General features: G+C 43.8%; 4 protein-coding genes across 8 annotated transcripts; all 4 read right to left on the bottom strand.

The window, feature by feature from the left end:
* Window positions 1-1,129: 1,129 nt before the first annotated feature.
* LOC130869691 (gamma-crystallin C) lies at window positions 1,130-2,832 on the bottom strand. 3 transcript variants are annotated; one of them, XM_057762074.1, is made up of 3 exons: window positions 2,824-2,832; window positions 2,486-2,732; window positions 1,130-1,398 (listed from the first exon to the last, which is right to left on the bottom strand). In XM_057762074.1, the coding sequence occupies exons 1-3, from the start codon at window positions 2,830-2,832 to the stop codon at window positions 1,130-1,132; spliced, it is 525 nt and encodes a 174-aa protein (XP_057618057.1). The 3 variants fall into 3 exon arrangements, with proteins under 3 accessions (XP_057618057.1, XP_057618055.1, XP_057618056.1); XM_057762072.1 differs by having other exon boundaries at window positions 1,130-1,405; window positions 2,490-2,732; XM_057762073.1 differs by having other exon boundaries at window positions 1,130-1,402; window positions 2,490-2,732.
* Window positions 2,833-13,014: 10,182 nt separating this feature from the next.
* Window positions 13,015-15,384, bottom strand: LOC130869695 (gamma-crystallin B). Of its 2 annotated transcripts, none has more exons than XM_057762080.1 (3): window positions 15,376-15,384; window positions 15,046-15,294; window positions 13,015-13,290 (listed from the first exon to the last, which is right to left on the bottom strand). In XM_057762080.1, exons 1-3 carry the CDS (start codon window positions 15,382-15,384, stop codon window positions 13,015-13,017), a joined length of 534 nt encoding a protein of 177 aa, XP_057618063.1. The 2 variants fall into 2 exon arrangements, with proteins under 2 accessions (XP_057618063.1, XP_057618064.1); XM_057762081.1 differs by having other exon boundaries at window positions 15,052-15,294.
* A 17,469-nt stretch (window positions 15,385-32,853) lies between these two features.
* Window positions 32,854-35,072, bottom strand: LOC130869689 (gamma-crystallin A). The gene is made up of 3 exons (XM_057762069.1): window positions 35,064-35,072; window positions 34,728-34,970; window positions 32,854-33,126 (listed from the first exon to the last, which is right to left on the bottom strand). The coding sequence occupies exons 1-3, from the start codon at window positions 35,070-35,072 to the stop codon at window positions 32,854-32,856; spliced, it is 525 nt and encodes a 174-aa protein (XP_057618052.1).
* Window positions 35,073-37,008: 1,936 nt separating this feature from the next.
* Window positions 37,009-62,667, bottom strand: C2H2orf80 (chromosome 2 C2orf80 homolog). Of its 2 annotated transcripts, none has more exons than XM_057762937.1 (8): window positions 62,580-62,667; window positions 60,849-60,969; window positions 59,105-59,187; window positions 56,881-56,968; window positions 56,263-56,334; window positions 41,915-42,002; window positions 41,511-41,628; window positions 37,009-37,185 (listed from the first exon to the last, which is right to left on the bottom strand). In XM_057762937.1, exons 1-8 carry the CDS (start codon window positions 62,618-62,620, stop codon window positions 37,164-37,166), a joined length of 633 nt encoding a protein of 210 aa, XP_057618920.1. In that variant the 5' UTR covers window positions 62,621-62,667; the 3' UTR covers window positions 37,009-37,163. The 2 variants fall into 2 exon arrangements, with proteins under 2 accessions (XP_057618920.1, XP_057618921.1); XM_057762938.1 differs by having other exon boundaries at window positions 60,888-60,969.
* Between the last annotated feature and the right edge of the window lie 8,365 nt (window positions 62,668-71,032).

Genomic DNA, 71,032 nt, shown 5'->3' with positions numbered 1-71,032 from the left:
AACGGCTCTGCTGGTTAGCTTTAATGGCTGTGGTTTAATAAGAAATCTTCTTCATAGTCTCATGAATGTGCACACTTGGTCCCTACAGAACAGATTAGGGAAAGTATTGGTCACTGGGGCTGGGCTTTGAGAGTTTGCACACTTGGCCTTGCTTCGGTTTGCTCCCTTTGCTTGTGTTTGCAGTTGAAGATATGTTCTCTCAGCTTCCCGCTCTGGCCTGCTGCTACGCCAGGCTGCCACTGTGGACTCCCCCTCTGCAACTATAAACTTACGAGTTCTTTCTTTCTTTAATTGCCTTTGGCAGCGCTGTCTTACCACAGGAATAGCAAAGTACCTGATACAGTCAAAACAGAATGAGTCGTGAAGAGTCTCTCTCTAGAACAAAACAGGGCTTCTCTGTGTAGTTCTGGCTGTCCTGGAACTCACTCTGTAGACCAGGCTGGCCTCCAATTCAGAGATCCACCTGCCTCTGCCTGCTGGATTAAAGGAATGCACCACCACCACCCAGCAGGAGGTGAGTCTTAACGGAGGAGGATTGTTTAGCTTGGGTGGCACTGGCTAAGAATCTTTCTCACTGGGAGTGGTTTCAGAAAGAAGGGAGTTTTAGCATTGCAAGGATGGCAGCAGTCCTAGCTGTAGGTAGGTAATACTGCGCTCGCTCGACAGTAAACAAAATTCCCTAAAGAGTCTGAAAAAGCTGTTTGTCAAATAAGACTCCAACCACTTCCGGGATTAGAGGAAAACTTTGGCTATATTGTTCTTCGAGGGCCTCGGCTAACTGCCTCTTCTCTAGCAGTTGCACTGGTGTGTGCCTTTGGCTTGATCTGCCCTTTTTTTCTCAGGCAGGTATACCCTCCCCCATCAGGTATACCCTCCCCCACCAGATACAAAGCCCTATCACTGAGGTACATATATACATCCCAACCATCTAAGACGTGTTTAAACTTACGCAATTTAAAAGTTCTTGAACACCTTAACTTCCCCATTCTCATCAACCTTTACACAGGGAGCATTTACAGGTGGGTGGATTCACACACAATGAAAGAAAAGCAGAAGTCAGGGTTTGCCAACAATACAGACTAAATACTTTATTAGGTTCCAAAATGAGAAAACGGTACTGTTAACTACTTCAGTATAAATCTACCACCCTCCTCAAAGAGCCTGCCTTAGCATCCACGGCGCCCCAGTCGTTGAAGCGCCGGTACTCTTGAGGTCTGAGCAGGTACTGCCTGCCTCGGTAGTTGGGCATCTCGTAGAGGACCCAGCAGCCTTCCAGCACGTGCAGAGAGCGCACCTCACTGAGGTGGAAGCGGTCCTGGATGCAGGCGCAATCTTCATTCAGCTCCATCATGAGGCCTTTGTGGTCTTCTCTCTCATACAGCCGCATTCTGTGGGAGCCTGTCTGCTAGGGAAACAGAAAGATTAGAGAAAGGCCATGGAGTCTCTTCCAGAACTCACCCAAGCAAACGGCGGGACAGATTGGCTGGCTGAGACAGGAGGCTGCCGGTGTGAAATCGGGGCCTCTGAGATTCAGGAGAGCTATGTACTGACAGACCAGCTGACATTGCAAGCTCCTACATACCCAGTTTCTGTTTTTCATCTAGAAGGTGGAATTTTTAAGATATTGAATCCAGATTTGAGTCAAAAATTCAAATATCTTAATTTCTAATTCCCTGTGTTTGTTCTAAGCTGTATGTTGAAGGAAATATAAATAATGTATGTTGATTAGTAGTTTTTTAGTTTTACATATGTTTACATATATATATGTGTGTGTGTGTGTGTCCGTCAGTAAAATAGATTTTTTATTCAATTTTTGTTTTTTGAGAATTTCATACAATAGTACAACTTATTTTGTTCCCCAAAGTCCCATTTCCCCTATTCTGTAATTCCCTAGGCTGGCTTCAAACTCAATATCCTTCAACCTTGCTTCCTGGATGCTAGGATTACAGGTTATCCCTGTGCCTGGCTAAAGTAGAGTTCAGAAAAATCAAAGTCCTCTGTGGAGAGTTAATTTACATACCCACTTAACCGAGGATTTAACTGGCTTTCAAAACTAAGGAAATTCCAAAATTGGTTTCTGCCTTTACACGGTGTTTGATCACCAGATTTTTCCATGTTTGCTGTTCCTCAGTAAAGTGTAATTAACTCTCTTATCAGAAATTCTTTTATAGATAAAGGTCAATCTGACCAACCAGCTTCCCATTTACAAATTTTGTTTTATATTCCAGCATAAGACTGCATTCATTGAGACAACCTTTGAATTAACCTAATGATAACAATGATAAAGTGGATTTTTTTTTTCTGCATAGAGTCTTTCTTACAATTCTGTCTTCCTGCCTGTGTCCCTGTGAATGTAGGCAGGCACTTAAAGCCCACTTAACCCTTAGATACTTTTACAGAAAAAAAAGTCTTTCTGGATCCCACATCAGTAAAACCGTGAGGATCCTTGGGAAGCAAGAAATGAAGAAAGGAAGTCAAACAGGACTCACGTGGGGGATGAGGCGGCAGGAGCGGACAGAGTCACTGAGGCCCATCCACTGCTGGTAGTCAGGGTAGTCCCCGCGCCTCAGGAAGTACTGGTGGCCCTGGTAATTGGGGCGCTCATAGAGCATCCAGCAGCCACTGTCCACTCGGATGGAGTTGCAGCGGCTGAAGTAGGTCTGCAGGTTGGGGCAGTCGGTGCTGCACTCATAGCAGCGTCCCTGGAAGCCGCGGTCCTCGTAGAAGGTGATCTGTAAAGGAAGAGCAGTATGGATGAGATCATTTTTTCCTTGTGTTAAGGCCGGTCCCTCTGACATTTTGTTTAGTTTGCATTCTGCTCACCTTCCCCATGGCTGACCGTGGTGAGTTCAGTGTCGAGCCAGAGAGCGGCCAGTCTATATAGCAGGAGGGTTGCTGCGTTAGCGGAACAGCACAAAAGGGGCCCCCGGGGCTGAGGGGGTTTTACATGCTGCATTCAGTGGCCGTGATTGTAGATTGGCCTGGTTCTCTGGAGTGTTCCAGTGCTGCCCTGGATGAGCTGCTGGGGGTTGTTTTATTTGGATTCTTACTGTTTTTTAAATAATCAGCAAGTCAGCCTGAACTTTTGACCTGAAGTCCATGTCCCGACATTATACTTGTTAAGTCTGGGAGAAACCTGTGCCTTTGTACACGCGCCCCCTGAAGCTGAGAAGACTGAATTCTGCGAGTACTGCAAATGTTGACTAGTCTCTCTGTACGACAGAGACTTGCCAAAGTTATTTCTCCTTCCCACTTACTTTCTTTACAGGATTTGCTGGTTCAGACAGGACACAAGTCTAGATTCTGATCTTTGTTCTTCTTGGCGTGTTGAATGGATGCTCAGGACCTAACCGCTAGCTCTCCTTTGGTGAGGGTACACTGTGTGACTCAAAATCAGCCCCCTGTAATCAGCTTGTGCTAAGAACAAAGGGAAAGGAGCCTATAGCCCTAAGATCCAAGACTGACAAGAATGTCTGAATTGCTTTCTCATTTCCAAGGCCAGGGAAAGTCCTAGAATTTCCTATGGAAGAGTGAGATTTGAACCCAGGCTGCAAGGACACCACAAATCACACCTCAGAGAAGTCACCTTGTGGGAGATTGAATGACGAGAGGGAAAGAAGAGAACGCAATCAAAACAAACAAATGAGGAGGAAGGAAGGGCATCCTCTATCATTCGGCAACTCCGGCTCCTCTACCCAGGACCCGTTATTCGCCTATTAAATAGGTACCCTCAGATAAGATTACTCAGAGTGATTTTGTCCACACAAGGACAAATCTAAGGCCAACATGCCACCCACAGCATGCTGGACAGAACCTTTCTCAGCCCAAAGGACCAACCACTTCTTTCAAATATTTTCTAGCAGTTTTGTGAATCAAATATCATATCTCATGGATGCTAGACAGAGTTCTGCTAATGAAATAACTCTCTCTCACCACACACACACACACACACCACACATACCACACACACACACAACACACACCACACACATCACACACACACACCACACACACACACACCACACACACACACCACACACACACCACACACACCACACTACCCTGTGGCCCAGCTCTGTCACTTCTTTATTTACAGAGTTGTCTGTGTTCTAGCATCCCTCCAACATGGGAAAGGGGTAACAATGTAGCCAGCGATGCAAATCCACCCTGATCTCTCATGTCCAATCTGCAGTCTTCCACCCTCTCTTCCTCCTCACCACCCCACAGGGTCCCACGATGTAGCCTACAAGCCTTGAACATACTGCAATCCTCCTGTCTCAGACACCTTGGTGCTGTGATTATAGACATGCAATGCCAAATCTGAGCTTCCCCCCACTTTCCTCTCTCCTTTCCCCTCCATCCCACTCTGACTCTTCTGTGTGTGGTAGTGGTGAGGATTGAACCCAAGGCCTTGTTCATGCTAGGTTAGTGCTATCCCACTGATATTCTCCACACAGACCTCCACTTTTTTTTTTAAATATTTATTTATTTATTTATTATGTATACAATAGTCCATCTGTGTGTATACCTAAAGGCCAGAAGAGGGCGCCAGACCTCTTTACAGATGGTTGTGAGCCACCATGTGGTTGCTGGGAATTGAACTCAGGACCTTTGGAAGAGCAGGCAATGCTCTTAACCACTGAGCCATCTCTCCAGCCCCCAGACCTCCACTTTTTTCGAGCTTCCTCAAACCACACAACCAAGGCACACATCTTAGCCACAACTTTTCTATTGCTGGCTCTCTGAAAACTACCCTATTTCCTCAGTGTGTGTGTTCTCCCTGCAAGCAACAAGTCGTAAACTTAATTGGTTACAGACAGGCAGTTGAGCTAACAGACATTAGCATTCGTAAAGGAGATTGTGTATATAATTCTTTTGGCACACTACTTGAAGCAAATGAACACTGGTAATACTAGTGACATTGACAATAGTGTTGGAGAGGCATCATTAAGGATGTCAGCCTATTAACTGACCAAAGATGCTTAGTGTTCTCAAAGGTTTCTCAAATCTATACTTCCATAGCATCATTTTGTGGCTGAAAAGGATGAGTTTGGAAAAAACATTAGAAATCCAGGGGACTCCCACTTCTATCTAGGTCCAGGAAGGTGAGCATCCAAACAGGCTAGGCTCCAAGGACTGCTCTTCAGTATCGAGAGGGAGGGGGAATGGAATGGGGGGAGGGGGAGAGGAGTAGGGGGGAGGGGGCAATGTGTGGGAGGAGGGGGAGGGAAATGGGAAACGGGGAGGAGGCGGAAATTTTAATTAAAAAAGAATAAAATAAATAAATAAATAAAAAAGAAGAAATCCAGGGGACTGGAGAGATGGCTCAGCAGTTACGAGCACTGACTGTTGGTTCAATTCTTCCTTCCTTCTGAATAAAATTCCCTTAAGTAGGCAGGCGTGCCATGTTTTCTTCTTCCACTCACCTGCTGAAGGGAACTTAAGCTGCTTCCACACCTTGGCTATTTGTTTCTTCTTCTCTCTACATAGCCCTGGTTCCTGGAACTGGTTCAATCTCAGTACTTACATAGCAATCACAACTATCTGTAACTCTAGTTACAGGGGATCCAATGCCCTCACACAGACATAAACACAAGCACATATACACATAAAAAACACTAATGCACATGAAAAATAAAAATGAAACATCTTAGTCAGGTTTTTTTTTTTGGTTTTAATTGCTGTGAAGAGACAATATGACCACAGCAACTCTTATAAATGAAAACATTTAATTGAGGGGGCTCACTTACAGTTTGAGAGGTTCAGTTCATATCATGATGGTGGGGAGCATGGTGGCATGCAGGCAGACATGGTGTTGGAACTGAGAGTCCTACATCTTGACTCAGAGGCAACAGGAAGTCAACTGACTGTCAGACTGAGGGAAGCTTGAGCAAAAGAGACCTCAAAGCCCACCCCCACAGGGACACACTTCCTCCAACAAGGCCACACCTCCTCATAGTGCCACTCCCTTTGGGGGCCATTTTCTACTAAGCCACCATAATCATAAAAAAGAAATAAGGAAGGAAGGAAAGAAGAAGGAAAAGGAATCCTATCTCAGGGTCTGGGAGTAGTAGTGAATGCCTTTAATCCAAGAACTGGGCAGAGACAGGTGGATCTCTGTGAGTTCAAGACCAACCTGCTCTAAATAACAAGTTCTAGGAACCAGGGCTATGTAGAGAGAAGAAGGAACGAATAGCCAAGGTATGGAGGCAGCTTGAGTGCCTTTCGGGAGATGAGTGGATGCAGAAAACATGGCAACATCTGTCTACCTAAGGGAATTTTATTCAGAAGGGAGGAAGAGTGAAAGATGTTGCTTGAAATGGATGAAACCAGAGATCATCATACTAAGTAAACTCAGCCAGACTCACAGACATGAAAATCACATGCTTTTCTCTCATATGTGAACATTTCATTAAAAAAATTTGTGAGATGGTAGCATAAGGGTTTAGGATCAGTTGGGGTGGGTAGGAGCGATATTGGTAAGGTCATGGACAAATATGATCTAAGTACAATGATACAATATTGTGCAGATGTGAAAAATGTCACAATGTGATGTGGGATCCCCTCTGTATGCTCTGATTATGTTTTATTGCCATTGGTTAATAAAGAAGCTGCTTTTGGCTAATGACTTAACAGACTAAAGACAGAGGGAAATTCAAACGGAGATGTAGAGAGAGAGAGAGAGTTGGTGGAGCCAGGGAGGCACCATATAGCTGCAAAAGGAGATAGATGCCTAGAACATTACTGGTAAACCATGAGCCTTGTGGTAAAATATAAAATAATAGGAATGAGTTAATTTAAGATGTAAGAGTTACTTAATAAGAAGCATAAGCTATTGGCCAAGCAGTATTGTAATTAATATAGTTTCTGTGTAATTATTTTAGGTCTGGGCGGCTGGGAAATAAATAAGCAGTCTCTGCCTACAACAATGAAATCTATCCTGTGGTATACTAACTAAAATTATTAACAATAAATAAAATAACAGAAATCATAACTTCATATTTAATAAGCCTTCTTTTTGCTTAAAATTTGTTCACTAAAAATTCTTTTAATGCATAGTCTTTCCATATACCCTGTCTGGATATAAATTCTATATGTATTGTGAACTGACCTTGAACTCATTATCTTTCTATCTTACACTCTGAAGTATTGGAATCACAGATTGCACCACCCTGCCTGGCCCATCCCTGTATTTTTTTTTCTTAAGAAAATCCCCACATAAGGTCTTACCAACAATTTACTAAGATTCCCTTTACTATCTTTACTAGTATACACTAATTAAACATCATGAGTTTCATTATGACTTTTTCATATGTGTGTATATATTGCATTTTGGTCACATTCACCCCCATTACACTCTTTTATCTCCCTCCCACTCCTACTAACCCTCTTCCTCCCCTTCCTCTTCTTAACTAGTCTCTCTAATGCTTTCAGTGTCTTTCTTTTATGGTGTTGTTTTTGATGATTCAGTGAGTTACGTTTGGGAGTTTCCAGAAGCATGCGTGAAGGGTTTCCAGGGGTTTCACTACTGAAGAAAATACCTCTTTCTCCACCAGCATCCATTACCAATGTTCAAGTTCTCAGGGAGGAGGAGAAGCTGGTGATTTCCTCCCAACCCCATTGAAGGATGATAGCAAGCCAGCTTTCTGCAAGTAACCATACTTCCTGTGAGTTCAGGAGGGCAGTGGCTATGCTATCTCTGGCAGTTGGTGTCCCACACAACTCTTCTTCTTCCTCTAGCTTTTATATTCTCTCTGCCACCTTCTTCTGTGATGCTTCCTGAGCCCTGAGTGATTGAGCTGATACAGACGTTCAGTTTATGACTGAACAATATACTGTCTCTTAATTATATCATATTGACCAGTTATGAATCTTTGCAATTTCCACAGCGTACTGAAAAAAAAATTTCTCTGGTCAAAGCAGATAGCAATAATCAATGTATATACATAGTTATTTAGAAGGCAATTTGATGGGCACATTTAGTGAACTAAGAGCAGTATACTATCCCCACTAAGACCTTTCTCACCCTCAGCCACAGGCTTTTAATTGAGTTTGCATGATTCTCTCCTGTGGAGAAAGCTTCAAATCCAATCAGAGAGTGGTTGGTTTCCCCAACATGTGTGACTCTATTGTAGCAGTGGGGACATCTTGCTTGGCCTGTTGGTAGTTTGACAGTCAGGGCCCACAGCTGGATAAAACTATTGATGACTATTCTCCCCCAGGGGCCTTATACCTTCTAGTACTGAGGGCTAGTTAGCAGAGAGGAAGCTTTCAGCCCAATTCTAGTTTGACTTCTCTGTCTTGGGACTAGAGCCTGTGGTGACTTCTGCAATAGGGTCTTACCACTAAGAGTCTCTTTAACGCTGAAGTAGAAACACTGTTTGCTATGTAGTCCTCTTCCTTGTTCTGTAAAGTTCATGTGCACATAAAGAGAGGACCAGGTGGAAATTTCATCACATAAAATGCAGTACTTACAAGACAACTACAAATGAACCAGAAAGTGCCCCAGCCAAATTTCAGTATTCTCTCTGAAGAGCATAGTCTTGACTTTCGCCTGCTTCTAGCTCTTTCTCTTTCCTGTCTCTACAGGCCCCTCAATGCCTTGCTTGGGGATCTCATCATACTTTACCTGGGCCTTAGTTGCCTTCTGACTTTGTCCAATCTTGCCTTTCTCCATTCCATACTGTTCTATACCAGCATGTTAGACTAATGATATCGGACACACAGCAATCCATGTGCTCATGGCCTTGAAACACACCTCTGATTCCTCACTAGCACACCAAACCTAACCTCTCTTTTGCCACATTGTTTGTCCAGTCACACTGGACACTACGTTATCACACCAATTCTCTTATTGTTCATCCAAACGAGTTTTCTCTTCTTCAAGGCTCAGCTCAAGCAATTCCTCTGTAAAAACTTTCTAGAATATTTCCTAATATTCTGGCTTACTAAGTTTGTTTGCTTGCTTTTGTTTTGAGATGGACTTTGCTGTGTAGATCAGACTGACCTCAAACTCAAAATAGATCTGTCTGCCTCTACCTCTGCCCCCTCCCCCCCAAGTATTGGGATACAGGTACTACCATGCCTGGTCTGAACTTAACACTGTTCCCTGGTTACCCAAGTGCCATGTTCAACAGGAATTATCATGCTTCCATGGCTTTATTTAGACCACAGTTCCTCAAAAACAGACATGGAGAGTCTTACAGGACCAAGACTCTTCCACTTTTTTCTCACCTTGTTCTCATTAATTGGCTGAAGGAATTGGAACACAAATGAAACTAAAGGAATGACTGCTATTCTCTAGTCTGGAATTCAGTGTGTTGATAATTTCCGGGACCTATTTCACATACCCAGACATCAAAGTTCATTGTGTGTGAACTTCAGTCTGTGGGCTGACCACTCCTTGGGCTTTATAGACTTAACAGGCCAATATAACAGTAAAGATAAATAATTAAAAGTGAGAAAACAGGAATGCTTCACCCCCAAGCCCCACCCCGTCCTGTCTCTTAGTAATTTTAATTGTCTATTTTTAATCCCATCTGAAATGGCAGGTTATTGTTTCAACATCATCAAGCAATTCAAAGTTAAGGTTTGTTAGTGTCTGAAGTCCAGTGAGAAGTTGGTTCTGCCACCTGCCTTTCTATTTCTTAGCCATTAATGTAGCATGGGTGCTTGGTTCAATAAGCAGGAGTTATGTGTATGGTGACCACATAGACAAAACTGTCGCAAACAGACTGCACAGAACACTAGCCATTAGCAGTGCTCCCCTTGGTCCATGACTGCAAATAATTTCCTCTTGGCAATTCATCACAGGTGAATATGGCTGTTACGTTTGCTATGACTGATGCCTGGAGGGGAGAGAAAAGGATGTGCACTTACACCAGGACCTAACTCCATGGCAGCAGGACAGGCAAACTTGGGGGAGCTCTTACACCGAGAATGCTTTCTGGGGACAGAGCAACAGCTGCTGGCACTCCTAACCACAATAGAGTGTCGTTTTCACTGTTTGGTGGCCCTTTTTAAATTTTTTTTTATTTATTTCTTTATTAAAGATTTCTGCCTCCTCCCCACCACCGCCTCCCATTTCCTTCCCCCTCCCCCAATCAAGTTCCCCTCCCTCGTCAGCCCTAAGAGCAATCAGGGTTCCCTGCTCTGTGGGAAGTCCAAGGACCTTGGTGGCCCTTTTGTAAGGTTGATAGTCCAAGAAGGCTTAGAGTCGAAGGGGGAAAGAGGGAAGACAAAGATTTAAAGCAGAGCAAGGCAGTGGTGGTGCACCTCTAGGATAGTGATCCTAGCACTTGGGAAGCAGAAGCAGGTGGATCTCTGTGAGTCTGAGGCCAGCCTGGTCTACAGAGCCAGTTCCAGGACAGCCAGGACTGTTCCACAGAGAAATCCTGCCTCAAAAAAACCAAACCAAAACAACAAACAAGCAAAAAGATTTGAAGTTAGAAACTAGGGCATGCAGGCACCTGGAGTGTAGAACATATAGGTTGACACTAGAATTGTCTCAAGCTGTCTGCTTTCTATAAACCCGAGGTCTTAATTTTAAACACAGGAAGGAGGCAGTGAGTAGATGGTGGCATTAGAAGCTGGTTTGGGTATCGTACCTTTCCCAAGTCACTCTCCATTGGTGACTTTATCTTTATGCTGGGGACAGCACCTTTCGGATGAGAGCAGAGGATTTTCAAGAACAATGAAAAAGACTCGGGAAGCTGGGCAGACGGCACACGCCTATAATTCTCAGCACTGCGGCAGGGGAGTGTTATGAAAAGGCAAGCAGAGCTCTATGAGCTCTATGAGTTTGAGGACAGCTTGGTCTACATAGTGAGTTCCGGGATATCCAGGGCTATGTAGAAAGACCCCGTCTCAAACTATCACCACCCGCAAAAAGAAGAAGAAGAAGAAGAAGAAGAAGAAGAAGAAGAAGAAGAAGAAGAAGAAGAAGAAGAAGAAGAAGAAGAAGAAGAAGAAGAAGAAAAGCTAAATGACTCCATTTTTTTTTCCAGTTTAGGTGTTTAAGAATAATTTGCTCAGGTGTGATTTTCTGCCTTCCATGAAAAAAGTGCAAAAGTCAACAGGCAGCAGCTTTTGCACATCTAGCTCTTGTTTGATAAGTTGCTATTGGTGAACAGAGAATTGAATTTATCTCAGGAAGTGGAGTCCAAGGGTTAAGCTGGTGCTGGAAGGTTAAAGGTTAAAGAACTTGGGGTTTAGGAATGATTAAAACCAAATGCGACTATCCTTGGATTTTATATTGCCAAATATATGTTCATATAAAAGCTGAACATATGCCCCAGTTTTTCGGAACAGTTCAACTTTGGCCAGAATTATTAATGATTATTAATAGGAAATTCCTTAACTCCCAAAAGCGACCCAATTTATGTGCGGATTATATGCTTACTGTGTTTATTCAATACTTAGGTATTGAACATGAGGTCCTGAAGCCATGCACTCCAAAATGTGTACATGGATAAGTAGCAGGAAGAGGGGCTCAAGGAAGGGACACACGCAGATGTGTCTGCTGATGCGCATAAACACCTAAAGTAGTGTCATCTAATAGTTTTTGTTTTTTTCTGGTATTGAGAGTTGAATCTATGAACTTACAAATTCTCTACACCGAACTACATCCACAAAACCAGGGGTCGCCTAGTGTTAAATTTCTATAATTGTGCTTTTCTAAAATAAACTTATACTCACGGTCCCAGAACCTCTATAACAAAAACAGTTGTGTGTGTCAAAGTCGTAAGAGATAGGGCAGGGGTCAGTGGAGAATGAGTTCTCCATCTGGGCCAGTGTGGCCCGGAGGGAAAGCAGTGCTCACTGGGGGGGGGGGGGGGGGAGTGATGGCTCCTGGGAAAGGCACAGCGCTCATTCCTTCCCCAAAGACATTGCTTGCATCTGTAAGGGGGGAAGGGGATATATGAAGTTTCTACTCTGGGCAAGATGACATTTGAGCCAATTCACTAGCTCTCAAAGATGGGATAATTTGATAAATTTTGACTGAACTCATCAGATTTATTTATGAACTTTATAAGAAATAACCTTATAACCTCATTTAATAACTGTAGGCTATTTTCAATGATTTTTTTACTTAGTAAACTCTTTCCAGGACTCATAAGAAAACCCAGGTTTTAACCAGGTGGTGGTGGCACATACCTTTAATCAGCACTTGAGAGGCAGAGGCAGAGGTATGTCTGTGAGTTTGAGGCCAGCTTGGTCTACAAAGCAAGTTACATGACAGTCAGAGCTGTTATACATAGAAACTCTGCCTCAAAAACCAACCAACCAACCAAAGAAACAACAGACAAACAAACAAACAACCCCCCCCCCAAAAAAAACCCCACCAGGTTTTTATTAGTACTGGAAATAATCAGGCTGATCTTTACATTTCTTTGTTACATTACTTTTATTTTATTTATTTTTTGTATGTATGGATGTTTTGCTCACATGTATGTCAGTGCACTGTGTATGTGTGGTGCTGGTAGAGGCTGGAGTATCAGACTCCTTCATGAAGGCACTGGTATTCAAACTTGGGTCCTCTGGAACAACAAATGCTTTTAACCACTGAGACATCTCTCCTTTATTACATTTTTATTTATTTATTTGTTATGCATGGAGAGTGTGTGGGTGAAAGAACAACTCTTGGGGAAACTGACCACTCTCCTTCCATTGAATGGGTCTTGGGGATCAAAGCCAGGACACCAGACTTGGGAGCCGGCATCTTTACCTGCTAACCCATGTCACCAGCCCAGTATGACTTTTCTTGATAATTTAAAGTTTTCTTCAATCCTGCACATTTAGTCATTAGAGAATGTAGTTATACCAAGAACATTACTCTGCCTTATATAGGAGATGCTTCCCATCTTGAAAGATTATCATGTTTGGTTTGGTGCCGTTACTGCTCAGGAATGCTTAAGAGATTGAAAGGAAGGCAGGACTCTTCTTGTGGTGCCAGAATCACAAGCTACATATTTTATTCAGTTCTAAAGAAGAAAAGGAGAGAATGAAAGGGCCTCAGTAGAAATCCATGACTCGTCTAAAAGAACCGACTTTGGCATTTGGAGCCCCCCAGTCAAGATATCTCCTGTACTCCCCAGGCCTCAGCAGGTACTGCTGTCCCCTGTAGCTAGGCATTTCATAGAGGACCCAGCAGCCTTCAGTTACACTGAGGGAATGGATTTCGCTGAGGTGGAAGCGATCTTGAAGAGAGAGACAGTCATCTGTGATCTCTGACATTTGTCCTCTGAAGTCATCTCTCTCATAGATCCTCATTCGGTAAGTGCCAGAGTGCTGGGGACAGCAGACAGAGAGGAAAAGCAAATGAACACAGAGAGAAGCTAAGTTTCCAGCCCCAGCAGCACCCCCTCCGCCCAACATGAACATCCCGAGTTCATGTTTGCATTTTGAAGAAGCATACTGCAGAGTTCAGAAGTCTCTACCCCGAAGCCCGTCACTGAAGAATCTAGGGCTTCAGTGGCCAACCAAGAAACAAAGCTCAGGCCTCTCCACACCTGTCTACCAGTCCATCGTCCCTGGCTTAAAAGTTGCTTAAAATAAAACTTATTGCAATTAACTAAAAATGGCTTAAAATAAAACATCACATTGTCTCAGGGCTTGTTGAAGAGCCAGCCCTTGACAAGGGAGGAAACTGGGAATTACTGGAAAGGCGGCATTTTGATATAGCTCTCTTATTGAAAAGATACTAATTTTCAGCTATTTTCTGTAAAACATGTGTGTTGGTGTTCGCATATCTATAGATCAGGAGAGCAAGCTCCTGTGACACATAAGGCACGGTCTTTCGCTTGTTTCTCTTTCCAAGCCTCAGTTTCAGTCCAGACCAGAGTGCATTCAGCTCCCCGGCCTCCTTTGCAAACTGTTCCTTTCTGTCTTGGTGAAGTTGCATTTCCATGGCACTGTGTGTCGCGTCTCTCACACTCTACCCACCTAGGGATGCTGTGCTCATTCTCCAGAAAACATGAATCTTGGGCGTTAGTGTTGAACTTGGCCTTTTTGCTGGTGTATTCTCAAAGAGAGCTAGTAGATAGGGCTCGCTCCATACGAATAAAAACCAGAAGACGGGGAAAAATAATCAAGAAGAAATGCAAGGCCAAGCAAGCCAAGACATTTTAGATGAGACTGGGGGCATTCAGGGTGGCATGGTCCTAGACAAAGGGGTAGCCCAGGCTGGCCTTGAACTCTTGGCACTACCTCTTCAGCATATCCTACCATCCAATGTGCATTGCATTTATAGATTAAGTAGCACTGAATTTCTGTCCTGAAGTGGTTTGGAATGAACTAGGGCTTATATGGAGGGGTTATATTTTGAACAAGTAGTAAATGCATTGTCTTCGATGTCCCATTTTTCTCCATTCCTCTCTGAAGTAATTGAATTCTCAGTGGTGAACGCAATGTGAAAATGGGGATGAGACCCACTGAGACAGTTTGCCTGAGCTAAAGGGAGCTCACCAACTCCAACTGGACTGGGAGTGAACGAGCATGGGATCAAACAAGTCCCTCTGAAGGGGGTTGACAGCTGGGGCAGACACTGACAGTGGCACTGGGATTTGTCTCTACTGCATGTACTGGCTTCTTGGGATCCTATTCTCTGAATGTAAACCTTGCCTAACCTAGATGTAGTAGGGAGGGCCTTGAACTTTCCACAGGGCGGAGGTGCATTGCCCTCTCTTAGGACTGGAGGAGGTGGGGAAGGGTGTGTGGAGGGAGTGGAAGGGGATTGGGGGGAGGGGAAGGACTGGGAATTTGGATTGGTAATTTTTAAAAGTAATAAAAAAAATCAAAATCGGAAGGAAGGAAGGAAGGAAGGAAGGAAGGAAGGAAGGAAGGAAGGAAGGAAGGAAGGAAATGGGGATGAGAGTTTTTTTTTAAACTCACCACCAAGTTCCTGAGATTCCTTTCTCAGGTACCCTCCTGGACACACACACTAGGTGTCACATCCACCCTCTTCTCTAGTTGGAATGGCGGTTTAAGATGACCTTTTACAAGATAATTTGTGTTTCCAGACACCCATTATGAAGACTGAGTCACACTCACGTGGGGGATGAGGCGGCAGGAGCGGACAGAGTCGCTGAGGCCCATCCACTGCTGGTAGTCAGGGTAGTCCCCGCGCCTCAGGAAGTACTGGTGGCCCTGGTAGTTGGGGCGCTCATAGAGCATCCAGCAGCCACTGTCCACTCGGATGGAGTTGCAGCGGCTGAAGTAGGTCTGCAGGTTGGAGCAGTCGGTGCTGCACTCATAGCAGCGTCCCTGGAAGCCGCGGTCCTCGTAGAAGATGATCTGTAAGGGCAGAAAGGGACCAGACAAGTTTTCTCCCAGCCAAGGATGCTTAGAGAGGGCAAAGGTCAGCCCTGGACTTACCTTTCCCATCTCGCTGAGCGTAAGTAAGAGATGCCCGGTGTGCTGTGAAGCTCCAGGGAACTGCCCCTGATATATATAGCTGCCCCAGTGCTGCCTCCACAGGAAATCACACAAAAGGGCCCATTCTGGTGAGTAAGGGGATTTGCAAGCTCCGAGAGCATCCTCCCTCCCACTGCCTGCTGGGGTTGGTACTCTCATTCTTTCTGGTAGGTTCGGGTAGCTCTAATTCACTAAAGCTGTTGTGTTGTCGCAACAGAAGAGTCTTTGCTCGTTTTTTAAAAAAAAGACTGAGTGAAACTGTAATTCTCTGCTTAAACAACTTCTCAAAGCAAATTGGTTTTAGCAATGTGCCTGCCTCAGATTCCGTCTGTTTGCCTTAAACTTAAAAAAAGAGAAGACTTTAAGCAATCAGGAATCTTGAGTAAGAGAGATCTAAGAGATAAAATCTGCAGAAGCTCCAGCACCGGACTGAGCTCCCAAGGTCCTAATGAGGAGCAGAAGGAGGGAGAACATGTACAACGAAGTCAGGACCACGAGGGGTGCACCCACCCGCTGAGACAGTCGGACCGATCTTTGGGGAGCTCACCAAGGCCAGCTGGACTGTGACTGAAAAAGCATGGGATAAAACCGGACTCTCTGAACATGGCGGACAATGAGAGCTGACAAGAGGCCAAGGACAATGGCACGGGGTGTTGATCCTACTTCAGGTTCTGGCTTTGTGGGAGCCTAGACAGTTTGGATGTTCAACTTCCTAGATCTGGATGGAGGGGGGAGGACCTTGGACTTTCCACAGGGCAGGGAACCCTGACTGCTCCTGGGACTGGAGAGGGAGGAGAAGAGGAGTTGGGGGAGGGGGAGAGGGGCAGGAGGAGGGGGAGGGAAATGGGAGGCGGGGAGGAGGTGGAAAATTTTTTTTTTCAATAAAAAAATAAATAAATAAATAAAATATCCAGGAAAAAAAAATCTGCAGAAGCACTCTGAAAAGCAGAAAGCTTGGTTAAAGTTAAGACCCCGTGATCATTACTGTTAGCTGGGGGACTGCCTTGACTAGAGTTGTTAACTGTGGCTTGGGTTCTCTCCTCTCTACCCTTGCCTCCAGAACACAGGTTTGATGCACGCTAGGTCCTCGCTGTGGCTCTGACTAGAAAGAAAGCAGGTACTCTGCATTTCTCATCTCCTTAGAGGACCTAAATCTTCCTTCTGCTGATGGCTACCTAGAATCTGCTCCTCCTTCAGATGCTCAAAGACTTTTCACAATCAAAGCCTCTGTTCCTTTGATGAGTAGATCTCATCAGAGTCCTAGAGTCAGGCAGAAACGTTCCCAGCATCCTCCACCACCTTTCTCAGATTGAGGATTGGAGTCCATGCACATAATCCACGTATTATGGGAACCCCGGGGTCCCCTAGTCAACTTCAAAATGATGTCCTAGCCGGGCGGTGGTGGCACACGCCTTTAATCCCAGCACTCGGGAGGCAGAGGCAGGCGGATCTCTGTGAGTTCGAGGCCAACTTGTCTACAAGAGCTAGTTCCAGGACAGGAACCAAAAGCTATGGAGAAACCCTGTCTCGAAAAAAAAAAAAAAAAAAACAAACAAACAAACAAAAAAACCAAAATGATGTCCTATCAGGGCAGTTTTCAGATACTTATTATATTGCCCTTTTGTAAAATATTATTTTTTCACAAATGGGTACTGACATTTTTTCCACTGCATGACATTAAGATTTTGCAAAACTATAAAACAATGCATCTTTCATTGTCTTTGTTTGGGGAAATACAATGATTATTCATAGACATATACTGTTTACTTAGCACATAAGACGTTTACTGTTCAAGTCCCTTCAAGGGCAACAAAAACCTGAACTATGTGTGGGTTCCAAGGATTGCTGGAAATGATCCAGGTTATCATCAAGTGGCCGATGGACTTCCTCAAAGGTCTATCACTGTTCTGTCTTTCAGACTGGATGTTGTATAGTGCTAATGGCTGAATTAATGTTGGTCAGGAGCAGTTAGGCACAGCCTTTCCATAAGCTACTGTGGACATAATATTTGTGAGCTCATTGTTCCAATCAATCCTAGATGGTTTAGGGATTTTTGTCATTGGTATTGGTATGTAATAGGATTATCTGTGAACAGAAGTTCTGTTCTGCCTGGTCCCACAGCTGTTCAGTCTCAAAGAAACACACAGAGGCTTGTATTAATTACAAACTGTTTGGCCTGTTGCTCAGGCTTATTACTAACTAGCTCTTACATCTTAAATTCACCCATAATTCCTGTCTATGTTTAGCCATGTGCCTTGGTACCTTTTCTCAGTAAGGCGTTCTCATCTTGCTTCCTCTGCATCTGACTGGTGACAGTATCTCCGCCTTTCCTCTTCCTCACCCACCCATACTTCCTGCCTGCCTACTGGCCAATTAGCTTTTTATTAAACCAATACAAGTGACAAATCTTTACAGTGTACAAGAGCAGCCTTTCAGGCATTCTTCATATTGTGCAGCCATATCTTCATGCACATACCTCTGTCCTAGCCCCTCTTACACTAACCTCTCCCTGTTTGACTCTGAATGAACTAGCAAGTGACTTATCTCTGCTCAATGATTCCATGAATGCCCTGATCTCAGGCTACTTTTCTTCACATACAAAGTGTGCTTGTTTTAATAAAAAATAAAATGTTTTAATAGTTATTTATTTTATTATTTTATGAGTGCTTGGCTACAGCTATGTATGCATCCTGGTGTCCACAGAGGTCAGAAGAGAGCTTTGGATCCTTTGGGACAGCAGTTACAGATGACTGTGGGCTACCAAGTCAGTGCTGGGAATCAAACCCAAGTCTTGTGCAAGAGTAACAAGCACTCCTAACTACTGAGCCAAACTCTAGCCCAAGGCTCCCTTCTGTAAGGTCGCCCTTTAGGAGGGTTTTCCCCATTGCTATTTTAGGGCCACCTGAGTGAGTAGTCACCTTCCAATAACATGATTTTTGACTTGAAGCCATACATAAAGTCAAGTTATTTGTGAACTGAATCCACCTATCCCTTTTCCTCCAGTCACCTGACCGTGGGGTCTCCTGCATGCTGTTAGAATTGTGAGATAATACAGTGGCAGTGACTTCAGCCAATCCTGCAGGGAACTCTAGAGCCATCATGAACTGAGCAAGGGACAGGGACATTGTGCCCTTTCATTGCTCAGTATATTAATGTAAGCTGCCACCATGGAGGGGTATGATGCAGGATAATGTAGTAAATCTATGTAAGCTGCTACCATGGAGAGGTATGATGTAGGATAATGTAAATCAATGTAAGCTGCCACCATGGAGGGGTATGATGCAGGATAACGTAGTAAATTTATGTAAGCTGCCACCATGGAGGGGTATGATGTTGGATCGCTTAGCCTTAGCAGCTTTCTTTGGCTGAAGAAAGTCCTGAAGGCACTTTAAGCTTTGAGCTGTCAGTGTCTGTAAAAGGCAGTGCCTTGGTCCTGAGTGATGGTCTGGACAGTGTACTACAGTGCTCACTCCAAGAAGAAATTAAGGACTCATCTTGATCCCACTAGCTAAGGTGACCACAGGTAACACAGTGGTGTCTAGCTTCCAGGCTTCAAGGCATGTAAAGTCCATTTCATATTGTTGTATTATGGTTGTAATATTTATACTATGGAGCTCACCTCTCTTTTCTCCTGAGCCCTCTTTTAAATAAAGAGAATGGTAACACCAACTAAGGTGATCATATTTAAGCCTCTTAATGAAAGGTTATTATTATTATTGTTATTATTATTGAAGAAAATCTGCTCATGCAGGACTCTTTTTTGGTGGGGGTGGGGAGGGAGAAAGAGTTTATTCTGGTTATACTTCCTTATTGCTGTTCAGCACCAAAGGAAATTGGGGCATGAATTCAAACAGGGCAGGAACCTGGAGGCATGAGCTGGCGCAGAGGCCATGGAGGAGTGCTGTTTACTGGCTTGCTTCCCATGATTTGCTCAATCTGTCTTTTTACAGAACCCAGGACCAGCAGTTATGGGATGGCCCCACCAACAATGGGCAAGACCAGCTCTCCCACTCTTAGGACCACAGGTGTTGATGGGCGGGCATCTCTTCCCCACTGATCCCGTCACCTGACAGGTGAGTGATAGGGACAGTTCTCCCATGCTCCCAACTTCGAGTCTGGCTCACCCACACCTCTGCCAATGGGGTTGGCTCTATTGTGTAGGCCATGAGAGGTGCAGGTTCTGCTCTCCCAAGTGTTGCATCATCTGGTCAGAGGACAACTTTAGGAAGTCAGTCCTCTCCTCCCATCACAAGGGTCCCTGAGATCAAACTCAGATTTTTTAGGCTTGCACTTGTATACACACACACACACACACACACACACACACACCCATTTACACAAAAATAATAAATAAATATGGTATAAAATTTCAAAAAGAAAAATAAACCAAGACCAAGGAACAGAAGTTTAAAATGTGATCAGCTCTACTAGAACCCAAGCCTTAAACACGTCTCCACATCAGCTGTAACCCCTTGTGAAGGACTGGATTTGGCACTTGCCTTCTAATAATAGATGCTGTTTCCTTTTGACCATCGGGATCTATTTTCTCCCCTGCAGATGGGCATCTCATAGCTGGTCCTAGACTTTTGTGGTCTGCGTGTAGGAAGATGATGTCCTTGAGAGGAGATGACCCTGAATGAAGAAGCAGTCTTCATGGAGTTCCAACATGGATGAAGCTATCTGGTACAGCTTCAACCCCTGAAGCTGGACAGCTGTGACGAAGACTAGAATGGAAGAAAGTAGTACACTCCCTTGTTTCTATGGAATTAGAGGCTCTCTAATAATTTGTAAAGAAACAAAAGTCATATGTGTTTAGTGCCTAGAGCACACAAATCAAAGAGCTGATCTTGGAATGGGCACATGGATGCTCATTTTAATGAAAGAAGTAAGATTTCCTGTAAATAATCCTGGGTTTTCATCATGGTCTATAAAAAGTAGCTGTTGACTGTCCACATCATAAGTGATTGAAGGTTTGGTTTCCTGGCAGGGGTTTGGGAATCTAATATCCTGTGGGCCTCAAGAAACCAGGCCACTCCTAAGTTCCCAGGTGCAGGGTGTCTCCAGATAAAACCCCGGTCACAGCTTTCAGCTCCTGATCCAAGCCGCTTGTGTGATGACTCACACCAGCCTAATAAAACAGGAAGTTGATAGTAGGTCTTAATAAGCAGGAAGTTTATACCCTGGTTCTCGGTGGCTTATGGACACATTAATTGTGACATGTTCTCCACAGCCTCATACGGTGCTGTTTATTAGGCTGTGGAATCTCCAGGAACTGGGACTTAATTGAAAGAAGTATGCCAGTAGGGAATGTATCGCCATCTCTTTCCAGTCCCACTTCTCTGCCTCCTGGTGGACTACCACATGAGAATCAACAGTTGTGGCTTGCTCTCTCTGGTCAGCAAGCCTTCCTTACCATGATAGATTATAATCTTCAACTATAACTGTGAGCCAAAATGCACACTTCCTTCCTTGAGGCATCTCTATCAGGTAATTTGTCACACATGAAAAAGTATGGGATGGATATGTTTCTGCCTCTTGCCAATTCCAAAGCTTATACCATGTGTTACTGTAGAATTTGCTCCAACATCTTGCCCAAACAGTGGCTGTTGTCTGAGTTTCTGTCCTGACTGGTTTCCGTCCTCCCACCAGGTCCCACAGCCATTTAGCCCCAAAGAAATCACACAGTGGTCTATATTAATGATAAAATGATTGGCCCATTAGATCAGGCTTTGTATTAGCTCTTATAACATATATTACCCCATTATTCTTACCCCATGGCTTGGTACTTTTTTCAGTGGGGCAGGTCACATCTTCCTTCTTCCGTGTCTGGGAAGGACTTAGGAGGAATGGGCTTCCTCCTTCCCAGAATTCTCCTGTTCTTATTGACCCACCTCTACTTCCTGTCTGGTTGTTTCACCTATACTTCCTGCATGCTACTGGCCAATCAGTGTTTATTTAAAACGTAATTGACAGAATATAGACAATTGTCCCACACCAAGTGTCAGTCCCAAAGGATCCCTAAAGCAAACTGTATTATGACATGTTGAAGATCAGATAAGATGCTTAGAAATAAAATGTTGATTCAGTGATGGAAGTTGGCCTCTTTAGATAAATGAGTGATAGCAATGTCTGGGCCTTGAATCAGTGGCCTATGCTCACAATTTCTAAAGTTGGAGCATCAAAGATTGTTAGCATACAAAAGAGTTCCACAATAGTCTAAAATGGAGTATCTGGGGATAAACTCATAGTAAGGGTAGCAATCCACAGTCCTCTGCATGCACTGGGAACTAGAACCAAATCCAGCAGCCAAGAGGCCCCGTGCAAGTTTTTTGTCTGCATTTATAGTACATGAGACCTTGCTCAAAGTGGGCCTGTCTCTCAAAGGCTATTGGCTGAGGGAGTTCCCACAGAAAATACCTGGACACAATTGATGTTCTGGGGTTTAGATGACATTGACTTGGAAGATCCAACACTTGCAAACAGCACCCCAGAACAGCCTGCAAACAGCACCCCAGAACAGCCTGCAAACAGCACCCCAGCACAGCCTGCAAACAGCACCCCAGAACAGCCTGCAAACAGCACCCCAGAACAGCCTGCAAACAGCACCCCAGAACAGCCCGCAAACAGCACCCCAGAACAGCCCGCAAACAGCACCCCAGAACAGCCCGCAAACAGCACCCCAGAACAGCCTGCCCCCGTCCCACTCTTCGTTTTCACACTTCTTCCTTTACAACTTTCCAGCGCAGCAGAACTTCTCAACAGTTGCTCTCCATGGACAGTGTGTTAGGGGAGCCATGGTTGCACACAACTACACATGTTTTGCAGTTTCTGGTAACGCTTCCTCAATCCCTGAAAAATCACGTAACCCCCAAATCCTCAATTTCCCCATTTTTAAGGTAAGAATAACAATGAAAATCAAAGATACAATTAATTTAAAACAACATTAAAAAACAATACCACTGGCAAAAGTTATATCATTTTGAAGGAAAGAATGAAAGAAAAATTAGTCATAATGTTTGCTAGACATGGCAAGGCTGACTTTATTTAGAACAAGATATAAATGTAGGTAAAGGAATAACTATGTGGGGGTTTTGTAATGAACAAAGTAGTTTGACTTGAGTGCCAATATAAAAATGAAATGGGCAAGTGGACGTTTGTAATCAATGATGGGGCCTGGTGTCAGTAAATGGAAAATAACTAAAAGGAAATATCAAAGTTAACAAGTTTCCAGCTAAACAAGGAAGGTAGACCAAGGTGGTCATGGGTGGCAGAGAGTCAGTAAACTGATTGGGTAGGATTGCTGCTCAAATCTGATTGAACAAGAGCATAGAGGTCAAAGTCAAGCTGAGCAATCAGAAGAACCCAGCTCAAGTTTCTACCAGAGGGGCAGACTGTCAGCATCTTAATCCTTGTTGAGGATGATCTTATTAACATCTTTGATATGCAGTATTTCTAGGTTTTGGTATCATAGTGCCTACACGCTTGCTTATGTTATAGAAAGTGGAACTAGGAATTGAACTCAAGTCTGCCCTCAAGACTTAAGTTAACAGCCTTTCCTTATGCCAATGGCTTGCTTTAGATGCCATCTTTTCAGGTGTACAGACTACACACTTCTCTAAATTATACACTTCCCATAGTTGATCCAAGGTCTAACTTTAAAAGCAAATCCACTCTGCCAGCCTTTGGGATCTTTGGCCATAAAAGGGGCACTGATGTGTTCTGGCAGGTTGATAACTGATTTCTTCATCCTTTTTATAATATCTCATTCTCTAACCAACCATAAGAGCCTCTTTAGTATTGGTTCATCTCTCTCTCTCTCTCTCTCTCTCTCTCTCTCTCTCTCTCTCTCTCTCTCTCTGCTCTTCTCCCCTTCTCCCCCATAACCCCTAAATAAATATCCAACCTCACTCTGCATGACATGCCTATCCATCTGTCTCTTGCCTGCCATCACTTGGCTCCCTGCCAGAGACCAGATGCCTTTGGAGACCTTCGACATGGTCTCATGGCCCACTACAGCAGCCAGGAATCCTGCAACATTTTACTTTTAGGTTTACACACATGACACATAGATAATAGGTGATGTTTAAAACAGCATAGAGATTGGGTAATGCAGCACATGCCTGTAGTTCCAGCTACCTGAGAGCTTGAGGCAGGAGGATTGTGATTTTGAGAAAAATTGGGAAAAATCAAAGAGGCTATTCACATTCACTCGAAGTAGAGAAGCATTCTGGAAAATAGCTCATCCTCTCTGTTCCTTTTCTCCTATGACATACCTGGTGACAGCACATGACTGTATGAGCATCATAATAGCACACCAGAGGAGTGATGACCCCTATTTATTCACCTCTACTATCTGCTAGCACCAACAGGCAGAGTTCCACTTACTTCTCATGAGAGCATAAAATTGCAGAATTGAAGCTAGAGAGACTACAGACAAGATCAGACATCCAGAAACCAAGTTCATGGGCTCCAGACTCTGCACTGAACCATGACATACTACACCTAGAAACCCAGTAGAGCCATAACATGTCTGAGCCTGAAGGAAACAATGGACTCACCTCACCTTTTGGAAAAGGAAAATTGTGTTGTATTAAACTTTATCAGCTAAAATGTAGTTCTCCACACTGTTCAGTTCACCTAGACTAAAATGAGATTTCAAGTTATCAAATTGGTTTGTTTTTTTTTTTTTTTTGGTGAGATATGACACATACTTTCCCTGTCACCTAGCACAGTAGGATGGATAACCCAGTGAATTAGCTGAGTTCCAGCAAACCACAGACTTTCTGCACATTCTACCTCTGTAAAAGTTGTAGTTGTTTGATGTATGCATTTCCTGTTTCTAATTTTCCCCATGTGTGTTCCTTCAGTAGTGAAGAATTTTGGGGGGGAAATGTTTCGAGACAGGATTTCTCTGTGGCATTGGAGCCTGTCCTGGAACTCTCTCTGTAGACCAGGCTGGCATCAAACTCACAGAGATCCTCCTGCCTCTACCTCTCCAGGGTTGGGATTAAAGGTGTGTGCCACCGCTGCCCAGCAAGAATATTCTTAATAAAGAAACTTGGTGAATTAAATGGTGGTGAGTATTTTGTAAGACAGCTTTTCATGTACACAACTCAGTGTTTTTTGTGTAGTTACAGATAAGCTCCTCAAGCCTAGGCAGTTTGGATGCTCACCTTACTAGACCTGGATGGAGGTGGGTGGTCCTTGGACTTCCCACAGGGCAGGGAACGCTGATTGCTCTTAGGGCTGACAAGGGAGGGGGACTTGATTGGGGAGGGGGAGGGAAATGGGAGGCGGTGGCAGGGAGGAGGCAGAAATCTTTAATAAATAAATAAATTAATTAATTTAAAAAAACAGATAAGCTGCTCATCACAGTGAGAAGCTATATGCTAGCAACCACACCCTTATTTAAGCATTCCCCTCAGCCCTAAGCAACCACTAATGTATTTGCTGTAGTTTTGTCTATAGTTTTGTCTATCCTGGGTATTTCATACAACTGGATGCACTTGTGTGTGGTCTGTGTAATCTGTAGTCTGTATGACTGATGTCTTTAACTTTTCATCTGGTCACAGCACATATCAGTGCTTCATTCCTTTTTATGGCCAGATATCACCTGTTATATGGACAGATTACCCTGTGTTTATCCAGCAGTGCATGGACATCTGGACACTGGGCTATGTCCAAGTTTAGTCATCATAAATAGTATTGCTATGGGCTGGAGAGATGGCTCAGTGGTTAAGAGAACTGGCTGCTCTTCCAGAGGTCCTGAGTTCAATTCCCAGCAACCACATGGTGGCTGGATCTGGTGCCCTCTTTTGGCCTGCAGACATACATGAAGGCAGAATACTGTATACATAATAAATAAATCCCTAAAAAAAAGTATTGCTATGAAATTCATGTATGTTTCTGATTGATTATTTATTTTCAGTTCCTTTGGTTATTTATCAGTGAGTGGAATTGCTAGATCATAAGATGACTCTAACTGATTTTGAGGAACGGCCAAGTCATTTCCTACAGAAAGAGGTATCCTTTAACATTCCCATCAAAAACTTAAGAGAATTCCAATTTTTCCTTACTCTCACCAACACAGGTTATTTTCTGTTTAGTGAGATTTAATTAAAATCAATGATTTTTAAACATTTCTTTCCGTTCTGTAAGCTGTCATTTTATTTTATTAAGTTTTTTTGAACCAGCCTATTCTGTAGAGAGAGTTTTAGGACAGCCAGGGTTAAACAGAGAAGCCCTGTCTCAAAAACAAAGACAGGAGAAAACAAAAAGTTGAGCTTTCCAATTTTGTTGAGTACAGGTTTTCAAAATATGACCTGATGATCCTCTGTATTTCCTTCGTGTCTGTTGCTATGTCCACCTTTTTATTTCTGATTTTGTTAATTTGGATATTCTCTCTCTGCCTTTTGGTTAGTTTTGATAAAAGTTTGTCCATTTTGTTGATTTTCTTGAAGAACCAGCTCTTTGTCTCATTGATTCTTTGTATTGTTTCATTTGTTTCTATTTTTTTCATTTCCGCTCTCAATTTGATTATTTCCTGCTGTTTAGTTCTCTTAGGTGAGTTTGCTTCTTTTTGCTCTAACGCTTTCAAATGTTCTGTTAATTCACTAGTGTGGGAACATCTTTACTTTTAAAAATATGTGCGTGGCAGACGCGGCGGATGTGGGATGGTCCAAGCATGAAATAGTGAAGCCCACACTGAGAGCAGATTGCCCCACTACAATTAAATCAAGTAGGTTTTTGGGGGGCTGGCCTGCAGAGTGATAGGCCTTTTATTGGCAAGGTCCTCTGGCGAAAGGGGAGCCTGGTCCTGTCCCTGAAGACCTTCCTGAGTGGGGAGAGTGTTTTGGGCCCATAGAGAAAATAAATGCACTGATCAAAGAAAACAGCAAAGCCAACGAACTCTCATCACAAAACATTCAGGAAATATGGGACACAATAAAAAGACCAAACCTAAGAATAATAAGGATAGAAGAAGGAGAAGAATCACAGCTCAAAGGCCCAGAAAATATTTTTAAAAAATTATGGAAGAAAACTTTCCCAACATAAAGAAAGATATTCCTTTGAATATTCAAGAAGCATACAGAACACCAAATAGACTGGATCAAAAAAAAAAAACATCCCCTTGCCATATAATAATCAAAACATAAAATATACAGATTAAAGAAAGAATATTAAGTGCTGCAAAGGAAAAAGGTCAAGTAACTTACAAAGGTAAACCAATCAGACTTACACCTGACTTCTCTATGGAAACCATGAAAGCCAGAAGGTCCTGGATAGAGGTACTGCAGAAACTAAGAGACCATGGATGCAAGCCCAAACTACTGTACCCAGCCAAGCTATCATTCACTATCAATGGAGAAAACAAGACATTCCAGGATAAGAACAAATTTAAACAATACATAGTCACAAATACAGCCCTACAGAAAGTAATAGAAGGAAAATCACAACCCAAGGAATCCAACATTGCCAACACTGCCTACAATAACTCAGGCGTCTAGCGACCCTTCACCAGCACAACTCAAAGAAGGGAGACACACAAACTCTACTACCAAAAACAATAAGAGTAACCAGAGTAAACAACCACTGGTCATGAATATCACTTAATATTAATGGTCTCAATTCACCTATAAAAAGGCACAGGCTAAGAGACTAGATACGAAAACAGGTTCCAACATTCTGCTGTTTACAAGAAACACATCACAACCACAAAGACAGGCATCTACTCAGAGTAAAGGGTTGGGAAAAGGTTTTTCAAGCAAATGGTCCTAAGAAAAAGCAGGTGTGGCCATACTAATTTCTATCAAAACTGACTTCAAACTAAAATCAATCAGAAGAGATTGAGACGGACACTTTATACTCATAACAGGAACAATTCAGCAGGATGAAGTCTCAATCCTGAATATCTATGCCCCTAATATAAAAGCATCCACTTATGTAAAAGAAATATTACTAGAACTCAAGGCAGACATCAAACCACACACACAAGTAGTAGGAGACTTCAACACACCTCTCTCACCAATGGACAGGTCTATCAGACAGAAACCTAATAGAGAATTAAGAGAATTATTGGAGGTAATGAAGCAAATGGACTTAACAGACATCTATAGAACACTCCACCCAAATAGGAAAGAATATACCTTCTTCTCCGCAGCTCATGGAACCTTCTCAAAAATTGACCACATACTCGGTAACAAAGGAAACCTCCACAGACACAAAAAAATTTCAGTGCCCACGTGTGTCTTATTAGATTACCATGGATTAAAGTCAGAAGGCAACAACAGAAAGCCGACAAACTCATGGAAACTGAACAGTCAACTACTGAACCACACCTGGGTCAAGGAAGAAATTAAGAAAGAAATTAAAGTCTTCCTTGAATTTAATGAAAATAAAGAGACAACATACTCAAACCTATGGGACACGATGAAAGAAGTGCTAAGAGGAAAGTTCATAGCACTAAGTGCCCACTTAAAGAAAACGAAGAAAGCATACATTGGGGACTTAACAGCACACCTGAAAGCTCTAGAAAAAAAGAAGCAGACACGCCCAGGAGGAGTAGAAGACTGGAAATAATCAAATTGAGGGCTGAAATCAACAAAATTGAAACACAGAAAACAGTCCAAAGAATCAATGAAACAAAAAGTTGGTTCTTGGAGAAAATCAACAAGATCGACAAACCCCTATCCAAACTAATTAAACGACAGAGAGAACACACAAATAAATAAGATCAGAAATGAAAAGGGGAACATAACCACAGACACAAAGGAAATTCAGAGAACCGTTAGATCTTACTACAAAAGCCTGTATGCCACAAAATTGGAAAATGAAAAAGAAATGGACATCTTTTTAGATAAGTACCATATAACAAAGTTAAACCAAGACCAGGTGAACAATCTAAATAGACCTGTTAGTCGCGAAGAATTAGAAGCTGTTATCAAAAACCTCCCTTTCAAAAAAAGCCCAGGACCAGATGGTTTCAATGCACAATTCTACCAGAACTTCCAAGAAGAGCTAATACCTATACTCTTTAATGTATTTCACAATATAGAAACAGAAGAGTCATTGCCAAATTCCTTTTATGAAGCTACAGTTACCCTGATACCAAAACCACATAAAGACCCAACCAAGAAAGAGAATTACAGGCCTATCTCACTCATGAACATCGACGCAAAAATTCTCAATAAAATACTGGCAAACCGAATCCAAGAACACATTAGAAAAAATTATCCATTATGATCAAGTAGGTTTCATCCCAGAGATGCAGGGCTGGTTCAACATACACAAATCTATCAATGTAATCCACCATATAAATAAACTGAAAGATAATAACCATATGATCATTTCATTAGATGCTGAAAAAGCATTCGACAAAATTCAACACCCCTTTATGATAAAGGTCTTCGAGAGATTAGGGATACAAGGGTCATACCTAAATATAATAAAAGCTATTTACAGCAAGCCAACAGCTAACATTAAATTAAATGGAGAAAAACTCAAAGCCATCCCACTAAAATCAGGAAGACGACAAGGATGTCCATTCTCTCCATACCTCTTCAATATAGTGCTTGAAGTTCTAGCAATAGCAATAAGAAAACATAAGGGGATCAAGGGGATTCGTATTGGAAAGGAAGAAGTTAAGCTTTCGTTATTTGCAGATGATATGATAGTATACATAAGCGACCCCAAAAACTCTACCAAAGAACTCCTACAGCTGATAAACACCTTTGGTAATGTGGCAGGATACAAGATCAACTCCAAAAAATCAGTTGCCTTCCTATACACTAAGGATAAGGAAGCAGAGAGGGAAATCAGAGAAGCATCACCTTTCACGATAGCCACAAATAGCATAAAATATCTTGGGGTAACTCTGACCAAGGAAGTGAAAGACCTATTTGACAAGAACTTTAAGTCTCTGAAGAAAGAAATTGAAGAGGACACCAGAAAATGGAAGGATCTCCCTTGCTCTTGGATTGGGAGGATCAACATAGTAAAAATGGCAATTCTACCAAAAGCAATCTATAGATTCAATGCAATCCCCATCAAAATTCTTCACAGATCTGGAGAAGACAATAATCAACTTTATATGGAAAAACAAAAAACCCAGGATAGCCAAAACAATCTTATACAATAAAGGATCATATGGAGGCATTACCACCCCTGACTTCAAACTCTATTACAGAGCTACAGTATTGAAAACAGCTTGGTATTGGCATAAAAACAGAGAAGTCGACCAATGGAATCGAATAGAAGACCCAGACTTTAACCCACAAACCTAGGAACACCTGATTTTCGATAAAGGAGCTAAAAGTATACAATGGAAAAAAGAGAGCATCTTCAACAAATGGTGCTGGCATAACTGGATGTCAATCTGTAGAAGAATGAAAATAGATCCATATCTATCACCATGCACAAAAACTCAAGTCCAAATGGATTAAAGACCTCAATATCAGTCCGAACACACTGAACCTGATAGAAGAGAAAGTGGGAAGTACTCTACAACACATGGGCACAGGAGCCCACTTCCTACGTATAACCTCAGCAGCACAGACATTAAGGGCATCATTGAATAAATGGGACCTCCTGAAACTGAGAAGCTTCTGTAAAGCAAAGGACACTGTCACTAAGACAAAAAGGCAACCCACTGACTGGGAGAAGATCTTCACCAACCCCGCAACTGACAAAGGTCTGATCTCCAAAATATATAAAGAACTCAAGAAACTAGACTGTGAAAAACTAATCAACCCAATTATAAAATGAGGCACTGAGCCGAACAGAGAATTCTCAACAGAAGAAGTTCAAATGGCCAAAAGACACTTAAGGTCATGCTCAACCTCCTTAGCGATCAGGGAAATGCAAATCAAGACAACTTTAAGATTACATCTTACACCTGTCAGAATGGCTAAAATAAAAAACAACAATGATAGCCTTTGCTGGAGAGGCTGTGGAGAAAGGGGTACCCTCATCCATTGCTGGTGGGAATGCAAACTTGCGCAACCACTTTGGAAAGCAGTGTGGTGGTTTCTCAGGAAATTCGGGATCAACCTACCCCTGGACCCAGCAATACCACTCTTAGGAATATACCCCAGAGATGCCCCATCATACAACAAAAGTATATGCTCAACTATGTTCATAGCAGCATTGTTTGTAATAGCCAGAACCTGGAAACAACCTAGATGCCCTTCAATGGAAGAATGGATGAAGAAAGTATGGAATATATACATATTAGAGTACTACTCAGCAGTAAAAAACAATGACTTCTTGAATTTTGCATGCAAATGGACAGAAATAGAAAACACTATCCTGAGTGAGGTAAGCCAGACCCAAAAAGAGGAACATGGAATGTACTCACTCATATTTGGTTTCTAGTCATAAATAAAGGACATTGAGCCTATAATTCGTGATCCTAGAGAAGCTAAATAAGAAGGTGAACCCAAAGAAAAACATATAGTCATCCTCCTGGATATTAAACTTCATCAGGTGATGAAAGGAGACAGAGACAGAGACCCACATTGGAGCACCAGACTACAACCCCAAGGTCCAAATGAGGAGCAGAAGGAGAGAGAGCACGAGCAAGGAACTCAGGACCGCGAGGAGTGCACCCACATACTGAGACAATGGGGATGATCTATTGGGAACTCACCAAGGCCAGCCGGCCTGGGTCTGAAAAAGCATGGGATAAAACCGGACTCACTGAACATAGCGGACAATGAGGACTGCTGAGAAGTCAAGAACAATGGCACTGGGTTTTGATCCTACTGCACGTACTGGCTTTGTGGGAGCCTAGGCAGTTTGAATGCTCACCTTACTAGACCTGGAAGGAGGTGGGAGGTCCTTGGACTTCCCACAGGGCAGGGAACTGCTGTTCGGGCTGATAAGGGAGGGGGACTTGATTGGGGGAGGGGGGAGGGAATGGGAGGCGGTGGCGGGGAGGAGGAAGAAATCTTTAATAAATAAATAAATTAAAAAAATATGTGCGTATGTGTATCTGAGGTGTGTGCATGTATATGTGTATCTACATGCACATGCATGTTTGTGTGTCTGTGAGAATTAGGTGTGTGCTGAAGTCAGAAGGCATCTTTGTTTATAGCTATTTGCCTTCTCCATTGTTCAAAGTGTCTCTTGTTCACTGCTGCTCATGCAAGGCTCTCTGGCCTGGAAACTTCTGGGGATTCTCCTGCCTGTCTTCCATGCTACTGCAGATACATCAGAATTACTGCGGACACATTGGGATCACAGATGTGCACCACCACTTCTGGGGATTCTCCTGTCTGTCTCCATCCTACTGTAGACTCATCGGGATTACAGATATGCACCACCACTTCTGGGGATTCTCCTGTCTGTCTCCATCCTACTGTAGACACATCGGGATTACAGATATGCACCACCACTTCTGGGGATTCTCCTGCCTGTCTCCCATCCTGCTGTGGACACATCGGGATCACAGATGTGCGACACCACTTCTGGGGATTCTCCTGTCTGTCTCCATCCTACTGTAGACACATCAGGTTTACAGATATGCACCACCACTTCTGGGAATTCTCCTGTCTGTCTCCATCCTACTGCAGACACATCAGGATTACCGAGGACACATTGGGATCACAGATGTGCACCCACTTCTGGGGATTCTCCTGTCTGTCTCCATCCTACTGTAGACACATCGGGATTACAGATATGCACCACCACTTCTGGGGATTCTCCTGTCTGTCTCCCATCCTGCTGTGGACACATCGGGATCACAGATATGCACCACCACTTCTGGGAATTCTCCTGTCTCTCTCCATCCTACTGCAGACACATCAGGATTACTGCGGACACATTGGGATCACAGATGTGCACCCACTTCTGGGGATTCTCCTGCCTGTCCCCCATCCTACTGTAGACACATTGGGATTACAGATGTGCACCACCACTTCTGGGGATTCTCCTGTCTGTCTCCATTTTACTGCAGACACACAGCAATTATAGATGTGCACCACCACTTCTGGCTTTGTGCATGTTCTGGGTGTCAGAAGTTTGACCCTTAAGCTTGTGCAGCAAGTGTCTCATCCACTGAGCATCTCCCCAGCCCCTTGGGCATCTTTTCTTGAGTACTTCTTTGTGAGATATCAGCTGCCCCATTCCTTAACAACCCCTTGTTGTGAGTGGTGTAGCCACAGGCAGGCTTTACATTTTCTCCTTTCTCTGGGTTCTAATGGTTGCTTGATCTTTTCTCTCCTGCAGACCCAGAGGTCACTCAGGTGTGGGTCTTCCCAGCACTGTTTCCTGACTGGGAGAAAGTAGGTGAGCATTCACAACATTTTCAGGCTTGGGAAAGTTTCTTAAGATATCATTTAATAGAATTTAGATATGAAAGATCAACAAGAGCCACTTTGTGCCATGGACACAGTTCTATATTTATTGCATGTGTGTGGATTGTATCAAGCAAAATGAGGCTTAGTACAAATCCATGACCCGTCTCAGAGAGCCGACTTTGGCATCCATGGCGCCCCAGTCGTGGAAGTGCCTGTAGTCTCCAGGTCTCAGCAGGTACTGCCGCCCCCGGTAGTTGGGCATCTCGTAGAGGACCCAGCAGCCTTCCAGCACGTGCAGAGAGTAGATCTCACTGAGGCGGAAACGATCGTGGGTGCAGGAGCAGTCTTCTGTGAGCTCAGACACAAGGCCCCGGTAGTCATCTCTCTCGTACAGCCTTATCCTGTGAGAGCTGGTCTGTTGTGATGACCAACAAAAGGGAAAAGCAATGATTTATATGCTTGGTATTGCAGCCTGCTTGCACCTTCAGAAAACGGGTTCCAGGCCAATCTGTCAAGCATGCTTCTCTCCTAATCCTACTGCTTGTGCTGTAGTTCTAACAAATGAGGAAATGCACTAACATAAAGCTGGCTTGACCTGGGAACTGGAGGCCTTGTGGAGGACACTGACACCAAAAGGCAGAGTGAAAGCATTCACTGCCCATGTAACCGAATCCTACCAAGCTTGCTTTGTACACAGGGTGTGCAATGATGCAGATTTAATTTGAGTCCCCATACCTTTATTCTTCTCTTTCTTTAAACACACACACACACACACGCAGAGGAAGTGTGGGCTGTATCTCATGAAATCTCTAATTACCTGTCTAGTCAACAATGACTCCTGCAAAACCCAAAGCCACACAAATTGAGACCCATTGTTCTAGGTGAGTGTGAGAGTATACAGTGAGGAAAAACCTCACCAATACAGCCAGATCACACCAGAACTAACCAAATTTAATTAACTGACTTTCAAGTGTACTCATATATTTTTAAATTGACAAATAGTATATGTATATTTATTTGGCATAGCACGGTGCTTTAAAGTCAGCACTGTGGTTAAATCTGCCTAACAAATATATGTATTTACCTCTACATAATTATCATTTTGGGGTGAGAACACATAGAATTCATTCTTTCAGTGTGTATTTAAGATGTATTTATTTCTATTTTATGTGTATACGTGTTTGTTTGTGGGTATGTAAAATACTACATGAGTTGTGTTTGGTGCTCATGGAGACCAAAAGAAGGCATGGGATTCCCTGGACCTGGAGTTACAGACAGTTGTGAGCCACCTGTAGGTGCTGGGAATCGAATTCAGGTCCTCTAGAAGGGTAGCCAGGGCTCTTAACCACTGGACCATCTTTCCAGCCTCAGCTTTAGCATTTTTAATGATTCTAATACATAGCATGAGCTGTCATCAATGTGCTATAAAATAGATCTCTAGGACACAGTTCTTCCCTCCAGCTGTGAGTTTTTAATTTCTGATCATCACTGCAAACCTCTGTTCCCCACTCTACCACGCTAGCCTTAGTAAGTAGGACAGAACTGCCGAGGGCAGAACTCAGGGCTGCATCTCGGCAAGCACACTACCACTGAGCTAAATCTCCAACCCCATCTCCTCTCCCTCCATGAACCTGCGGCTTTAGAGAATAGGTGACCTTTATCATTAAGGCGTGGCTTATTTCTCTAGCACAGTGCCCTCTAGGTTCATCCAGGTTATTGCAAATGCCAGGGTTTCCTTCTTTCACGGGTGAAGGGTATGCGATTATTCAACCAAGTTTAACTTTACAGGTCATGCTATGGTTTTTATGTCCTAAAACAACATTGGTGTCCTTAAGTAAGAGCATATATATCCATATTCCTTCTATTTAGGTTTGAGAGTCGGGCCTTGATATACTTAGTGTGAGCCCTTGTCGAGCATTCCGGTCCTTGCCGAGAACACTAGAATACAAGTGGAAACAAAGTGACCAACAGGAACAGCTGCTGTGCTCACACCAGTCAGGCTGAAGCAATGCTTACATAGGGAAGGGAGCGGCAGGAGCAGACGGAGTCGCTGAGACCCATCCACTGCTGGTAGTCAGGGTAGTCCCCGCGCCTCAGGAAGTACTGGTGGCCCTGGTAGTTGGGGCGCTCATAGAGCATCCAGCAGCCACTGTCCACTCGGATGGAGTTGCAGCGGCTGAAGTAGGTCTGCAGGTTGGGGCAGTCGGTGCTGCACTCATAGCAGCGGCCCTGGAAGCCTCGGTCCTCGTAGAAGGTGATCTGTAAAGGAAAACAGGTGAACGTGATCAACTGGAAGGCACATCCCCGACACAGAGAAAACACCGCAAACCTGGAGGTTCTTTCTTGGCTCACCTTTCCCATCGTTGTTGACAGCAAATGATCAGTGTTGAGTGTGATGAGGGCAGGAGTGGCAGCTGATATATATACAGCAGGATGGCTGCTGTGTTGGCAAGAACAACACAAAAGGGGGCCACCGGGGGTAACGCGTGAGGGGAGTTCTGTGTTCTCCTGCTTTTTCATTTGGGATCATGGGGTGGGGGCTCTCATTCTCTCTGGCATTTTCGAGTTGTCCACCCTAACTCCAGTGAAAGGAATTAAAGTCAGCAGAGCCATTATGACCTTGGAGACAAAGGGCGCGCATCGCATCCTATGCGCTCTCTAGAAATACTTTACGGACCCAGCAGTTCGCAATGTTTGCCTATAGAAAGCGCTGAGGTGGAGGCTGGGCTCCATCTGTGCTCATGAGAATCATGAGTTCCAGAAGCACTCTGAGGCACCAAGAGTTAGCAGAAAAACAAACCAAAATCCTCTAACTGGAAAACAGCTGTCTTCATCTGTAAAAGACAGATTTAATTTTTTTGAAGTTGCACGTGTTTATGATAAAAAAGATCAGAACTGTGTAGAGACTAAACATCAACTGTGGCCATCAAGGAATGATAAGTTTAATATATAGGTCTTCATATTGTTTCTTCCATTTGAATTTAAATTTTCCTTAATTTCTATTATAAATATATATTGCAAATTCAGTGGGTGAAAGTAGTAAAATTAATTTTTAAATGTGTGATTTTTGAGTTGAGAGTTAAAAGCATATATATGAGACTAAACACTTCTTGGTCTAAAACTAGTAGGTCAGCCCAAACCCAAGGCATCCTCATCAGGAAAGAAAGGCGTAGGACTCTCTGTTCCTCTTGCCGCCGCCTTTTCCCCAGGGTTGTGTTTTGTTCTTAAAACCAGTGCTGTGGTTTGTCTGCATTTTCCCTCACCAAACTGTCAGTTTTCCTGAGCCAGGATGGCCACCATCAGAACTTCCTTGCTGTTGCCGGCTGAGCAGGAATGGAGGATCATCAAATTTTGAATTATCTTCTGTTATTTCATCCTACGTATATGTAAGAAGTGAAGTCAAACATAATTTTGCTTCATGCCCATGCGGGGACTCTCAAAGGACACCCAAGTAGAGTTATCAATGTGGGCACAACGTTTGCATGAAAATCCTCAGCCATCACTCACTGGCATGGCCGGATGGTGGAAGCACAGACAGCAAGAAGTGTCTTCTCTTGGCCAGCAAGTTGTACAGAGGCAAACTAGGCCAAGTCCCCGGCAGCTGTAGTCTTGGCAAGGATCACAGGCCACCGATTTCCTCTGCATCTGTCCTGTGTTCCAAGCATCCTGGTGAGCCTCAAGTACAGCTGTGACCAAGCGCTATGTAAGAAGGCCACACTGACCTCCCCAGCCACAGCCTCGCATGGGAGTGCACCACTTATCTTCAGAAAAGGTCAACAAACTCACCTGACCTTGCATGTGGCGCTGGGACTATTCTGTAGAAGGCTGGCCAGCCCAGTACTTAAGGAAGGAGAGATACAGTATGTTGCCATTCGTCTGATGAAGCTGGTATTGAAGCTGGTTAAACCATGTGCCTTGTCATCATTTGGGAAGGGTGCCCAAAGAGCAGCACCTTTCTTTCCCTAGTGGTCATCACCAGAGAAAGCCAGCATCTATTCCTCTTTGCAAACTTTATTGAATGTAAACTTATGAGCTTACATTTTCTCTATTTGGAAGAATGCTAAAGAGAAATTAATTCCATTTGGGGTTAAAACTTTGGAAAACCACCCCCTTCTCCAGCATTCTATGTAATATTTAATGCTACACATTTGCTAAAATTTGTATCAAAACCAGATTGTCTAAACCCACCCATCCAGGAACAGTGAGCCCCCTACAAATTCTCCAGCAGTTTTCCAGGCATAAAATGAAATAGCATAGGATATACACATTTTTTTCTTTTGCCAAAATATAGGTGTGCAATATGCTTCCAAGAGAAGAAGGCTAAGGGCAGGCTTGAGAGGCAATGCCGTTTACAGCAACGGCTGACTGCGGAGAAAGGGTGCGCTGGTGACGATTGCAGCTTTAAGGCGAAGCTTCCTGTCTGCTCCCAGAGGCTCTTACGCAACCATGGTGCTAGTTCTCATTTCTAGGTGACCTGCAGAATGAGAGGATGGTTTTGGTACCAAGTACATCAGTATAGCACAGACACATAAAACAGCTTTCCATCGATAGGAGTTAAAGTCAAACACCAGGTACCAGAGATGGGTTAGATCCGTGAAGATGTAAAAGAATTTCCATGGGACATTCTGAAATATCTGAAAATGAGTTATATTTCTCGACTGACTGCAGTGTGTGATCTCATGATGGATGCTTAAAAGGGATGTTATTCGGAAAATTGAAAAAAAAATGCTATTTGGGTGATATATAAAATAGTGATGCTTTAGATTCTGGAGTTAATAATTGGTTTCTTAAGAGAAAGCCTTTGCTTTAAGGAGCTTCAAAGTAAAATATTAAGGCTAAGTTGATAGGATATGTACAAGTTTTAATAACTCAGAAAATATTATCAATATCCATATACACAAACAAAAACACCGAAGGGCGAAGAAAGAAAGAGAACGCATAAAGCTAGTGGAACACACAGCAATGAGAGATGGCCAATCTGGGTCCGTTGTATGGCGGCAGCATTTCTTTAAGCTTGGAATTGTTTCCAAATTAAAATTAAAAATCACGAAAGTCAAACTTCTTTGGATTAGCATTCCCCAACATTAGTAGTTTTCTAGCACTGTGCTGGTAACATATTATTTTAAGGTTTTCATATACTGCTTTGGGTTTAAGTCTAAATTCTCCTCCCTCAATCCGGCTTCCTTCCGCAATGCCATGGGTTCTCTGGGAATGGGAAGAGAGGAACAGGTGCCTCTCTGCTTGGTGTGGTCTTGGTGACTCTGAGCATTTATATGTATGTTAGCTCATTTAGTGCTCAAAGCAACCCAGCGAGGTTCATAATACTCTCTCTTTTGTAGGAAAGAAAGCAAGGCACAGAGGGACTAGCTTTCCCAGGGAGTGCTGCTCATATCCGTTGTGATTCAAATAAGTTAGTGCAATTACAAGAAATCCTTAAAAGTTTCTCAGAATAACTAGGAGTTTTGAAAACAGTTTCTGCCTTTCTCTTAGTTTATGAAGAAACTCAGTGGCTGGAAATGAAAATAAAATTATGAAGAAAGAATTGTTTTAATGCTTAAAAATTTAAAAAGAAGGTCTTTTTTGTCAGCTCAAAGATATGACATTGTATCTATAAGTCATAAGGGAAAACGATGAATCCCAAATATTTAAAATAAAAAAGTTCCTCAAAAAAAAAAAAAAAGCTGGTCAGTGGTGGTGTACACCTTTAAACCCAGCTCTTGAGAGGCAGAGTCAGGGGGGATCTTTGTGATTTCAAGACCAGTGTGGTCTACAGAGCAAGTTCTTGGACAGCCAAGGCTACACAGAAAAATCCTATCTTGAACTCCCAACCCCCAAAAAAGACAAAAAGAAAAAAGAAAGAAAAAAAATCCCTCAAACAGCAAACTATAAAGTCATATTTTCTATATATGTAATAAAATATTTACTTATTAATTAAAGCAAGAATTGTAAAAAAAAACTAGTGTTACATATGCAGATGTGTTTGTATATATAAAGCAAATATTGGAATATCATAAGAAATGTGAGCAGTTGTTAGTTATAAACCATGGGAAAGAAGCAGGGGTGGGAGAAGCCTTCCACTTGTTGCACTATAATTTTATCATCCTATTTTATAAAGTAGTTTTAAAAAATAGCCAGGAGTTAGAAGATTGCCTAAATTATACAAATAATATGCATGAAAAAGAAAGCACAAATGGTCTGGTGGTGGCTCGCACTTTAATCCCCGCACTTTGAAGGCAGAGGCAGGCAGATCTCCATGAGTTCCAGGTCAAGCTGGTCTACAAGTTCCAGGACAGCCAGAGCTGTTGCACAGAGAAACCTTGTCTCAAAAAACTAAAAAGAAAGAAGGGACAAAGGGAAGGAGGGAGGGAGGGAAGAAGAGAGGGAGGGAGGGAAGAAGAGCGGAAGGGAGGGAAGAAGAGAGGGAGGGAGGGAGGGAGGGAGGGAAGGAGGGAGGGAGGACGGACAGACAAATGAATTTTCTGTTTTTAAGAGAGCCCTTTCTGGGAGAGATTCATTTAAAGATGGGCTTGAGCCTGGGATGAAGTCAGTAGACCTGGGTCGCACTTAGGAAGGGGTCTATGGTCAGCCTAACACCCCAGAGCCATTCTCTTAGCTCATCTGCACAGGAGGTGCAAACCCCACAGCCTGCAGAACCCTCCCTGCACATGCGAGAGACACAGAGGAAACAAGAGTTTCGCTGTCCTCGAGAAGCCAAAGGCCACTGATGGTTGTGGAAGGAGATACATGGGATGGAATTATATTTTTGAAAACATACCCAAATCATGTCTAAAACTGAAATATTTAGAGCTGTGCTTTTGTTAGACAGACCCAGACATGAACCTCAGTGGGTCTGGGAACCAGTTCTTAAGATCTGTCTTTGCACAATTGCATTTTGTCCAGATTATCAGGGTGTGTCTGTGTGTGGTATACGCATACACACAAATGTTCATGTGTGCTGTTTCAAGGATTCTTACTGATTTTTGTTTGCTGTTTTATTTTGCTTTCCAAAACCTGCTGATGCCAAACAAAAGCTGGTATCACCTGACTTCATACAGTTCCTCAGAAGCAAAGGCGTGGCTCAAGGAAGTCTTTGCCCTTAAATCTCATCAATGCAAGTGTATTCAAAAGGAAACCCAGTAGATAGCTGTTTCTCCAGATTTCTATTTTTAGAACAGTGTTAAGATTTTATATAGTCAAACAATCCCAGAAGTCCCTAAAGTGATCCCTGTGAGGAGGTCGTATGTCTTCTCTATTTTTAAAAATTTGTGTGTGTGCATGTGTGCACGTGTGTTCATGTGTGCATATGTGTGCATGTGTGTGTGGTGTTGGTTCTATTTCTAATCAGTTAGTTTGTTTCTGGGCCTGAGTAAATCCCTAGCACCATATGGTTCAGTTGGCTTAAAGATTCACATTCGAACATGCATGACACAGTGCCAAATTAATGGAAATTTCATTTTAGGTTCGCAACTCTCTTCCATTTCCTACCTCCTGACCTTCCAGCTCATCTGGAGTCCCCCATTCTACAGATGCCAGATCCCCAAAACATCCCAGAGGACAAATCAACTTTCCCTCTGGAGCTCTCCTATCTCAGCTTTTGTTACTGTGGTGGTTTGAGTGTCACTGGCCCCCATAACTTCATAGGGAGTGGCACAGTTAGGAGGCGGCCTTGTTGGAAGAAGTGTGGTCTTGGAGGAAGGAGGCTGGATGACACACACCTTTAATCCAGACCTTGAGGCTGTAAGGTAAACCTTTAATCTGAGCCACACCTTCTGTGGGAAGTGTGTCACTGTGTGTGTGTGTGTGGGGGGGCTTTGAGGTCTTTCAAGCTTCACTCAGTGTGACAGTCAGTCGACTTCCCGTCGCCTCTGAGCCAAGATGTGTAGCACTCTCAGCCCCAGCACCACATCTGCCTGCATGCCACCATGCTCCCTTGCATAGCAGACTGAGCCTCTGAACTGTAAGGAGCCACCACAATTACATGTTTCCTTTATAAGTGCTGATGTGGTCATGGTGGCTCTTCATGACAACAGAAATCCTAAGACAGGCACACTGACCAAACTGGTCTCTCCGACTTCTGTTTAATTTATTTTCACCTTATACACTACGGTTGAGAACCCAGAGCTGTGGTAACTATAGCAACAATGACAACTGCAACAGAATCTTTCTACTTTCCCTCCAGCCCTGTCTACCTCTGACTAGTCTCCACATTCTTCTACATAGAAGCTGAGGACTGGGTCTCCAGCCCTGTCTACCTCTGACTAGTCTCTACATTCTTCAGCTGAGAACTGGGTCTCCAGTCCTGTCTACCTCTGACTAGTCTCTACATTCTTCTACATAGCAGCTGAGGACTGGGTGGGTGGGAAAAGAAAGGGCAGAAATTGAGAGATGCCATGAAGTTCTCCTTTGTGACTGAATCCTCGTCTGGAACACTGTAGGTAGATACTAAAATCAGCCACCCTATCTGAAGAAACTGGGAAACAGCTGCTTTGCGTGTGAAGAGTGATTTTCAAGAGTTGAAAGCTAGTCATGGCTAATATTTATTTAGGCTTTACCACGGTACCAAGTACCATTCTTACCATTCCTCCAGAATCCCAATTACTCAGTGAGTTACTCTTCTTCTCATTTTTTTTTTTTTGGAAGGAGGAACCTAAGGTACAGAATGGTTACTTAGTTTGTTCAAAACCATACAGTAGATAAACAATGGGCTCTGTATTCACATCCAGAAGCTCGAACTCCAAATACTCAGTGTTCACCACGATATAGAAAACATCATCCCACAGCATCTATGTTCAGATGTACCTTGTTCTTGAGCTGCGCATATGAGCATCGTTTCCAGGATTTTTATTCTGAACCATTGCTTTCTTGGTAGAGCCGCTGGAGGCATTCTTTGGCATTGCCCCTCTCCTCAGCTTGACACCTGCAGACATGGAGAATAACCACATCAGAGTATAAAACTTTAGAAGAATGTGTCCACCATTGTGTTAGATCTTGACTTTCTGGGCTGCACTGCTGCCCTCAACAAAAGTCTAAGAAATAAACTTTCCAGATTAGGGTGATGTCGGGGAGGGGAACATCAAGTTATGAAGGATCCTGGGGTTTGAAACTCTCACCAGATAGAAATCTATCGGTGTTCTCATTTGACCTCACTTGGCAGGCCTGCCTCCTAGTTAGCTTTCTCCACAGCCAGAAGGGAGCAGACTTACTCTGTCTGCGGTTGCACTCTGCTGCGTTGGGTGCTGTCAACATGGCAAAAGGGTGCAAGGAGCGGCGGGGCAACAGAGCCGGGGAGACCTGAAAGAAGACAGCTCTGTTTACAGCGGTGTGAGCCTCATGTAGGGAGCACGGGCTACCTACAGCACATGGTGTGTCTCGCCAACCCCGAGTCCCGGTGAACTGTGTTGATGAGGCGCCCGAAAGGAGGGCGATATGGTCTTCACTTACAGTCTCTGCTCTTGCTTGGCTCCCATAACACAGAAGTTCCCTTTGCACCCGGCATCCCTCACAGTTCCCTCTCCTGGCAACAGTCACTTTTCTGCCTTAGACTCTTGCCTTTCCTTTGCCATGGAGCTCAGGTATTCCCTCGTCTGATTGAGGAACTCGCCCTGACATCCTGCCCCCGCAAACCAATGCACAGTATAGGCTGGGCATTGCTATGTATGCTACTGGGAAGTTTTAACACACTCTTAACTTTATCAGCAACCTTTTTAAAATAAAAAATATAATTATATCACTTCCTCCAATTTCTCTTCTCCCTCCAACTCCTCCCATGCCTGTTTGTCTCTGTTGGCATTATTATTGTTGTTGTTGTTGTTACATGTATATAAATGCATAAATATACCAATACAACCTGATGGGTTCATTTAGTGAGACTTGTGTGCACATGATCCAGGGTTGACTACTTTGTATTAAATAACCAGTTAAGAGCCTTGACCTAGGTGAGGCTTACTCTTCCCTGGAATGTTCAAAAGCACAGTGTGACTGAGCCTAATTTACATTTTAAATTCATCTGGGGCTCAGTTAAAAAAAAAAAACAACTTGTCTACCATGCAAAGGCTCCTGATTCACTCCCAGCATTAAATACACACAGACACACACAAACACACACACATATAATTAAATCAAACAATAAAATCATCTTGACTTCTTTGTGAAGAACACATGGGAAGATGAATGCAGAGAGGCCATTTAATCTCAGGACCTTGAAGTGTTCCTAACAGATAATGGCCCCCTCCCCTCAAAGTTCCTCAGTAGCCAAAAAACTGCTGCTTTTAGTGAAGGCACAGTAGCTAACAACATGGGTGCCATTCTCAAGCTAGTTGAGTTTGATGGTGAGCTGCATCGCCACAGCACATGTGACCTAGCAGTGGGACACTTGCTGCTCGTGTGTTCTGTATCATAAAGACGCGTTCATACTCAGCAATCAGCATGTACATGTAATTACCAGCTTAGCACATACACTCTGTTCTTAGATTGCTTATTCTGAAAAACGCTTTCCAAGCCTAGATGCCGCTGGAGGAAGTACAAGGTTGATCCCAGCAGACACGAAGCTGACTCCGCATTTTAAGAGGTGCCTGGGTTCCAGCACCGTCAGCATTGGGAGGAGTAGCAGAGATAGTAATAAGAGAGATACAGATATCGCTGGTCTTAGAAATGGCCGCCCCGCCATCACAGCGTGGTCTTCCGCACCTCCTCTGACGGCTTTCTATTTTTAACTTTCACGTGGGAATCTCCAGTTCTTCAGGAAGGACTTTCGTCCATGGTGTGAGAGGGAGGACAAGAGCTGAGCCAGCCCTGTTTGTTGATAATGTCTCCTTCCTACGCACATTGTGTTACCTTTGTCCTGTGTGGATGGTGTGTGGTTTTGCTGCCAGACTCTGCGTGGTCATTTTGGTTCATGGTGATTTGCCCAGTTCTTACGCCATCTGTGCTGTCCCACAGTTCAAGGCAGCTGCCTTCCAGCTTTGACCTCTTTTCTAAGACTGTTTATTCTTGGCTGTTTGTGCTTCCTACTGATTTGATAACTGCTCGTCAATATTTGAAAAGAGTAAGAGAAATGGGCTGAGGGATGAAGGAAGTGTGTGGTCTGTGTGTCTGTGTGTCTGTGGGGGTGGGCACAGAAGGAGGGAGAGAAGGAGTTTGCTAGCTTGCTGTCTGGAGAAAGTTAGTCTCCGGATTACTTTATGGGGAGAGCTGAGAATTTCACAACCATGCATGCTCTAATCCGTGAGTGCTGTAGCTCTCTACTCAGGCCTTCTCTAACATAAGCAGCGTTTGCAGTTTGTAGTGTAGAGCCCTTGTGCAGATTGCGTTAGATCCCTAAAGTTTGCAGTGTAGAGCCCTTGTGCAGACTGCGTTAATCCCTAAATCTGTTTTCATCTTATAGTCAATGTCATCTGTCCATACTTCATTTTCTCTTTACTCCTGACTTACAGAAAAGAGTTAAGGTTTTACGCTGATCCTGCATCCAGCCAACTTTGCTAACCCTGCTTATTAATAAATGGGGTGCTGATTCTTTGTGTGTGTGTGTGTGTGTGTGTGTGTGTGTGTTGATTCTTTTGGGCTTCCAAAATATCCATTATGTCATTTTAAAGAATAACAGCTTTCTGTATTCCTGTTGACCTTTTGCTTAATTATTTCTTCTGTCAGTGTAAATTAAGTAGGAAGGAGGACAGTGAGTACTATTTATCTATTTCTTTATTATTTTTTATTTTATGTGCATTGGTGTTTCACATCTTGTGAGGGTGTCAGAAATCCTGAAACTGGAGTTACGGTTTTGAGCTGCCATGTGGGGCTGGGAATTTAACCCAGGTCCTCTGGAAGAGCAGCGAGTGCTCTTAACTTCTGAGTTGTCTCTCCAGTCCCAAAGATTTCTTTATTTATGTGTATGGGTATTCTGTCTGCATGTCTGTCTGCACACCAGAAGAGGGCATTGGATTCCATTACAAGCCACCATGTGGTTGCTGGTAATTGAAATCAGGGCCTCTGGAAGTTTAATCGCTGAGCCATCTCTTCGGCCACTGATTTATTTCTTACTTCAAGGAAGACACTGGTATTAAATATGATCTTTGCTATAGATTTTAAAATATACTTTAACAGGTTAAGGAACTTTTCTATTGTCTTACTTTGGTAAGTATTACTTTATTGCGATAAAAAATAAAGAACTTTAAAGTATTATCTTAGCCAGGTGGTGGTGGCAAACACCTTTAGTTCCAGCACTCAGGAGACAGAAGCAGGTGGATCTCTGTGAGTGTGAAGCCAGCCTGGTCTACAGAATGAGTTTCAGGACAGGGTCCAAAGTTACACAGAGAAACCCTGTCAAAAAAGAAAAAGCTTTATCTTAACTATTTAAATATTTTTGGGTTACCTTTGACATGAGCAGTAATTTTGGGTTTACAGGAAAAATAGTGGGGACTATGTAGGAAACTCACGCACACAGCCTCCTCTCCATCAATTTTCTGTCCCAGACTGGAACACTTGTGACTGTTCATGAGCATGGGTGGGCACGTCATCACCTAAATGCCAAGGCTGTCCATTTTTCACAAGGATAAATCTGCATTTCCTGTTGTCAAATGCTTTCCTCAGAACATATTTCTCAGGTGAAGGAAATAGCTCAGGTGTCAAAATGCCTACTATATGCACACGAGGGCCCAGGTTCGGAACCCCAGCTCCCACCTAGAAGCCTCATGAAACATGCATGTAACACTAGTGCTGTAGCCGTGGAGAGTGACCAAGGATGATATCTATCATCGACCTTCAGCCTCAACCACAAACACATACATATAGACACAAGGATAATAAATGGTAAGACGTCTTTTTCTCCTCCCTCAGTGAACATAGTTCATTGTTGAGGATTTTTTTTATATGCACGAGAGGTCGGTTATATAACTTCCTTTTCTGTACGTGGTTTCATCAGGTTTGGAAATAACGGCTACACTCCCTTCGTATGGGTCATTGGAGTTGTGGGAGTTTGGTGAGGTGGGTCCTCCTCTTATCTCCATGTTGAGGCACGGTAAATTGTAGCCAACAATGTTTCTGACCGCAGAAGTGCGGTCACCTACACTTACCCTGCTAAGAACAGCCTTTAAGGGCTGAACACCCTTCAGCCTTCAGGTGCCAAATTAGAAATACCTGATTGCGATCACATCACAGCCATCTACTAACTCATGTCTAGAAAATGTGACAGAAGCGTCTAGTACCCTCCCAAGAGTCATCTTTTTTCTTTTGGGAACAGTTAGACATGCTATTGTACAAATAAAAATCTATGTCTCAATCCTTCCTTCAAGCTAAATGTAACTACACTTGGAGGCTTCAGCCAGCGAAGCGCAAAACCGTGCAGCTCTGTGAGACTCAGGACACCAGGAAGCTTCAGCCAGTGAAGCACAGAACCGCGCGCTCTGTGAGACATTTCCTCAGGGGGGAGCGAAGTCTTCACCTCCTCGTCTGCAGCAGAGGTGAGCTGGAAAGCTCTTCAGCAATCGTGCTAGACAGCCAGGCTGAAGTCTACCAACACAGAGAGGGCTGAGCGAGACTGAAATGAAGTCTGTGACGGCAACAGACTGTGTGGAATTGCGACGCATGTGACAAGTGGGCCATAGTTCCCTGTATCCATAGAATTCCTGTTGCATCATCCAGGAAGCAAGTAAAATAAGCCACACCCACGTTAACCTGCAAGGCTGATTGGCTGATTAGAACTTTATCACTATGTAGCGTCGTCGGAATGTTACAGATTCAGAGCCCCTTTATCTTGATTCATCTTTAGTGCTACCCATTCATAGCCAACTCTGACTTAACGCCTTTGCAGCTACCAGACCAAGAAAACCAAAGCCAACCAAACATACAAACACATCCACAGAACAGCGGCAACGAAACACGTTCAGAAGGTACTAACAAACCACTAACTTCTACCCACCTGAAAGCTAAGAATGTCATCAAGCAGTGTCTGAGACCTACGACAGAGATTCCCCGGCTGTGCTGCGACCCACCCACCTGATGTTCCCACCTACGAATTTGGAAAATCCCTTCTTTATAACTTTCCTTGGTAGCGTAACTATAAAAACCTCATGAAAGCATTTCCCCACGGAAGCATGGTATTTGAGAAACCTCTGTGCCCCTGGGCCATGGTCACTCACATTTAGTTTAAAAACACCATAGCTTCCCCATGATGGTCTGTCTCAGGCTGCATTTTTAACTTTAATGTCTGGCTTTGTACTTTACAGTCTGGCTGTGTGATCTGCAGTAGACTCTTGAGGAGGTGACACCGGATATAAAATGTCTCTGTTATTTTTTAGAATTAATGGATTAAAATGTTTTGCTATTTAAAAAAAACAACAACCAAAAAAAAAAAAAAACCAAAAAACACCATAGCTTGGGCTGAGGAGACGGCTTAGGAGGTAAAGTGCTTGCCACACAACTGCAAAGGCTGGAGTTAGAGACTCTTCGCCCGTGTAAAAATCTGGTGTAGAAGCATGCACCTAGAATTTTAGCACAGGGAAGGAGGGGATAACAGGAGCCCTGCAGCTTGCTGGCCAGGCAGTGTAGCTGAAGAGGTGAGTTCCTGCTTCCATGAGAGCCCCTACACCAAAATATAACATCAGTTCAGCCTTTCACACTCAGTGCACACTTACGAATGTGTGCGTGCACGCACACGAATGCGTACACACACATAACACATGCACACACAAGTAACTTTTCTTCCCTTTGGGCTTTGTGTCCATGTAAAATTATGTACATTTAACGACATTAGTGATATAAAGAGCTGAGCATAAACATAAACTTGGACCTCTCCCTTCAAGAAGCACAGAACCTATTGTGATGGTTAGTTTTGAGTGCCAATATCTCACCTGGGAGGGGACTCTCAATCAGTAACTGTGTAGATTGGGTTGGCCTATGGGCATGTCCAGTGGGAAATACTTTCATTGCATTAGTTGAGGTGGGACAACCCTCCCGACTGTGGGTGGCACTATTCCCTAGTAGCAGACAGCGGATTGTGTAGCGGTGCAGAAGCAAGTCAAATACTAGCAAACACGCATTAACTCATTACTTTCTGCTTGACGGTGGATGTATTATGACCTGCAAGCGCTCCAAGCTCCTGCTTCCTTGACATCCCCACAGTGATGGACTGTACCCTGAAACTGTGAGTCACATGAACCCTTTATCTCTTAAACTGTCAGGTTACATTATCACAGCAACAGGAAACAAACTAAAATACCTGTTTAGAAAGATGATCTTATGGAACAAAAAACAATCAGTAAAGAAGCTTTAGGTCAGTGTTGGTAATTACGGCTGCTGTGTGTCAGGTGTAAGGGAAGGGTGTCATCCTTGATAAAAACAAAACCAAAAAAGCAAAAAAGCAAGTATTCCTGGAGCAGGGGAGGTAGACCTGAGATTTGCAGAGGTCGCGGCTAACCTGTCTGATGAAGTGTCCCGAGTCCTGGTAATCTGTGACTCCCACCAGCCATTTAGCTTCCTGTGTGGGTTATAGGAAGGATTATTATAAAAGTGGGGTGACGCTTGGATCCTAATCTGGATTAATCGTGTTTTCTTTAACTCTGAATCTGTTTTCATCATCTCTCTGCTAAGGGATTATATGAATTACGTCCTAGTCTGTGAATTTGCTAAATGCCACAGTGCAGTCAGCAGAAGTTTCTTTGAGCCGAGGGAAGATGAGTGTGTGTTAAGGCACGCAGGAACTGATCCAGAGAAGGCATGGAGTGGAGACACAAGGGTTAGGGTCATGTTTTTACCTCTGGCCTGGCAAACTGAAGCAGTGATATATTAAAATATTGCTATTGCAACAGTAAAAGGGGAGGAGGATTGGGGGAAAGGAGAGGTGAAATTGTATAAATATGTTTTAAATAAATAAATAAAAATATTGTTATGACCTCATCAGAACTGAAGCGGGGAGGGCTCTGACCCTTGGTGTCAAAACAGTTGGACAGAATCTTAAAACTGTCAGGTTTACCAAAGATAAAACCAGACATCTTGTCTGGAAAAATAGCTCACGCATATCCAGGGTGTAGTGATATTTCACTTGTATTTTAATAAATAAAGCTTGCCTGAAGATCAGAGAGTTAAACAGCCACTTTGGTCAGCCATGCAGACCAGGCAGTGGGGACACACACTTTAATCCCAGTAGCCACACTAGTTCACCATAGAAGCCGGGCGGTAGCGGTGCACATATTTAAACCCAGCGCTGGAGAGGAGTATAAGACAGAAGAACACAGCTCAGTCTCATTCGAGATTCCTGGAGGCAGGATCGCCATTTCTGTCTGAGGTGGAAGTTGTGGTTGGCTGCTTTGCTTTTCTGATCCTAATATCTATCACTGGGTTTTTATTATTTGTGCTGTCCAGGGGATTCTGCAAATGTGGCTGGGTTACTGTAGAAATATATTTCAGAACATTTTAACCTTGGTGAAAATATTTACAAATTATTGGGAAAGCCCATGCCTCGACTGATGTGATCCTATATATAGTAGTTTTTCCAAAACAATGGCTCATCTTGGGGGGAGGGAGAGGCAGAAGTATAGAAAGAGACAGGACAATTCACCAGAAAGATGGACAATTGACTTTAATCCATCCTTTCCCAAAGAGAAAAAATATATATAGTTGCTGATTAGTGATTAGAACATGAATTAAAGCCACAGATGATGGAGGCAGGGGGATGACAAGTTCAAAGCCTTCCTTTCCTACATAGTGAGTTTGATGTTAACCTGTGCTGTGAGATTCACTCTCAAACAAACAAACCTATACCTCCTCCCAACAAAGTGCATGGTGAACTACTAATTTACACATTCCCTCTGTTTCGAGAACATTAGCATAGACAGCATACACTATAACACAGTACGTAGAACAGTGTAATCACTTTGGAAGACAACTGACTTCATGGGAGTGTTGAGAAGCCCATATTCCTCGGCTTAGCAACTTCCTAGGCACACACAGTCCAGAAACTCGCTGCTCAACAGAACCTGCTCGACAGTAGAGGAAACAACTCCCTCTTATGCAGTGAGATACCATATCTCAATAAAAAAAAAGAGGAGAGAGATCAAGGGCCTGGCACCAGCCTCTGGCTTCCTCATGCAGTTGCATGCTTGGGCGTGCACACATATGTAAACATGCATATACTCATAATGCACACTGCACACACGTATAAACATGCAAAGTAAAATCAAAGATGCTGTGTGATTGAAGAGGGCACATGATGTCACACTGGGCCTCCAAACACAGGTGCAGACAGCGTGCTTGTATAGGGGGAGGAAGAGGCACAAGGTCCTGTCTTCAACCTCAGCACTGCAAAGCATGAACAAAAGCCATCGCTGTGTGAGGTGAAATGGCAATACATGAAGTAACATATGTGCTGAGAGCAAGAGTGGCACGTGAGACCGGTAAGCCCCAACACCGTCTCGTGTACTCGGTAAGCCCCGGACACCGTCTCATGCACTCGGTAAGCCCCAACACCGTCTCGTGCACTCGGTAAGCCCCGACACCGTCTCGTGTACTCGGTAAGCCCCAACACCGTCTCGTGTACTCGGTAAGCCCCAACACCGTCTCGTGTACTCGGTAAGCCCCAACACCGTCTCGTGCACTCGGTAAGCCCTGGACACCGTCTCGCACACTTGGGGGCTTTTTTGATTAATCTTTATACTTTAACTATATATACCGTGATATTAATTATCACCCTCTAGGACCTAGACTCTAGGTGGACATAACTAGTATCAAAGGCACGTTTTTGATTAATGATTACTCCAATGTGTTAAAACCCAGCTTTTGCTGGGCAGTGGTGGTGCACGCCTTTAATCCCAGCACTTGGGAGGCGGAGGCAGGCAGATCTCTGTGAGTTTGAGGCCAGCCTCGTCTACAAGAGCTAGTTCCAGAACAGCCAGAGCTGTTACACAGACAAACTCTGTCTTGAAATGCCCCCCCCCCAAATTCAGCTTTTATTGAAAGTGTAGGTTCACAAGCAGATCTCTGTGAAAGAAAGAAAGAAAGAAAGAAAGAAAGAAAGAAAGAAAGAAAGAAAGAAAGAAAGAGAAAAAGAAACTGTCTGTTTCCAGCAAGGCCCTCATCTTCATGTCTGCATGAATTAATCTGGGGAAAACCCTTCAAGAAGAGAAGAGAAGGTACCTGAAGAGAAGGTACCTGAAGAGAAGGTACCTGAAGAGAAGGTACCTGAAGTAAATGTGAGAGATAGAGGCACCTGGTACTGGCAGGGAGGAGGCTGGTGTCCCCCGCAGGGTGGGCTTTGCAATAATGGCAGTCCTGTGGAAGGCTCCCAAAGGCTATCACGTAACTGATAGGCGTGGTCTCATTTAATCCTCACAATAGTCTGTGTGTTGAGGAGTAACCACAGGCTTACTTACACATAGGAAACTGGAGTCCAGGGAAAGATAACGTAGGAGAGGCCCACAGCTAGACAGGGATGGATCCGGGTCCTGTCTGCCTTGCCCGGGAGTCTTGATGTCTGAGTGTTGCTTAGGATGGTTTGAATGCTGGCTCTTAGGATGGGGTGAGTTTGGGGAGGGCAGAGGAAAAGCTGAGGACCTGAGGCCCTTTATTCAGAACCCTTCTCTCATCCACACGCTTTTATTCTCTCTGCCTTCCTTTCTTTTGTCCCCTTCTCTTCCATCAAATGAGACTGTTGATTTATTTATGATTTATCTTCAGTTTAAATCAAGTTTGGCATTTGAAAACAGTTGTAAATACCCCAACCTTATGTAAAGCCTTTAATTGAACCTTCTCTGGGTCCAGACTCCTCATCAGAAAAACGAAACAAAACAAACAGAAAACCAAATTCCTTATTAACAAAAAATGATCATCTGTCAGGCACCTGTAGCTAGCAGTGAACAGTACCTGCCTGTGCCGCCTTTCTATCACCAGGGGGCAGCAGAGAGCGCCAGAGAACAGTACTAGGCTGCACACAGTTGCCACAGGTCCTTTCCAGTTGCTGGAAATTCATCCCAATCTGATTTGTTTTTCCCCTGAGTTTTAAACTCTGGCTTAGAAACTGTTTCAGCTGTTGCTTAGGAGACATTTTATTCAAAGGAGCCAAAGGTCACTCCGATATAAGTAGTAATTAAAGAACTTTTGACAACATCTATTGCTTTTAAACCACTCTGACTTCTAAGTAAAACCATTACTTTTGAAGTTATGTTAAACCCCAAAAGACTGTTTTAAGAAAGTCCTACAGTTTAACTTTTGAAATGCTACATTGAGCATAGGCTGAGAGATCCTCCTGGTTCCCCATCCAGGTTGCAGAAAGGTCCTCTGGGTGGAGTGGAGCCTGCAATACTGCCAGCCTTTGGTAGGAGCTCCTGGCGGGGACTGGGAGGGACTGCTAGCATAGCTCTGGCAAACCACAATCATTTGGGGAACTGGTTACCTCAAACAGGCCAAGTTTGCATTGTGATAATAATATACACATTTGATAGCTAGTTAATGTTTGGATACTTAGAGCAGTGAGTCTCAATGAGAATCCCAGGACACATTTGGCAGTCAGGAAGCATTTTTAACAGTCACAAACAGAGAGAGGCTTCTTTCCTCTGCTAGCTGGTGGCCAGACATCGTACTAAACACTTCACTACACATGGCAGTTCCCAGATCCAGCTTCCAACACTTGTAACACAGAATTGCCTGGCTCAAGAGGTTAAGAAATCTTGACACAAAGCTAGGCTGGGTGGTGTATCCCAGGGCTCGAGATACTGAGATGAGGATTGCTTCAAGTTCAGGGGCAGTTTGGCTATACAAAGAGGCCAAGGCTAGCCTGGACTACATCACAAGACTTTGTCACAAAAAGGAGAAAAATAAGCTGAGTGTGGTGGCTTACACCTTCAATCTCAGCAGTTGGTCCTTGGGAGGCAGAGTAGGTGGGTCTCTGAGTTCCAGGCCAGCCTGATCTATGGAGTGGTTTCCAGGACAACTAGGGCTACACAGAAAAATCCTGTCCTGAAAAACAAAAACAAAAAAGAACTAAATGAAACTCTGATGTATAAGAACATAGACTAATTCAGTTGCCCAGTCTTGGGTTCCAGAACCTTGATTCTAGCTATTATTTTGAGGTTTTCATGTGTTAAACACTAAGGCTTCATTGGGCTGACTTGCTTAATGGCCACAACAACCCTACCTTCTAGCCTTGATTCTACGAACGGAGGTTTATAGATATTGGAAATGAGCATTGTACTTGAATCTGGCAGAGCTGCAATTGAAACCCAGGCAGCAAGAGTTCAGAGTCTACAGTTGAGCAGCAGGTAAGTTCCTCTCATATGTGAATCAATAGATGATCGTAGCTCATGGCCACAAGGCAACGCAGGTTTCTGAGGAAAGTTCCTGGTATGGTATGACCTGAGTCTCTTCCAAGCCGGTCACTTTGTAGACCAGACACATCCCCACTTCTCACTGTTGGTCTGATGGTGAGGATAAAGGCTATGTGCCACTGAACAGCGACTCTTCCATGATGGACTGAGTGACTGGGCGGACATGCCCACACATTAGCAGCACGTCCTCCTGTGTTAGCCCAGGTGCTCAGACATGGGCATTTGTAAACCATGACCCATAACCCCACCAAACCAGAAGGTCAAACATCGTCCCCTTCAGAATGAAGCATTGGAACTGAGACCTAATCAGTCAACCAGTGTAGCTACCACCTCCTCAAAGCCAGAAGATGAAGGACAGAAAATCATAAGTGAAACCCAGTGAGCATATTTTGGCTTGGGACATACTTTGGTGAGGGAGAGAGGAGACAGGACCACAGAAAGAATGCTTCTGGGAACTGAGCAGTGTGGTGTGTGTGGCTGGAACACCACAACAGCTAGGCTTTCTTCAACTTAAAAAGCTGCTCAATCCCTTGCGAGCCCCTGTCAAGATAAGCCTCAGTACAGAATATGAGATTTATAAAAAAAAAAAAAATGTGTTGTGGGATATTTGTACTCTGTGTGAAGTTGTGCTTGCTGTGATTGATGTAATAAAAAGCTGAATGGCCAGTAGCTAGGCAGGAGAGATAGGCGGGACTTAGGAGCAGCAAGAGGAAGAGGAGGATCTAGGTGCAGAGGAGATGCCAGAGGATGCAAAGAAACAGGAGGTACAAGATGGAAGAGAGGTAATACCACATGATAGAGCATAGATTAATATAAATGGTTAATTTAAGTTATAAGAGCTAGTTAGGGAACAAACATAAGCTGTAAGCCAAACTTTCATAATTAATAGGAAGTCTCTGTGTTGTTTTTGTGAACTAAAGCTCCAAAGGAAAATCCGTCCACAAGAGGCACCTTGCCCGACTTGCTCACAGGCTCATCCTTGACATTCAACCACGCAGTTTGAAAGAGCAAACAAACAAGCAGATAAACAATGCTTATGGTCAGGGAGAAAGCTGTGATTACTTCAGGGACTGGGGGATTTGGATCTCGGCAGATGCTGAGAAGGTTTCAAAACCTTAGAACCCAGTAAATACTTGGCTGTGGAGGTGGATGAGGTAGGCACTTGAACTTCTGCCACCCATTGCGTGTACAGTATAATCTGCAGGTACAAGAACAGGGGGTAAATAACTGTCCTGTGTCTGGCCTTGACCTCCTTCTGAATCTTTCAACCTGCCTTGTGGCTGTGATCCATTGCTTACACACTGTGGGCTGCGGGTGCAAGAAAAGGGGACAATTGCCCTGTGCTTGTGACCCACTGTTGACAAACCATCATCTACAGGTGAGGACACAGGGCGGGCAACTGCCCTGCGGCTGTGTGTGTTCCTAGCCCTGGTCTACTCTTGACTCCCTCCCAAGTCCAAATGAAACATTTGGGACAATGAGACAAGAGACAATGAGCAGAAAGAAGATCAGGGGTGAGCATGTTGGCTCAGCGCCCCCACTCCCCAAAGAAATTTCCAGCGGCACAGGGATCGTAGCTAGTATTTAAACTCTCATTGAGTCTTCAAACATTTATGAACTGTGAGAATGGAACTGGCTTGAAAATCATTCAGGATACTTTTGTTTTTCAAATACAGGGCCTCAGGTAGTCCAGGTTGGCCTGAATTATCTATGTTGTCAAGGATGACCTTAAACTCTTGATTCTCCTGCCTCTGTCACCTAAATGCTGAGATTACAGGTATGAGATTACAGATTACATCTGGCAACAGAGCCCTTTTTAAAATAAAAGGATAAAATGTAGAGGCCCAAAGAAGGAAAAGGACACATTGAGGGCTCTGGAGAGGGAGAAAGAAAGCTCTGCACTGGGCCATCATGCCAGTGATGCCCAAGGAGTCAATTAGAAAGGGGCAGGAGCCACCATTTGCTATGGTTTTTTTTTTTTTTTTTTTTTTTTTTTTTTATTGAACATAATCCTTATGGGTCTGGTCCTCATTCTGGACGTAGAATACGTCAAACAAATGGCAAGGTGTGGCTTGCTAGGTTCACATTACTGAAAGCACAAGTGAGAAGTTTACAGTGGGCAAGAATGGTGAGGTCTGGACCAGTGCCTCTTTGCTGCCAGACTTGGTCAAACACAGGGCCCACCAGGTTACCATGTTCTGTTCCTCAGCCCTCCACACAGACCACCAGGTTACCATGTATGGCTCCTCAGCCACCTACAGGGCCCACCAGCTTACCATATACTGTTCTTCAGCCCTCCACAGGGCCCACCAGGTTACCATGTACGGCTCCTCAGCCACCCACAGGATTCACCAGGTTATCCTCAACCAACCACAGGGTTCACCAGGTTACCGTGTACTGCTCCTCAGTCCTCCACAGAGCCCACCAGGTTACCATGTATGGCTCCTCAGCCCTCCACAGAACACACTGGTACCACTCCACTTAAAAGGGAACATTTTACAAGCACATGTAGCTCAAGATAGGGCTGTATCTGGTTTTTACCTTTATTAAAAATAGAATTATTGCCAGGTGGTGATGGCACTCAGGAGGCAGGCGGATCTCTGAGTTTGAGGCCATCCTGGTCTACAGAGCCAGTTCCAGGACAGTCAGGGCTACAAAGTGAAATGTCTCAAAAAACAAAACCAATACAACTATTTATTTGGAGTGTGTGTGGGGGGGTGGACACGTGTGCCACAAGCATTCGTGTAGCGGTCAGAGGGCAGCTTTCAGCAGTGTGTTCTCTCCTTCCACTACATAGATTTGGGGAACTGAACTAGGGAGCTGGGATTGACTGCAGGAACCTTATTTGCTGAGAAATTCCAATACCTCAGTTTTTACTTTTGGACATAATATTGTTATTATCTGATGCCTGAAAGTATATCGTTGTGAATGTATATTCAAAGGCTAGGAATACAGCTCAATGGCAGAATGGATGCTTAGCAGGCAGAAAACTCTGAGGAGAGTCCCCAGCAACACACACATACACGTACACACAGACACACAGACAGACACACACAGAGACACACACAGAGACACATACAGACACACACAGAGACACACGGATATATACATAAAGAGCTGTGAACTAAGGGCTGGGAATATGTCTGTGGTAGAGTGCTTGCTTAGCTTATACCCACAAACAGGCCCTGAGTTCAATCCCTGGCATGTATATATTCTCGGTATCAATAGTCCCATATCACTCTTACCTTTGTAGAATCAGGTTCAGTAGACGAATGGGCCCCGTAAATTTTCAGGACTTCCTCAATTGGGATACTGTTCTGTAAAACAAAAACAATGTGTGGTCATATTGTGGCTTTTTCTTTATTAAAAAACAAAATTACTGCAGCTGCAATGGGTCTAGTACAATGTTAGGTAACACAGCAACTTAGTAATAACTCCTAGATTATTGTGTAAACAAGTTTTCTAGACATTAATATCTCTCATCTTTTTTCTTGTCTCCCATAAATAATTTTACAGTACGGTATGGAGGCCAAATTTTTATCACACATTTAATATCACAAATTTTACTATTAGGAAATCCCAGGCATTTAGAAGCAATACTGTAAACATGTGAGTATACATTAGTATCAAAATGAGCCTGGAAATCCTGAAATGAGGCTGGGTGTAGTGGCGCACGCCTTTGATTCCAGCACTTGGGAGGCAGAGACGCATGGATCTCTGTGAGTTCAAGGCCAGCCTGGGCTACAGAGTAAGTTCTAGGACAGCTAGGGCTATAAAGAGAAATCCTGTCTTGAAAATCAAAATAACAACGAAGAAAAAAACCAGACACAGAGTGTCCACATAGACAGTGCTCTTTCCCTCACCATTAAGACTCCAGCGTAAGATGATAAGATCACTGCTTCACGCTCTCTTCGGTTTGGATACATGGGTCTGCCGCGAAGTGGAGCTTTCCTAGGAGGAAATATGGATAGAGAAGGTTGGGGTGTGCATGTGTGTATGGAGGACAGAGGCCAGCTTCGGGTGATTCCCCTGGACCCATGCACCTTGGTTATTGAGTCAGGGTCTCTCCCTGGACCTGCGGCTCACCGTGTAGGCGAGGCTGCCAGCAAACACCAGGGAGCCACATCTTTGCCTCTTTAGTGCTAATGCCGGTGCCGGGGATCGAATCGCGCAGTAAGGCTGACTGAGCCGTCTGTCTTCTAGGATCCTACTGTTCTTTTTGATACCCGCCAAGGTGATACTAATCCATACGTAACCAGCCATGGTTGTGGACTATCCACTCTTAAAGTAGGATGAATATGGTTGATTTTCTGTTGATCCCCCAACAAAGTGGTGAATTTTTCGTTTTGTCCGTTTTTGCTAAAGCTGTCACAAATGCTGACTGCCCACGGGGGCCGATCGGGGGGCTTTACTAGCAGGAGTCCACCCTGCTTCTCACCGTCTGCTTGTTGTTTGTTTAAATCTATCCTGGTTTGAACTGAACCTTGTTCCGAAGTGAGATGACAAGAATAGTGTCCACCCAGGACAAGAGACTGGAGGTAGGGTCTGGTAGCTTCAGGTGAGGTTAAAAAAAAACAAAACGCACTCTGTGTGTGCGTGCGTGCGTGTGTGTGTGTGTGCATGCGTGCGTGCGTGTGACAGAGAGAGAGGGAGAGAGAGGGAGAGAGAGAGAGCACTTAGAAGACAATTTGAGGGAACTTGCTCTCTTTCCATCATGTGAGGCCCAGTTATTGAACTCCGATAGTCAATTTATTGGCAAATCCTTTGCCCCTGAGATTTAAATCATGGTGCCTAACAGTCCAGTTCACAAACTTTGAAGATATACAGGCAATCAAACTTGCCTCCCCGACCTTCTCTCCTCTTGATTTCTCATCTCCTCCTTGCTCCTCTGCTAAGGTTGTTCAAACTGGATTTTCTGCTTATTACAGTCAGTTCTTAACTGTGACCTTGAGCCCGGACCGTGGAATAGAACTGGTCTCTGGACTTTGGGATGAGCTTTCTGATCACAGCCCCTTAGTTCCCTGTTCTGACCAGTTGAATGTGTCTGTTGAGTCACTGCACTTGAAGGAAAAGCTGATAAGCTCGGGGAGGAAATAATCGCACAGACTCAAGTACTTAACTGCTTCCATGCTCCAGAAACTGTGTAAGATGGTCCTTGGGAAGCAATTTCAGGCTCTACCTACAGAACTAACCACTGAGACTAATAGCTCATATATAATACAGTGAAGTCATGCTTCTCACAGGTAATTAATATAGTGAAGTCATGCTACTCAGAGAAAGCTTCCCATGCAAGATTATTTTTTTTAAACTTGACGGAAACCAATGATTAGAAATACAAACTAGGTGAGCACATCTACGATGTTCTCAAACTGTTCCTGGAGTGTGTCTTCAGGCTTCTGGCTGGAGGAGAAGTTTGCCCTGTGTTTCTACTTCAGAGAGCCTCATAAGAAGACGCTGGGAAAGCTGGGCCATGGTGGCGCATGCCTTTAATCCCAGCACTTGGGAGGGAGAGGCAGGCGGATCTCTGTGAGTTCGAGATCAGCCTGGTCTACAAGAGCTAGTTCTAGGACAGGCCCCAAAATCACACAGAAACCCTGTCTCGAAAAACCAAAAAAATAAAAAAATAAAAAATAAAAAAAGAAGAAGACGCTGGGTAGGGCTGGACCTTCCTCCATCATGTTGTAAAAGGGAAACCTGCCAAGGCTGGGGAGATGGCTCAGTAGGTAAAGAGCTTGTCTTGCACAAGCGTGGGTCCTGAGTTTGGAGCCTTCGCTCATCATTCCTGTAAAAACCCCAGCATGGTGATGCAGCCTGAATCCTAATGCTGGGGGATGGAGATGGGGCCAGGCACTCTCTGGAGCTTGCTGGCTAGCTAGGCTTTCTGGTGGTGAGCTTCAGATTCAGTGGGAGACAGATGCTACTTCAAAACCTAAGATGAAGAGAGACTGAGAAAGACACTGACATTGACCTCTGACCTCTGCATACACCCACATCCATGCACAGAAATGTGTGTCCATACCTACCCCTTATCCACACTAAATAAACAGATAGATTAAAAAGAAAAACATCAAATGCATTTCAACTTACAGTTTCTCCCACTGGAGCCAAGTTAAATCTTCTGAGGGATCTACCCATTGACAAGCAACACTGATGGCCAGGTCATAGTGGGCCTGGAAGCAGGAAAGAGAGAGTGGAAGGTGTGGGTTCAGATTTTGGCAAAGCGCTTCCCTGGACAATGGCCTCACTAAGCCCCAGCCTCTGTCATGTTCCACATAGGGAAGACCCTTATTTATAAACAGCCTGATGTTCAGTTAGGGATATTTCAGGACCCAGACATCTACTTTATCTGCCACTAAGCAGTTACGCACTGTGTGGGGTTCAGAAAAGAGAGAATCCTCAACTGGCAGTTGGGGAATGTGGCCTTGCTCCAGGCTTGCCAAGGGCTCAGGAATATTCCTGGGTGAGGCACTGATGAGGCTGGGACTCCCTCTCCTTCCGGCTTAGGCAAAAGGAGAGAGGGGAGAAAGAAGGCCGTAGAGAACATTTTGTGGTCCTGTTTGGTGTTAGACTTGTTAGACAGAGGAGGTGTAGGACCTTGGAGGGAGGCACTGTGGCACTCAGCTGGGAGACAGAAACAATCCTGGCTGATTTTCACTGAGGAGGCAGTCTCAGGGCTAGAGCCTGTAGGAAAGGGGGTTTATACAAATGGAAAGTTCCTTCCAGGGGGTCACAGCATAAGCAATGGGCCAGATAGACTTGACTGAGGGATAGGTAGAAAGAACTGAGGGTCAATTTTTGCGTTGACTCTCATCACAGCGGGGGCCTTTCCGTAGGTCATCTGCAAGCTCTTACTTGATAAGCGTGTTTAACACTCAGTACCAACATTTCCTTTCTTTTCCATCACCACAGCCAGGAAGACGAAGGCTGGTCAGGGATTGGTTAAGCTTCTAAACATTTCTAAATAATGTAGTGATGTTCTCCAGGGACCTGACTTACGTAAAATGTCGACCTACATAATAAATCAGGGGTTTGGACCGCGGTCACCCGGTGACACTTCATCAGGAGCTTGATGTTTGGACCAGTTACATGGTCGTGCTCATTAGAAATACAAGCACTCTGCCCTACCCTGACCTCCAGAATCAAAATAGCTCTGTGATAAAACCTCATTAAAGTTTGAGAAGTACTGCTCTGATCTGTTTAATGCCCTGTGTGATATGTGCACACAAAGCAGTAGGCTTAGCTACAAACCCTGGCTTTACATAGAGGGAAACTGAGGAAAAGAGACTCATCCCTCTCAGCACAAGGATAGATCATAGGCGGTGGGGGGGGGTGGTAAACTGAGTTTACTGATTCCTTTTGGATTAAATTTCTCTGTAGTTTCTTCTCTAATTTCTGTGTCATGAGCCGCAGAACGTAACATGAGCCTGAACTCAGTAAGAGTAACGAAAAGGATTCTAGGGTCATGTATCACTTTGCCTTACTGCGCTGGTGCAAACAATAGTAAGTAATGAGCGTTGGGAACTACCCTATTGCTAGTTCTGACAAGGTCTTTAACACGGTGAGTCAACATTTTATCTCACAGTCATTTGGTTTAAATCTTTTCCCGCCTCGGTTTATTTTCATATTCTCTTTTTGCTTTCTATTTGGTGGGTTAAGATGATCATAGGGACAACCTTAGGGTGAAGGAAGCACAGGAAGGGGACTGGGTACCCACGTGTATGTGCGTGTGCATGTGTGTGCGCGCGTGTGTGCATGCTTGCGCACGTCTGTGTGCGTGCGTGTGTTAAGTTACACAGGCATTTGATCCCTGTTCTGGCCCCTTATTACGTACAGAACACAATGGGAGTTGCACCAGCAGGACACTCTTTACCATCTCATCTAGAAAGGTGAGTTGACCTCTTCCTTTTGGATCAAATTCATTTTCCCGAAGTCTGATGCCGATATACTCTCCCCTTAAAAGCAAGAGAGCAGCATTGAGCTTTGGGGAATGATACAGGGTTCTGTTTTCAGAAAGAGACTTTCTTCCCAGTCCCTCCCCCACCCCAATAAAAATGCAACAGAAGTCATTGACGGTCTAGGAGCTGTAACATTCAATATTGGCTTGGGGAGTGATCTCCAAAGGCTGCAGGTTTAAAACACCTAATGATAATGAACTTAAATCACATTTATCTTAATACTAAACTCATCGTTGGAAAGCAGGAAGGATGCAAAATGTCAACACATAGAAAAGATTTTTTTTTTTTTTTTTTTTTTTTTTTTTTTTTGGTAAGAGGAGGGCTAAGCTCCCTGTATAAAATAAAAGATTTCCTGCTGGGCATTATAGTCCATGCCTTTAATCCAAGCAGGAGACAGAAGCAGATGCATCTCCTATGGGTGTTTATACTCTAAGAAGAGGGGGGGCTATAGCATAACAGAATATATTTCTGTAATATTTCCCATAGAATGCACCAGCATTTGACATTATACTTGGAGTTAGCTTGGAAATTATCTATCTATCTATCTATCTATCTATCTATCTATCTATCTATCTATCTATCTATCTATCATCTGTTTGAGACAGATGATACAGTCATGGCTGTTCTGGAACTCTGTAGACCAAACCAGCCTTGAACTCACAGAGATGGAATTGCCTCCTCCTCCCATAGTGCTGGGATTGAAGGCGTGCACCGCTACACCTGCCAGAGTCATCATGCTTAACTACTGTTTGTGTTTTTTGTTATAATGGCTCCAAATGCGTATGTGGTTTTTTTTTTGTTTTGTTTTGTTTGTTTTTGTTTTTCGAGACAGGGTTTCTCTGTGGCTTTGGAGTCTGTCCTGGAACTAGCTCTGTAGACCAGGCTGGTCTCGAACTCACAGAGATCCGCCTGCCTCTGCCTCCCAAGTGCTGGGATTAAAGGTGTGCGCCACCATCGCCCGGCTCCAAACGCGTATGTGTAAACATGAGTGGATTCCATACATGTTTATCTGGCATTTCTTAAAGATTTAGTAGAAGACAGTCATCTTTATAAGCAGACAAAGGACATTTGATGGAACCTATTATATGGTCTTCGATGAGAAAAAATACTAGGATTGTGGCAACAATACATACAAAATAAAACATGACCTCTTCTTGTTGTATGATCTGTGGTTTTTCAACAACATTTTTTGAATACCAGGTTAAAGAAAAACTGAGTGGGATAGGGGAAATTTAAGGGAAACTAGATCTTTTCTTTATTAGCCAAGAAAGTTTAGAAGTCGTTAAGTGTGGCAATAGAAGCGGCAGAGGCTCTGGTTTAAATGCCGGGCCCCAGAGCACATCTAGGCATCTGTATCTTTTGCCAGTAAGTGCTGCCCCTTTCGGTGGTGCATACTGTCCCCCGAGGCTGTGGGGAGTCTGCACATGCACGCTGCTGCAGAAGCATTTGCCCAAGAGATTCTGCATCTTGCCCTGCACCGCATATGCCTACATGGCAGAGACAGAGACCAGAGCGTCTGCTGGCTTTCTCCCACAGAGCAGTGAGATCCCTCCTTAGCTTTCTGTGCACCCGCCAGTACCCAGGCCATCTATCTGGGCGATACTCACAGCAGCCTCTTCACCTCCCGCTTTACATGACTCTTTTCCATGGCAGAAGGCCAGGGCTGAGCGGATAGCTTGTGTTCCACCCGATAGCCTTTAGGAAGAGCAGTTTCTGCAAGCCTAGAAACTACAGCAGCAAATCAGAGAGAATATGAATTAGGAATGCTGTTGCTACAAATACCAGTCATGGAGTCCGAGGCTGTGGAAGGGATCCAAGAGCATCCAGAATTCAGAACTCCCATCCAGCAAGTTCCAACTCAGAAAGGGACCTGGAGGCCAGCCCTGGACCTTGTGCCCATCTGACAGCTTATTCCTTTCAAATTTTAATTACAGAAAATTATTAAGTAATTTAATTTTGTGTGTACGTATTAGTGCAGGTGCACACGTGCCATGGCACAAGTGTGGAGGTCGAGGACAACTCTTGGAAGCTGGCTCTCTCATGATGTCACCCAAGAATGGAACTCAGGTCCTTAGGCCTGAGTTTAAGTATTTGGCTTGTGTGTTTTAAGTATTTTGACCTTCTGAGCTGTCCAGCTTGCCCTCTTTCAAGCTTTCCTCATACTCGCTGTGTGCTCACCCTCACACTAATCACACTAACCACACTAATTGCACTATTATTGGAAAACAGGGATGGTTCATGCAGCAGTTGACCAGGCTCTTTGGGCAGAACCACTCATACAGGCTGACTTATGGTCTGATATTATGGAAGTGTCCTGTGTATGGTTGACACCGTGAGTCCCAGTGTGTTTGACAGCCCCTGATGGAACTGTCCATGATTTCCCAGAGCTGTCACGGACTGTCATTTGACAGTCCACACAATAGTGGCAAATGTGTCTTCAGGTCTCACCTTGACTTTGAACTAGAAATCAAAGACAAAGTAATGGAATCAAAGGGGCTCTGAAATCACACATACGCACAACACACACACACAATTATGAAAAAAATCATTACTATTGAATGGGGAAACTCAGCAACGTATGACTAGGAATCAAACCTACCAGCATCATCTGTATTAATTTAAAAGATTTTAATCACATTGTGATGGCTAATTTGATGACTGAATCACTATTATTAGCTATTTTGTTAAATGCTATGCTGCCCTGGGTGGTGGTGACACATGCGTTTAATCCCAGCACTCCAGAGGCAGAGGCAGGCAAATCTCTACATTCAAGGCCAGTCTGGTATACAGAACTAGTTCCAGGACAGCCAGGGCTACACAGAGAGACCTTTGTCTTAAGAAAAAACAAAAAACAAAAACAAACAAACAAAAGCAAAACAAACCAGACAACAATAAAAAGTCATTCTGGATGCTTTTTTGTAAAACTGCTTTCTGGGTGAGATAAACATTTAATTTGATGAACTTTAAAGTAAAGTATATTTCCTTCCAGATGTGAGTGGCCCTACCTAACTGGTTAAAAGCCTTGAATGAACAAGGATTAACCTCTTCTAGCAAGAAGGCAATCTGTCAGCAGATAGCTTAGATTCTAACTGCAAGTCTTTCTCATGTCCCCAGACTCTGCTGGTCTCCTTGATCAAATTCAGACTGACCAAGCCTCTACAATCATGGGAACCAGTTTCTCTAAAACCAGTCTCTCTCCCTCTCTCTGCAATTTTGTGGTAGTTCAGTAGCTGTTTTCAGTACAGACTGCACCACTCCCCCCCCCCCTCTTTTAAATAATAAGAATACTAGTGCTTACCACCTCAAGATCATGAGGCAGGGGGTCAGGACCTTGAAAGACCAACTCTCTGTGTCATGTTATGCAAAGTAAAGTTTTTTCTTTTCATTTCTTCATATGTAAAACAACCATTGAATGTGTGCTGAGGTTGGGCTAACTGGAGAGTTTCCTTCTTTTGTGAGCTTCGCCCGGATGAGAGAGAGCCATTTACATAGGCTTGAATTCAGTTAGACTTGAATTTTGCCTGTCACTCTATTCTGTCTATAGAGCTCCAAAGGAATCAAGACCACTAGCTGAAAACACACAAAAGGGACCCTGCTAAGACGTCGGCTGCCTCACGCTCTAGCTCTTACAGACACCAAGTCCATCCCCACCCTTCCCCAAATCATAGCCCTAGAGTATTAGGAGTCTTGGGCCCTGTGGAATATCGGCACATTCCAAGCAGATCCCCTCTCCACAATCTCGTCTTAGCGTCTACTACGTTGCGCTGGCTGCAGGCTCTTACCAGTCCCCAGAATGTCTCACCAACTGGAGCTGATGGCTCTTTCTGATACCCGCAGGCAGGCTTGGGCATTGGAAGGCTTGAGCTGCTGCTCAAAGTCTTCCTGAACGCAGATGCTTCTGCCTGGTTGCTAGGAAACTGTGCCTGGATGAAAATAGTTTTATAAACATCCTCGTGTCTCCTCCCACGCACATAGTGGAGAGGTCGTATATTTGAGACCAACTGTGACCCTGGCCTTCAGTCGTTCACGTGTCTTTTCACCTGGGTGCACCAGCTGAATGATTAATCAGAAAGCTGAGAAGAGGAGGCCGCTTCCGCCGGTTTTCATCTTCTCTCTCCTCTCTTTCTTTCCTTCTTTCTTCTTTTCTAAGACAGCATTTGGCTACAATGGAGGAGTCAGTGGACCAGCAAGGATTGCTGGAGAAGGCAGTGGAACTCCAGATCCTCCATACAGAGTATCCCAAGCAATTTCTTGGGGTGACTCTACCGAATGATTATGAACACAGAGCAGTGAAAAACCAGGGGAGCCACCACCTGGGAACACACTGTTGTGTGCTGGTTGGTTTTAGGCCAACTTGACACCAAATAGAGTCATTTGGAAAGAAGGAACCTTAGATGAAGGGTTGCCTTCTTCACATGACTTGAAGACAAATGTGCAAGGGTATTTTCTTGATTAATGATTGATATAGGAAGACCCAGCCCCCTGTGGGTAGTGCCGCCCCTGGTCAAGTGGTTCTGGCTTGTATAAGTAAGGAGGTTGAGCAAGTCATGAAGGGAAGCCAGTAGGGAACATCCCTCCATGGTTTCTGCTTCAGTTCCTGGCTCCAGGTTCCAGCCTTGAGTTCTGCCCCTGGCTTCCTTCCATAATGGACTCTAATTTGCAAGGTATAATAAACTCTTTCCTCTGCAGGTTGGTGATCAGTGTTTGATGACAGCAACAGAAAATCAAAGTAGGACAAAGCACCACCGCTCTCCTGATGAGTGGTCCCCCTGCTTACACACTTGTTCATCCAAACTAGTACATAGTGCACCACCGCTCTCCTGATGAGTGGTCCCCCTGCTTACACACTTGTTCATCTAAACTAGTACATAGTACACCACTGCTCTCCTGATGAGTGTGGTCCCCTGCTTACATACTTGTTCATCTAAACTAGTACATAGTGTACCACTGCTCTCCTGATGAGTGTGGTCCCCCTGCTTACACACTCTTCTCTCTAACCCTTGTTTCCTTGCTGAAAGCTTGTAGAAGATTACTCTTTGTTCTCCTGATAATACCTAAATGTCTAGTTGGGTATTCTGCCCCGGGGTTGGGGCCGTGCTACCAACACCCCTTCCTTTGTGTTTATGGTACTGAGGATGGAACCTGTTCATTCTAGGTAAACACTGGACCCGTGAGCATTATAGTCACAGCCTACAGATGCTTCTATTAATCATCACTTTCCTCTTTCTTGGTTATGCTGGGGAGTAAAACATCTTCCCTCATGAATAGAACAGTTCCTGGCTGCGGGCTTCCTGATAACAGACTGAGAAATGATTATAAGAGAAAGGCTGGTATACAGCTAGTATGTTTTATAAGACATAAGAGACTTCATGTTGAAATGAAGACCCAAAGAAACTGTGTTTCTATGTAAAGTTTTGGAAGAGTGGGCAGATTTTCTATGATGTTGCAGTGATTCACTGGGAGATGTAAACCAAGCTTGCTTGCCCGAGTGCTTCTCTGCTCCTGTGTCACTGGCTCTCCTCCAGATCCGGGAGGCACCTCTCACCTGTGAAGTCAGGTTCTGCTTCCAGCAAGGATTGGCTGCTGTTGCTTGCTTTTGGGAGAAGGCAAAAGTGACCATCCTATTGCTATTGCTTCGTCAAATGCCCATGCGCCAGGGTCCTCATTTTCCTAAAGAGTCCCATGTCACATTAAAGCTTACAGTAAAAAAATTGTTTTCTTATTTTTGTTTTATGAGAGGGGCCTAGGATTGGTATAGAATAGATAACCTCTCCTATAACTGTATGGTTGTGTTTTTAGCATTTGAATATGGTGTGCGTGGTGATAGGGTACCACACACCCATGTGCTCATGCCCGCAGCATATAGCAAACCATTATATATGAATGGAGCATTTTTTCATGAAAGGATATAATTTTATAAACTTCTCTGTGGACAGAAAAGACCAAACATTCTAGGGTGATAAGGAGAAATAAGCCTGCTCTAGGATTTAGACATGTCTGGGCACATCAGGACCAGTCTGGAGGATTAGAGACTGTTGGAGCATCCAGTTTCTATTTGCATCAGTGATTCTGGACTTGGCTGTGTGTTCCACCTGAGGAACTTTAAAAACTCCCAGAACCATTACTTTTGAATCCCTGAGGGTGAGATCAAGCCATCATATTTCTTAAATTTCCCCAAGTGCTCTGACGTGCAAAGAAGGTTGACAATCGTGAGTGCATGTGGGAGACTGGGGAGCATCCAGGGGTAGGGACTTCATCACTACACAACTGCACTATCCTTCGGCTGGGGTACTGGGGACATCCAGGGGTAGGGACTTCATCACTACACAACTGCACTATCCTTCAGCTGGAGAAGTGCTCTTCATTTCCTAAAAGAGATGACGAATGATGGGAGACAAGGCTGTCACTGAAACATCTTAGAGGTGACCCCTTCCCCATGTTTAAAAAATTAAAATATATCATTTCCCCTTCCTACTCCTTCCAAGCCTCCTCCCTCATGAATTAATGCCCCCTTTCTTTGTTTTGCACACACACATACACACACACACACACGCTCTGTTTAGTGTTACTTGTATGTATATGATTTGGTACTGGATAACCAATTTACCAGTTAGAGGGCTCTCCCGAGGGAAGACTATTTCTCCCGCTCTCTGTATTCCTTAGCTGCCTGTAGTTCTTTGTTTACGGGTGGGGGTCCCATGAGTTCTCCTCTTCCATGTTAGCATGTCTGGGGATGTTGCACTGCTTCATATCTTGTCTCAGTATCGTAGTATTGAGGTATCTTGGCTGAAGCTACTCTGCCATTTCTAGGAGACACAATCCCACATCATATTTCCTGGTCCTCGGGTTCTTACAATATTTCTGCCCCTTTTCCCATGGTGTTCTCTGAGTCCTAAAGTCCAGGAGTTGTACTGTAGATGTATTCACTGGGGCTGGGCACCCTATGATCAATTTGTCTTTGCATTTTGACCAGTTTTGGTTTTCCGTGATGGTCTCCATCTGCTGCACAGAGAACGTTTTTATTTATGTGTTTGTTTTCACACTTGTGTGTGTGTATGTGTGTGTGTGTGTGTGTGAGAGAGAGAGAGAGAGAGAGAGAGAGAGAGAGAGAGAGACCTTTATCTGTGATTATAAGTATTTAGAATGCAGCTAGAAATTATGGTGGGTTTAGTAGTGGCAGAAAGTTCTCATCTAAGGTCAATGACCTCACTAGTTTGTTGAAAATGTGTTACATTCATTTATGCTGTGTTATATTCTTTTATGTTGCATTTGTTTAATTCCATGAAACTGTGTTACTTTGCCTGTCTAAAACACTTGATTGGTCTAAAAACAGAGCTGAAGAGCCAATAGCTGGACAGGAGAGAGAAATAGGTGGGTCTGGCCTGCAGAGAGAATAGAGAAGAGAGGAGCAAAGGAGGAATAAGAAAGAGAAGGAGAGGAGGACATCAGTGGTTAGTTATCCACACAGCCAGCCACGGAGTAAGAAGTAAAGAAAGTATGAATAGAGTAGAGAAATGTAAAAGCACAGAGCCTAAAGGTAGGTGGGATAATTTAAGAAAAACTGATTAGAAACAAGCCAAGCTAAGGCTAGGCATGTATAAGAAAGAATAAGGGTCTGTGTATTTATTTGGGAGCTTGGTGGCAGGCCCCCAAAAGGGTTAAAAAAAAAACAAATCAAATCAAAAACCAACCAACTATATCAGCCCCAGGTAGTTGGCTAGGTTTCTAGTACCAGGCACAATTCCCTTCCTATCAAGTGAGTCTTAAGTCCAATTAGACAACTGTTGACTATCATCAAGATATGAATCCATAGAATATCTTGCCTTGCTGGCCATTGTTGCGAGTCATAGGTGATACAGCTGGGTGGGACTTAATGGTTGCCTCCTTCCATTGGCAGCTTGCATAGAACCTTCTGGTAATGTGAAAACTAGTCCTCGGGGAGGAGGCTCTCAGGCCAGAGTCAGCTGGAATCCTGAGTCTTGCACCTAAAGTGAAGCAACAGAGGTTTCTGGGAGACAACCAAAGCAACAGCAGCAGAGGCTTCTTTAAACTGCTTCCAACCTCTGGGAGACAACCAAAGCAACAGCAGTAACCTGTACTGTTTGGGGAGTCTCTTGGACAACCTTGACTTACAACTTGAAAGGGGCTAATTCATGCCTGATAGTGGGATTTCTGTCAGATAGTCTATGGTTCTTGGAAGGGAGCACTGTCCATCCAAATGGGATAACTTCATTTAAAAATTACACACACACACACACACACACACACGACTGTGTTATACGTAATTTTAGATAAATAAAGAGTAACATGATTCCTTAACCTTTGCAGACATCCTCAGTGTTATTTTCCCTCTTTCTTCCCTTTCCTTTTTCAAAATTTCCATTTCTCTTCCCCAGTAAAAGCCACCCCGTTTTCCCTCATTTACTCCTATATACTAAGTTCTTTTTGTTTGGTTGGTTTGGTTTCTTGTAACAGGGTTTTTCTGCATAACCCTAGCTGTCCTAGAACTCACTCTGTAGACCATGCTGGCCTTGGACTCACAGAGATCCATCTGCCTCTGCCTCCAGATTGGTGGTATTAAAGGTGTGCATCACCACCGCCCAACTTATTTTTAAAGTAAGAAACTTCAGACTACAGACATGTCTCGGTCAGTTAAGTGCTTGACATTCAAGCATGTGGAGTTTGATCTCCAGTATCCACATAAAAACTGAGCGTGTAATTCCAACACAGGGGAGGCAGAGACAGGAGGACCTATGTGGCTGGCCTGGCAGCCAGTCTAGCCAAATTGGTGAGATCTGCGTTCAATGAACGATCCTGTGTCAAAAGATAAGGTGGGGGAATGGTAGAATGACTCAGCAGATGAGAGAGCTTGCCACTGGTCCTGATGAGCTCAGGCCCTGGAACCCACAGTAGCAGAAAATTCACTCTCAAAAGTTGTGCTCTGATTCCCACACACACTGTGGCACCTGTGCACCCATGCTTACACTTGTGCACACCACACACAAATATAGTAAATAAAATTTTTAAAATAAGGTGAAGAGCAAATGAGGGAGAAACCTCAACTGATGCCAACCTCTGGGCTTACATTCATACACACATGTGTACATACATGATCATGTTCACAGACACACAAATAAATAACTTGTTCTTAGGTAAGAAAACAATGATAACTCTTAAAGCAGGGTCTTCCAATTCTTCCAACAGAATTAGTAAATCATTTTCTAAAGTTCTTTTGTCATTTGTTGTTTAAGGAAGGTATTTGCAATGAATGATTGTCCTCTAGGTTGGCTGAGAGACAAGATCCGACTTGTTCCTGCTGTTGCTATGTTTTGAAAACATCAGTGACCATAAGGAGATGTGTTAGCCATCTTCTCTGCATGCCTCTTGAAGACACACCCTTTGTCTTACTTATTGATTGCTTGCTTCAGTTCTCAGGCACATATAAATAATGCCAAGTGTAAGGTGAATGTAAGTGGGGCCAGTGGTCCCACACCCTGTCCCTTTTCCCTCCTCCCCACTGCAGGATAGATTTAGCTCATTAGATATACCAGCTATTAAAATACTGAAGGTTGAAATGTTATGTTGTAGAAAATGGATGCTTTAAAATATCACCTATTGGATTTAAATACAAATGCACTTGCTGATATAGGAAATGAAATTTAGACTAGTTTTATCACCTCTAATAGAAGACTGTGGTTTTCTTTCTCTACCAGCTGGTCTGGCTATAGGGGGAGTGTGGGGTAGGGAGAAAAACTTGGGCTATTTAGGGAGACAGGTATTCATGGCACCTGAGTTGGAATCATGGAATCATAGGTTATGAGCATCAGCAGGGATTTGGACTGTCTTTCTCCTGACTCAGACAGATAAGAGAAGTCTCCAAGTCCACAAGTGAGGCAGAGGCCAGAGGCTTCCTGCTGAGGGCTGGGGAAATAGGATGTAGAAGTATAGCTGTCATTATCTCTACTTCTGGAGGCCCCATTGCTAGAGCATGGAGCCAGCTTCACAGTGAGCTACTAAACAAGGATAAATGTCTTGTTTTAAATATTTGTTTGGTGGAACT

The sequence above is a fragment of the Chionomys nivalis genome, chromosome 2 (assembly GCF_950005125.1).
Source record: "Chionomys nivalis chromosome 2, mChiNiv1.1, whole genome shotgun sequence".
In the NCBI taxonomy this organism is placed as follows: Eukaryota; Metazoa; Chordata; class Mammalia; order Rodentia; family Cricetidae; genus Chionomys; species Chionomys nivalis.
This window is presented reverse-complemented; position numbering and strand designations above follow the sequence as displayed.

Excerpts from the sequence above, each read along its gene's own strand:
- C2H2orf80 (XM_057762937.1), bottom strand. The coding sequence starts at position 62,620 with ATGGAAAAGAGTCATGTAAAGCGGGAGGTGAAGAGGCTGCT. Across the intron at positions 60,970-62,579 it reads CGGGAGGTGAAGAGGCTGCT|GGGAGAGTATATCGGCATCA; the intron begins GTGAGTATCGCC and ends CTTGCTTTTAAG. Across the intron at positions 37,186-41,510 it reads ATGCGCAGCTCAAGAACAAG|GTCACCTAGAAATGAGAACT; the intron begins GTACATCTGAAC and ends CTCATTCTGCAG.
- LOC130869695 (XM_057762080.1), bottom strand. Across the intron at positions 13,291-15,045 it reads GCCTCATCCCCCACGTGAGT|CACTCTGGCACTTACCGAAT; the intron begins GTGACTCAGTCT and ends TGCTGTCCCCAG.
- LOC130869689 (XM_057762069.1), bottom strand. Across the intron at positions 33,127-34,727 it reads CCTGCCGCTCCCTTCCCTAT|ACCAGCTCTCACAGGATAAG; the intron begins GTAAGCATTGCT and ends TCATCACAACAG.
- LOC130869691 (XM_057762072.1), bottom strand. Across the intron at positions 1,406-2,489 it reads CCTGCCGCCTCATCCCCCAC|CAGACAGGCTCCCACAGAAT; the intron begins GTGAGTCCTGTT and ends CTGTTTCCCTAG.